The 61,346-nt window shown below is 35.3% G+C and overlaps 4 protein-coding genes and 2 non-coding genes across 6 annotated transcripts; 3 read left to right on the top strand and 3 right to left on the bottom strand.

Annotated features, from left to right (window-relative positions):
- Positions 1–12,326: 12,326 nt before the first annotated feature.
- Positions 12,327–15,035, bottom strand: LRX3 (Leucine-rich repeat (LRR) family protein). The gene has a single exon (XM_048085811.2). The coding sequence runs from the start codon at positions 14,812–14,814 to the stop codon at positions 12,700–12,702; it is 2,115 nt and encodes a 704-aa protein (XP_047941768.2). The 5' UTR covers positions 14,815–15,035; the 3' UTR covers positions 12,327–12,699.
- Positions 15,036–31,273: 16,238 nt separating this feature from the next.
- Positions 31,274–36,803, top strand: LOC125187854 (protein tesmin/TSO1-like CXC 5). Its single transcript, XM_048084503.2, has 8 exons — positions 31,274–31,929; positions 32,881–32,991; positions 33,112–33,289; positions 34,169–34,525; positions 35,256–35,359; positions 35,429–35,523; positions 35,639–36,028; positions 36,424–36,803. The coding sequence occupies exons 1-8, from the start codon at positions 31,643–31,645 to the stop codon at positions 36,678–36,680; spliced, it is 1,779 nt and encodes a 592-aa protein (XP_047940460.2). The 5' UTR covers positions 31,274–31,642; the 3' UTR covers positions 36,681–36,803.
- Positions 36,804–38,136: 1,333 nt separating this feature from the next.
- On the bottom strand, positions 38,137–45,895 carry LOC125187853 (peroxisomal fatty acid beta-oxidation multifunctional protein AIM1). Its single transcript, XM_048084502.2, has 18 exons — positions 45,584–45,895; positions 45,428–45,499; positions 44,913–44,975; positions 44,763–44,819; positions 44,603–44,670; positions 44,416–44,497; positions 44,245–44,300; positions 43,328–43,630; positions 43,091–43,177; positions 42,042–42,216; positions 41,730–41,851; positions 41,172–41,335; positions 40,445–40,699; positions 40,125–40,246; positions 39,915–40,036; positions 39,632–39,780; positions 39,132–39,270; positions 38,137–38,457 (listed from the first exon to the last, which is right to left on the bottom strand). Exons 1-18 carry the CDS (start codon positions 45,675–45,677, stop codon positions 38,413–38,415), a joined length of 2,175 nt encoding a protein of 724 aa, XP_047940459.1. The 5' UTR covers positions 45,678–45,895; the 3' UTR covers positions 38,137–38,412.
- Positions 45,896–54,221: 8,326 nt separating this feature from the next.
- LOC125189466 (rop guanine nucleotide exchange factor 9-like) lies at positions 54,222–56,203 on the bottom strand. Its single transcript, XM_048086741.2, has 6 exons — positions 56,080–56,203; positions 55,842–55,996; positions 55,671–55,745; positions 55,331–55,597; positions 54,879–55,199; positions 54,222–54,786 (listed from the first exon to the last, which is right to left on the bottom strand). Exons 1-6 carry the CDS (start codon positions 56,186–56,188, stop codon positions 54,508–54,510), a joined length of 1,206 nt encoding a protein of 401 aa, XP_047942698.2. The 5' UTR covers positions 56,189–56,203; the 3' UTR covers positions 54,222–54,507.
- A 1,468-nt stretch (positions 56,204–57,671) lies between these two features.
- Positions 57,672–57,771, top strand: LOC125191428 (small nucleolar RNA Z43). The gene has a single exon (XR_007171112.1). It is a non-coding gene; the product is annotated as a small nucleolar RNA Z43 (small nucleolar RNA).
- Positions 57,772–58,020: 249 nt separating this feature from the next.
- On the top strand, positions 58,021–58,113 carry LOC125191432 (small nucleolar RNA snoR1). Its single transcript, XR_007171116.1, has one exon. It is a non-coding gene; the product is annotated as a small nucleolar RNA snoR1 (small nucleolar RNA).
- The last annotated feature ends 3,233 nt before the right edge of the window (positions 58,114–61,346 follow it).

The raw sequence follows: 61,346 nt of genomic DNA, 5'->3' as shown, positions 1-61,346 counted from the left end.
GATTGTTTTCCGTTATATCTATACAATACTCCTTCCGTTCCATAGTAATGTAGGTATTTATTTTTTGCACGGATATTAAAAAAAATTATGTTAGGTGAGTTAAGTAAAGGGAAAGTAAAGTGAAAAATGAAAAAGGTGGAAAGATGAAGAGATAATAAACTAAGAAAGAGTAAAATAGGTGTAGAAAAATGTGTTGACTTTTACTGAAAAGGAAAATGACCCTATTACTATGAAACGTACTAAAATGGCAAAATGACTCTATTAGTATGGAACTGAGGGAGTATAAAATTAGAACAATAGCTATCATCTTTCAATAAATTTTATTCATCTGCCGACGTTATCCAATATACAAGCAATTCGATTCTAGATCCTTTTACAATCACATTGGATTTCAAATAGTAACAATATTCAAAGCATATACGTGTATATAATAACATGACAAATTAAAAATTTAATTAAAATAAAGTAGGGAGTCCTTGTTCACCTAACTTTAATAAAAAGGAGGCCACCCTCTATCCTAGCTTTTATGTAAGTATATCTGTGGTTAAATTTTTCCACATATGGATCGAATTCATATTCATGTAATAATGAAAATAAGTGACGTAGATTTGTTGAGTATGCTTGAGGCCATTTATATTTATTTAAAGGTTTGTGTCCATTTAAGAATTTATATTCAAGTAATAAAGATTTTATTAACCACTTGTACGTTAAAAATTTATATTTATTTAAAGGTTTGTGACCATTTAAGAATCCTTGCGATTAAGCTACATAGCTTAGGTGATATTAAATTGCTGAAAATCATAGTAGTTTTTAGTGGTTGGTTGTATTTTCAATGTGAGCAATATCACACAAATACACGTGCAATTTACATATTAATTAATTAATTAATTAATTAATAAGAAAAGCCGAGGGGTTAACTTCAGGTTAAATCTTCAAAATTATGAATTTCAATTTCAACAATAGCGTTCTCAATAAATATAAAAAACTCTACATATAAACCTAGTGGTTTGGAGTGGTGGGAGATAGGGAGATAGATGGCTATTTTTATTAGTATTATTTTCATACAAAATACGTATAATATCATTATAAGTTGATTAGATATTACGAAGACTTCTATTAATTTAATTTTAAGGTTATGGATTACGAGTTACCAAATGGCCTCGGAAAATAGCATATAGATAGTTTTTTTATTTTAACACAATATATGAAATGACTATATATTAAAAGATCGATGTTATTTTAGTTCTACATTGTAAAATACAATAAGATTAGTTTATCAAAGAAAAGGTCCATTCACCGTCTCACTCTCCCTAATTAGAGAAAATTAAAGGTTTAAAACAGTTAACATTTTTTCATTGTTCTATGGAGTACTTATTATTTAGTTACTATGATTATCATTTTTTCTAATCAATTATATCTTAAAATTATTAGAATCAATATTTTCAACACCGAAAAATTGATGACTAAGAGCATCTCCAACGGTCGGCTAGCGACCGGCTAGCCGATTTTTCGCGCTGGCCGATCGGCTAGCCGAACCATTGGAGGCGGCCAACGCGAAATCGGCGAGCGGACCGGCGTGGGCTGGCCGATCGGCTAGCCGCCATTGTGGCGGCCCGATCGGCCAGCGGCGATTTTTGTTTTGTTTGTTTTTTTTTTTTAAAAAAACCTATATAAACGCGATTTACGTTTCATTTTCATTTGCACCACTTGTTTTAACGAGTTTTCTCTCTCTCTAACTTTTTGTACAAGAGCATCATCGAGCGATGAGTTTTCTCTCTCTCTAACTTTCTGTACGACGACTACTTTTCAGAGAACCGCGGTTTCCCGCCAACATGTTCTGGCGGCGTTTTAGAATGCGCAGGGAGTTGTTTATGCGCATCGTTGGCGCATTAGAGCGTCGATATCTGTGTTTCCGCTTTAGGCACGATGCGGCTGGCAGACCCGGCCACACCCCTATTCAAAAGTGCATGGCGCCAATCAGGCAGTTGGCTTACGGAGGCGCGGCAGACATGTGGGATGAGTACCTCCATATCGGTGAGTCGACGGCCCTGGAATGTCTGAAGGATTTCTGTGGGGGCGTGATCAGCATTTTCGGTGAGCAGTACCTTCGAAGCCCTACTCCCGAAGATTGTCAGAATTTGATGCAGATGCACGGGGAAAAGCATGGGTTCCCCGGGATGTTAGGCAGCATAGATTGTATGCATTGGGAGTGGAAGAACTGTCCGACTGGCTGGAAGGGGGCCTACACGACCGGCTACAAGTCAAAGAATCCCACGATAATCCTCGAGGCCGTAGCTGATTACCGGCTGTGGATCTGACATGCGTATTTTGGGGTAGCCGGGTCGAATAACGACCTCAACGTCCTGAACTCGTCTCCCCTCTTCAACGAGAAGTGCCAGGGCGTCGGTCCAGCCGTCTCATTTGTGGCCAACGGCAACCGGCATGATATGGGCTACTACTTGGCGGATGGGATATACCCTCGGTGGCCGGTCTTTGTGAAGACGATCAGGCAAACAAGTGATGAAAGGAAGGCCTACTTTGCGGAACGACAGGAGTCGGCGCGCAAGGACGTGGAGCGTGCATTTGGTGTGCTCCAGTCTCGATGGGCGGCAATTAAGGGTCCAATGCGTTTGTGGGATGTCGGACGCGTTTCCCAGATAATGTACGCCTGCATTATCCTGCACAACATGATCGTCGAAGACGAAGGCGTACAACTGACTAGTTGGGCTAATGATGATGAAGCCGGTCCAAGCCACAGAACGGCCACCCCTAGTGTACGACGTGGGGTACCTCTCGATGAAGCCGGCCGCCTCAAGGAATTTGCCTGCATGCGCCAAGTGGATGCTCATATTCAACTCCAAAAGGATATAATTGAAGAGTTGTGGGCACGGAGGATTGCACGGCGATAGTTTTTTTTCTTTATTATGTACCTTTTTAAATGTAATTTTTTTTATCTATTACCTTTTTTAAATGCAATTAATGAATTTTCCCGTATATGTCTCGTAAATTTAATTCCGTAATTTAATCGTAATTTTAATTCCGTAAATGTAGTATTTTTTGAATTATTTTTATTGCGGCTGGCCTGTGGCTGACCTAAATCTGATGTGGCAGGTGGATTTTTAGTACTGCTGACGTGGCAGGGGGAGAAACTGTTGGCCGATTTTTGGCCGAAGTACCATTGGAGATGCTCTAAGTCTAAACTGCCACGTTGTATGCCACATAAGTTTTAGAAAAAAATGATACTATATAGTACTAGTATTATTTATATCCTAGACTAAATCTATACCTATTTATTATAGCGAGGTAATTTATTGATAACTCCTCCCTAAATGCTAACTATACAATTTAGGTTGTAGAATTTTAAAGATTTTTAATGGTTTGAAATGATATCATGTTATAGTTTAAAAATAATATTTTAATATAAATGGATATCAATGTTAATCTCGTTTGACATTTTAATGATGTCACTATAGTATAATTCAAAACTAGGGGTGGGAATACAGGTATCCGTGGATACCCGACCCGAAAAAATCGGGTACCCAAACATCGAAAATTATCTAAATGTCTATCCAAAACCCGACCGGATATATTTTTGGGTACTCCAATACTCGCCCCGGGTATCCATACTCGACGTATCAGGTACCCAAATACCCGACTCTTTATATGTGTTAATAACTAATAAAAAAAATCAAATTTTATATATTAATATAAATATAGAAATATTTAAATTGACTAATATCTTTAATGTTGCATTTATTTTGTAGTATAAAACTATAAAAAAAAATGGGTCATTTTTATTTTAAAGTATAAATATATTTATAGTGATTGGTTATGCAATATGTAAGTAAAATAATAAAAGTTACGCATTTAATTAAACAGTTAAAAGTCATATAAAAGTCAAAATAATTAACTATAATATAAAAATAATATGAGTTGGCTATGGAATACGTAAAATTTGAGAGTTTGGAGAAGCCGTGATCTAGAGTAAGAGAGATTGACTTATTTATATAAGTATAGAGAAAGTTAACCTAGTAAAATGTAATTAGTAAATAAATTAGCCTAGCTCTTGAAGCACAAAATGGCTAAACCTAATTTAAAAATTGCTTTAAATAATAAATTGGATATTCGGGTATTATCTGATACCAATTCAGGTTACTCAATACCCTATTTATCTTAAATCTCAATATCCAATCCCATGCCCAAACCCATAAAATTGGATATTGGGTATCAAATACCCGGCGGATATCGGATCGGGTACGGGTAAACCCAATACCCGATATCCGTATTTCCACCCTTATTCAAAACGTCAACACAATAAGATGAGTATGTTAGAGCATCCGCAATAGTCGGCTAGCGACCGGCTAGCCGATTCGTCGCGCTGGCCGATCGGCTAGCCGAACCATTGCAATCGGCCAGCGCAAAATCGGCGAGCGGATCGGCGTGGGCTCGCCGATCGCTCGTCGCTGGCCGAAACGCTAGCCGATCGGCTAGCCGCCATTGTGGAGGCCCGATCGGCCAGCGATCGGCCAGCGCCGATTTTCGATTTTTTTTATTTTTTTTTTTAAAATCATATATAAACGCGATTTTCGTTTCATTTTCATTTGCACCACTTGTTTTAACGAGTTTTCTCTCTCTCTAACTTTCTGTTCAAGAGCATCATCGAGCGATGGATCACGCGGGTGGTAGCGGTAGCGGTAGTGGTGGGGATCCTGAGGAGTACGAACGGAGGATGAACGAGGCTATGGAGGCCTACATGAACCGCGGGATGGAGCGGTACATGCGTATGGTGGAACAGCAGGCGATACCTCGCCCTCCTCCACCAGTTGTCCACCACCGAGCAGTGATTGATCGGGATCACGTAGCTGCACATCAGCGGCTGTACGAGGACTACTTTGCAGAGTACCCGCGGTTTCCCGCCAACATGTTCCGACGGCGTTTCAGAATGCACAGGGAGTTGTTTATGCGCATCGTTAGGGCATTGGAGCGTCAATATATGTGTTTCCGCTTCAGGCACGATGCGGCTGGCAGACCCGGCCACACCCCTATCCAAAAGTGCACGGCGGCAATCAGGCAGTTGGCCTACGGAGGCGCGGCAGACATGTGGGATGAGTACCTCCACATCGGTGAGTCGTCAGCCCTGAAATGTCTGAAGGAGTTCTGTGGGGGCGTGATCAGCATTTTCGGTGAGCAGTAAAGATTGTCAGAATTTGATGCAGATGCACGGGGAGAAGCATGGGTTCCCCGGGATGTTAGGCAGCATAGACTGTATGCATTGGGAGTGGAAGAACTGTCCGACTGCCTGGAAGGGGGCCTACACGACCGGATACAAGTCAAAGAACCCCACGATAATCCTCGAGGCCGTAGCTGATTACCGGCTGTGGATCTGGCATGCGTATTTTGGGGTAGCCGGGTCGAACAACGACCTCAACGTCCTGAACTCGTCTCCCCTCTTCAACGAGAAGTGCCAGGGCGTCGGTCCAGCCGTCTCATTCGTGGCCAACGGCAACCGGCATGATATGGGCTACTACTTGGCGGATGGGATATACCCTCGGTGGCCGGTCTTTGTGAAGACGATCCGACAAACAAGTGATGAAAAGAAGGCCTACTTTGCGCAACGACAGGAGTCGGTGCGCAAGGACGTGGAGCGCGCATTTGGTGTGCTCCAGTCTCGATGGGCGGCAATCAAGGGCCCAACGCGTTTGTGGGATGTCGGATGCGTTTCCGAGATAATGTACGCTTGCATTATCCTGCACAACATGATCGTCGAACACGAAGGCGTACAACTGACTAGTTGGGTCAGTGACGATGAAGCCGGTCCAAGCCACGGAACGGCCACCCCTAGTGTACGACAGGGGGTACCCCTCGATGAAGCCGGCCGACTCAAGGAATTTGCCAGCATGCGCCAAGTGGATGCTCATATTCAACTCCAAAAGGATATAATTGAAGAGTTGTGGGCACGGAGGACTGCACGACGATAGTTTTTTTTCTTTATTATGCATGTACTTTTTTTTTTTATCTATGTAACTTTTTAAAATGCAATTAATGAATTTTCCCGTACACGTGTCTAAATTTAATTCCGTATTTTAATCGTAATTTTCATTCCGTAAATGTAGTATATTTTGAATTGTTTTTATTGGGCTGGCCTATGGCTGGCCTAAATCTGACGTGGCAGGTGGTTTTTTTAGTGTTGCTGACGTGGCAGAGGAGAGAATGGCTGGCCTATGGCTGGCCTATGCACCATTGCGGATGCTCTTAATATAATTATAGTGTCATTTTACACACATTCAATTGACATTCACTCTGATTGACATTTTTTGCAGAGTTGACATCAGGTAAATCCTGACCGCCAATTTTCAGATCCAACAGATCAAAACTCCTTGTACTACTTCAAAAGAAAATATTTAAATGTAGATATCCATTTCCAAATTAATTAAAATACAAAGTATTAGGCTTTCAACAATTAATAAAATCAAATGAAATACTAACATGGTAGGCCAAATTCTTTTATTTTTTACTCTTGAGAGTTGAGCCCAATTTCTTTTATTCTTCCTTTCTTGAGCCCAAATAAATCTAGAATAAGGAAAAGAAAATTTTCCTTTCTTTCTTCCATGCAGGAACGATTTTTGTCACTGATCTCCACCTACAAAATTTCTTCTTGATCTCTTGTCTTGATCCTGCAAATCAATTCCCGAAAAATGAGACTCCAAAATTATGGCAAGAAATCACCAAATATTATGGCAAAAATTCCCTCTATATATTCTCTACACCCAAATATTCACAAATTCTTCAAAACATCCAACGAGACAAAGGCCAATTTACACTAATCTTTACCAAGTTCAAAATGTATATTTTCTCTACCATCATCAATTTCACATTCATCATAGTCATATCATCAACCCAATCATATTGTTTAATCGAACCCGAGCAAAACGAACCAAACTTTAAAATTAAGAAATCGAATTTAATTGAAGAAACTTAACTTACGGGGTGAATAGTTTAATTATTTTGGGGCCACGCTTTAAAAGCTTTGGGCCAGAAACTAAAAGACTTAATTAAAGGATTGGGCTAGAATTAATTCAAGTTTATTGTTGGCTATTTATTTAATTTTTGAGCCAATTAGTTATACTAACGAATTATTCTCCATTTGAAGTAGTTAAAGTTGAGATTTAATTGAAAAAATATGTAGCTAAATTCTGAATTCGATTAATTTGCGAAGAATAAAGGGGTGAAGAGAGTAAGTTTTCGAGGGCGAGAACGGTCAATAAAAAATAAATTAAAACATATGCATTCTATGTTAAGTGTTTTGCTTATGCCGATAAATGATTTTATGTTTCAAATACGGGAAAATGTTTGTCTTGTCATGATTTGTTTCACGAACTGACTATCTTCTTGGTTGTGTGTCACTTGGTTGTGTGTCGTCATGAAATCGAATTCATACTTAAGCAAGGGCGGCAAACCCTGCTCAAGCTAGTGCACCTTGAGGACCGTGCACTATCTTACGAGTTGGGTGGTTTAGTTACCGTCATAGAATTTGGCCACATTCCTGGTTCACGAAATTGGAAAGTGATTCAGAAATGGCATGTGATTGGAAAATGGTCGACCAACCGAATTTTATGAAAACGGAAAATGTTAGTGTTTCAAGCATTTCAAATAAAACCCCTATAAATAGGAAGACATTTCATGCATTCCACACAACTACATCACACATTCTGCATTCACAAATCATAAGCGCTCTCTCTACATTGTCCTTTTGAAGCTCTACCCTCGAGCTTGTTCCGTCTGCGGTGCTGCAACAGACAAAACAAAACCGTTTTATCTTGAGGACGACACGCCAAGCCGAGAGCACTATCGAGGCGTATCTCGTCTTGCAAAAAGATGTCTCATCGACTCGGCTTGATCACTTTGACTTGTTTTTTATTTTCTTTCTATATTTAGTTCAGCTTGATCAGTTTATTCAATTATATTCAACTTGATCAATTTATTTCCACTTTTCATGTATTTCTCTTTCATTTATTTTCTGAGTATTATTTTGAATTGTATTACACCCTAAATATTCTTTATCTCTTTATATCCCGTTATACCACACGGAAGAACCAACATGTTCTTTTACGAGGAGAAACACAAATGTTGGATAATCATACAAGGGTATAACTATGAATTAGTTGTGTTATGATTGTTGTCAATAGAATTTGACAACGCGTACACGTAGCTTCCATTTTTTTTCTTTTTAATGGCATCCATCCAATAACGAAAATCACGATTAAATTGGGCATAACTATTGTAGGAATGAAGGAAATTTTGGTAAATAGGAGATAACCAAAGTGTGACAAGACACTAGGAAGTAAAAAAAGACGTCAATATATAATTGATTGTATGTAGGTTCATGGCATAGCTACATAGGGGAGCATATTGCATCTCCTTATAATTCCACGGCCACCCAGCTCCCTGCCTCCCTCGCGGCTGAATCGCCGCCGGCCGGTGGTACCGCCCCAGCATCCGCGCGATTTAATCCTTTTTTTATATACTTATAAATTTAATTTCTCTATAAATATCCATATGTTCTCATTTTTCACATCTCTCACTCTCTATTTTCATATTTTCAATTTTTTTTGTCTATCTTCAAAGTTTTAATGAATCGAAGAGCTCAAACGACATTCGTGCAATATGCATACGCACACTTCCCATTTGTCCGAGGTTGAACGCCTCCTTCTTATGACTAAGATGATTGAGGAGCTCGAGAAAAAAAAATACTAGTAGAATTTAAAATTAGATTAATGTAAATTTCCATTTTAAAGTAACAATAAAGTAGTTTTCATTTTTATAAATTAAATGATGATTACTCCCTCCGATTAACTCATTTCATTCAAATTTCATTTAGAATTAATACAAATACGTACAAGTAACAAGTGGAACTCATATACCATTAATTTTTCTTAAAATTCGTGCCACAGAGAAATGTGACTTCTATTCGCGAACGGAAGGAGTAATAGAGATATCGTGACACAATCATATATGCCACAACTAATACATATACATTCATCATTTAGTAGTATAAAATTCATACTGTAGTAGTTTTTTTTTGGTAATGAATATTCATTGTTTTTGAGCCTTGTATTTTATGATTTACAAATAAGAACTGAAAGTATCAGTTTGTGATTTTTTAATGTCACAAGTCACAACTTTGGCGTATCTATACAATGAGTCATTATTTACAAAATTACAACTCCCTCATATAACCTTATAACATTTTTGCACAAATAAGCGCTCAAAGTTATAAACTGATTTCAAATTTGATTCTTCGTGGCTAGTCATAAAATCGACTCTTTAGTCTGAACTATTCATAAAATAATATTGTTTTGACATCTTAATTTTTGAATTCAATGTTGAATAATATGTATCTAATTAATAGGATAAAATATGTTATGTAGATTTTAAAATTTGTGACTTTTAAATCACTTTCAAAGTTCATAAGAATGCCAAAATTGGCTAAAAATTTATGACTTTTAATACCAATATCTCTTATAAGAAAAAAATTAAAATCTATCTTTTCTTAAATAATTGCCCAATTTAATTCCTCCAATACTATTCATACCAGTACCAGATCACTTTAAGCATTTGCTACATCCATATATATTCTAAGATGAGAATCAAACCCGAGATCACTTTGAAAGAAGATGCTACATCAAAATTTCATCAAAATATGGGTTAATTGATAATTCCGTTATCACATTCAAATCTTAAAAGTTCAAAGCATCATAGGGATTTGGCCTTATCGATATAAAGAATAAGCCAATACTACTTTTTATAATTAAAAGAACAAGAGAAAAAATTGAATAAATAATGTAGAATTTATATAAGTAGGAAGAGGTGTGAAGTTGAAGGAAACTTAAATGTGCACATGGTGAGTGGTGGAGTTATGGTTGATGGATAATAAATAAGTGGGAGATCCAATTGATTTGTGTATTTAACACAAATTGAGGCGGGATTTTAGTGCCAATTTACTTTCACTTAAATTTTATTTCACTCACTTTCTTTATCCTCATTAGTCAACAAAGATGCACCCATCACCACTTTCTCCACAAAAGAGTCAAAACAATTCTTACTTTGTATCATTCTTTTTCCCCCACGAATACTTACATGAAATGGTTGCACAAATCTAGTTCAGCTTTTAACATGTTTGTACATATTAGTAAAATATTTACATGTAGTGTTACCTTTATTTTTAAAGTATCACCATATCTTAGGCTTTGGCTCTAGTGAATTTTTGGTGAATGGGACCTTGGCAATAGAGACATACTCTTCTTTTTCTGAAAGTGAAATGTATGAATGTTTAATCTCCAATAGAAATTCACTATTATTTCCCATGTAGTTTCCAAGTTTTGAATTTGGAATTTAAGAATGAAGATTTTTTAGTTGCAGTCGTTGTTCTAAGTAAAGTTTGATTTTGTGGAATAGGATTCAAATTACATGAGAGAGATAAATCACATTAAGAAAACAAAATAGGTGCGATTCGATATATCTATGTTTCAACTAGGTAGGATAATGACCATGGTCCATGATAGTATTATAATTTGTGCTAATTATTATATCTAGTAGATGTGTTTGATAATTTGATAAAAATTTACCCTCTCTTTAATACTAGTACTTGTTTGTTGGGAAAGACAGAAGACCATGTTAATTTTGTATGGACTTAAATACCCTTTTTAATATGTCTACTCAAATAGAGAGGTAAAAAAATGGAGAACAATTTAGTAATTTGATCGCATTATCTAGGTCCAATTCCTAAAGTTATTATTGTAACTTGACAAAATGATGGATAATGTGAAAACATAAGCTTCAAAGCGAATTTCTCCAGTCCAATAACACGAGTTATTTACTAGTAAGACTTATATGCATATCAAACACATTATTAATAACATATATAATAATACTCTTAACTTACTCTATAACATAATTACGAAACGATCCTCAAGTAATAACTTTGAAATAGTTAAGAAACAATTATAGGGTTGACTAGGTTTTTTTCCCACAAAATCCAACTCCAGCAACCTGTTCCCACTCTAAATAATCCTCCAGCCTGTGCAATTTTAGCACTGCATTAATGTTTTCTCTAATTTGTTAGTTTGTGGCTAAAAAGCATCTTAAAGTTTGAGTTGGCAACATACCCAAATTAAACGCCACAAATCAAATTTGGACATATATAGTCTGACAATTGTCAACACACAAAAAGGTTTGAATTTGAATTATTTTCAAGTAGATTAATAATATTTTGTTCCATGCCTAACCTCGACGGTAATGACGGATGATAGCATATGGTAATGGAATAATTTGAAAATTTTGTCGGCAACATTCTAAAATTATTATTTTTCCGAGACATAAAAAAATACTACTACTAGTAGGAGAAAAGTAAAAGGAAAAAGTGGAAAGAGAAGAGGAGGACAAAGGTGTCATTTCATAATTAGATAAATTTAAAAATAGAGATTGTGACCGTCAACTGATTTGGATGTATCGTTAACTAGCATACGGGGACCGTCAACTGATTTGGATGTGTCGTTAATTATGGGCGATCACCCTATTTGATTAGACGTTTTTCTCGTTTTAATATACCATCAACAATTCAATTCACTATTATAATTAATGAAAATCTTTATTAATAGGGATCATGGATATTGTAACATAAAATTATTTAAAACTAATTAATGTTATAAGTTTTGGTTAAACCTCTTATTCTAATTTAATGGAGTTCTCCCTAACAAACAAATATGGAGTAATTTGTCATTTTTCAACAAAAATGTCACATCGACTCATTTGCTTGGTCAGAAGAAACTTATTCGCTTAGAAAATGTTAAATTCGGAACACATGAATGGATAATTGGAAATATTTATCATAATTTGATGTCGCCTTCAACCTCTTCATCATTATCAATTTATCATCATCACCATGTGCTTGGTCTCCTTCACGTTAATAAGGCGTCGTCAAACACCACATCACATTTTTGTTCATCATTTTCACCCATTAAACTAACATAATCCAATTAATTCCCTCTGATTTTATCCCAAATCATACTATGATTAAATTATATAGGAGGAAAAAGAGCAGAGAAAAGGAACTCAGCAATTAGGGAAAAAAAAACAGAAGAGAGAAGAAGGCCCGGATCAATTCTGGGAAAAAACTGATGTATTGAATACCAATGTTAAATGATGATTATTATTCTATAAACTGGTGAAAAAGAGAGAAAAAAATGTATGATAAATAAAAATGAAAGGCAGCAAACTAAGGCTAGAACAACAGCAGTTCTAGTTCCTGATTATGATATACATACAACTCCCTGCAATTTACCTAATTTATTTCACAACTTAAATTTATGATCCATCACAATAAATTGGAAAGATATATATATATAAAAATTTCAGCTCTTAATTCATGTCTCTCTTCTTGGTCACCCACTCATCTTGCTTCTTCCACAAGGGCAACTAAAATAAATCAATACATTATACCAGGCACAAATGCTCTCATCCAATACCTAATTGGATCACTCTCTCTATCCCTCTTTGTGTTTCATTTCCGCTCATCCAGTGATGAGAGAATCATGTATGCCAAGGGACAATGGTAAGCACTGAGACGTAAAGATGACTAATTAAAACATGTAGATACCTGTTTCTTTTTCTTTCTCTGGAAATGGTTTTGGGCAAAAAAAATCAATAGAAGGGGGGTGGAGGAGGGGAGGCGTATGAGACTCCGGTGATCGGAGGCAATGGCCCTTCGTAGACTGGTGATGGAGGTGGAGGAGGTGAGCTGTAGATGTATGGGGCTGGTGGTGGGGGTGATGGTGATGGTGGGGGCTTGTGGACGTAAGGTGTGGGTGAGGGTGGAGGTGGTGGAGGTTCTTGACATGGGGGCGGGGGCGGCGGCGGTGGTTCTATACAAGGCTGGGGTGGTGGTGGAGAGTAGGTTGGGGGAGGTGGTGAATGCGAGGGCGGAGGTGGTGAATGTGGGGGTGGAGGTGGGGAATGCGGTGGAGGGGGTGAATTGGGCGGTGGAGGGGGGGAATGAGGCGGTGGAGGTGGTGAGTGAGATGGTGGAGGTGGAGAGTGAGATGGTGGGGGAGGTGAGTAGTAATAATAGGGAATGGGTGGCGGAGGTGAATGGGCTGGTGGAGGAGGTGGTGGATGGCCAGGAGGTGGCGGTGGTGGTGGTCGAATACATGGAGGATAAGGTTCTGGTGAAGGCGATGGAGGGGGAGGAGATGGAGGAGGTGGTGAAGGCGATGGAGGGGGAGGAGATGGTGGGGGAGGCGATGGTGGTGGAGGCGACGGAGGAGGAGGTGGAGGAGAGTAGACAGGTGGGGGAGGCGATGGTGGTGGAGGAGACGGGGGTGGAGGTGGGGGTGAGTATACAGGAGGGGGAGGTGACGGCGGAGGTGGAGAAGGCGGTGGTGGCGGCGGTGGTGATGGCGGAGGTGGAGAAGGTGGTGGTGGTGGAGGTGAGTATACAGGTGGGGGAGGTGGTGGCGGAGGTGGAGGTGAATAAACAGGGGGTGGCGGAGAATACACAGGAGGCGGAGGTGGAGGTGAAGGAGGCGGTGGAGCTGGAAGAGTGGGGATAAACCGATGACACCGGAATGCACCACAGTGAAATTTCTTAGCCAAAACAGCTGAACAATGAGCGGCTGATCGCTGAGCCGGCCTGTTAGCCAAACAATTCTGCCGATCATTAAACTCGGGCAGGGCCAAGCACACAGGCGGCTCACCGGTGAAGAAGTTATTGGTGATGGTGAAATTCTCCAGCTTCGGCAGCTTGCAAATGCTCTGCGGAATAGTGCCGGTGAAAATATTGTTAGCCACATTCAGCTGCTCCAAACTCAACATATCTCCAATGCTTTCCGGCAACGGCCCCACTATTCCATTGTAGCTCACGTCAAGCACCGTCAAGTTCTTCAGCATCCCAATCTCCGGCGGCAGGCACGACCTCAGCCCGTTGTTCATCAAAATAATCTCATTCAACCTGGTCATGTTGCCGAGGCTCGCCGGCACACAGCCGTGGAATTTGTTGTTGGCTAGCACAATCACGGAAACCGGCGAATTGCCAAAGTTATCCGGCAATTCGAAAGCGAACCTGTTGTGATTGATGAAGATAGCATCCAATGGCTTGTCGAAGAGCTGCGGCGGCACCGTTCCTTCAAACTCATTGTACCGAATATCCAAATATATGAGCTTAGGCAAGTCTAGAACAACATAAGGAAACTTTCCGGCGAACCTGTTGTTGCTCAGGTCGAGCTCAAACAGCACCTTCAAGTTCTTAAACTTCTTCGGCACCGTTCCGCAGAAACGGTTGGAATTGATATGGAAAATGCCGAGATCTCTGAGGAGGCCGAGTTCCTCCGGCAAATAGCCGGCGATGTCTCCGTGGTTGAGATCGATTCCAGCGACGGTGCGGATTGAGGAATTGTCGAGCGCCGGGGCGCAGAAGACGTAGGAGTAGTTGCAAACGTCAGATCCAACCCAATCGCCGGTGAGATTGTAGGGATCTGAGAGAATGGCCTTCTTCCAGGCCTGCAGCGCGATGTAGGCGTCGCGGAGGCGAGGGTTTTCGAAGACGAGCGACGGATCGAGGGTGACGTTCTCGCCTCTGTCGCCGAACTCGTCTAAGTAGTAGAGCAGCTGGCGCTTGGCGATGTAGCTGACTTGTGCGTCATTGAGAGGACCGCCATTGCTGCCGATGTGAACCTCGGAAGCATCAGCGGAGGAGAGGAAGAGAGATAGCAGCAGCAGCGCGACACCGCTCCACGAAATGCAGCGATTCTTTTGCTTCATCTCACACCAGACATCTATCTGCGGCAGCTGAGAATGGGGATTGTATACGCCCTATTTCCGCCTACGCCTGCGAAATGCGGCGGAGATCTGGGCGGAGAATGGGGAGAGGAAGCGGAGAAATTGAGATCTGAGGTTTAGAGATTTGGGTGGCTTTGAAGAGAGGAGTCAGAGAGAGAGAGAGAAGAATTGTGCTGTGCGGTGTGTGTATGAGAGAGGAAGTGGGGAAGGGATATAAAGGAGCATTATCATATCACAATATAAACTAATTATTGATTTTCATAGAATAATATTACAAATATACTAGTATTACCGTATTATTTAGTACTTTTCTTACGATTATATCTATTCCTATAAATATCATTAGCAGTAACAATTTTTATACATATTACAAAAATATCAAATTACAATGTATTACAGTAATTTATAATTTTATTATAATTATATCTAGGGAATATTATTATTTAAATTATATATTATTTTATATTTTTCTCAACTGTATAATTAAAATAATTATAATATTACAATAAAACATCATCGTTTCAGATAAATCACGTCTTTTAATTAATATTTAAAATATAAATATCGCTTTGTTAAAAATAACACCATTTTATTAGTACTATTTTTTTCATATTTGACTTTGCCATATAATTTAAATTTTTAACTATTACTATTAAAATGAGCAAAAAAGTCAACAAAATATCATTAATTATCTGTTATATTATTTTATAAATATCATTAGTAATAATATTTTTTATATATTTTATCACAGTTATATTAATACCTATAAATATCATGAATGCAAATTGCTTTTTAGTAACTAATTAACGTATTTTGTGTGGGAGAGATAAGTGGTGGGGCCCTTGTTTTGAATTAGAATTGCTTTAGCTAATTAAGGGGGAAAAATGAACATACAGCTAAGTCACAGCTCAAAGCCCACTAGATTCTCTCACTTCACACGGTCTCTCTCGCTCTCTCTCTAAAAGAGGAGACTTTATTTATTCGAACTAACACATTTATGCTCAACGCGCTCCTCCACATAAAAAGTTTCCAATAATGCCCTCGAAAAGTTTTCAATTAAAACAACCGCACATATTAATTTATTGCAAAACGGCCAAAATGAGTATGAATAAATTATAAATTGTCGTATATAAGTAGAAATGTAGAATCACAGGCTCACAGTGCCATTATTTTGAGTAAGATGCTGCTCCTTTTTATTCATATATTCAGATAGAGGGGTACGTGGCAATTTAACTAAACTATAACGACTACAATATAAAATGGAGGCAGATTATTTTTAATATAAAGTTAGAGATAAAAAAATATGTGGAAGAGCGGTTGAATGGAATATGCAAATATTAGGCGTGACGGCGTTAGGCCGGCCAACTGTACAATTATATGTAAACGCGTTTGGAGGTGGCGTTTTGTGGAGAATGGGACATGCAGTTTAGTTCTAAGATTAATATAAATAATATTAGAAAAATACTAGTAATAATGATTTCATGAAATATACACGATTTGGGGTAAGTAGGATTTGTTTGTTTGTTGGAATGTGGATGGGATTCCAATTAATGAATGTGCGCTAAATTACAGAATTGTGGATAAGAAAAGGAAAAAAAAAAAGAAAAATAGAGATGCATGGACTTGGACCAGTTAATTCTTTATAGGAATAAATAACAAAATTGTTTGACTCTCATTAATCTCTTTTATTTTCTCCATATCATACAATACATAGTAATTTAGCTAATTTTGTTTTAGTCAAATTGTGCAGTGCGTATTTTCAAATTTTCTTATGTTCGTGTCTCGATAGTTCTTTGTACTCATATCTTTGCAATTTTTGATTTTGTATTTTTTTTTATTGAACCTTTTAATCATGACACATTATGAGCATTTTTTTATTATATTGAAAAATACTAAAGTTAAAATTTGTTTCTAATTGGGAGTTTATATGAGACATTTCAAAAATTTGAGGGAAAACTATCTTTATTCTACAAAATATTTAAATTTGGGATATTTCACACTTTACTTTCTTTAGCAAATATACATTGTTGTACAACATATCTTAGGTAAGTATCAATCGCGTGAGCATCACGTTCGATGAATACAGGTTTAGCATTATTTGTTTTATTAGTATATTATTTTGATTCTATATATTAACAAAATTTATTCACGTTATTTTTTTTAATTTTTATAAAATTCAAAGCTTGATTTGTTTTTTTTCTCTATAATTTTAAATAAATGTTTAAAATAACAAATTGAGCCTTGATTTTTATAAATATTGTAAAATTAAAAAAATGGAGTAATTTTTAATATATTAAAATCAAACTAAATGTAACAATAACACAAATAATGTTAAATGTGTATTAAATGATTATTATGCTCACATGAGGTACGTTTAGTAATCTCATTTTCATAGTTTGTGTTGGTTTGCGTGTTATAAGGCCCTCAATTTATCGTGTTATGCCGTTTAGACATTTTTGTCTAATAATAACAAAAAAAAAAAGCTTTGATGCACGCTATTGTTTTCAAGCCAAAATTATGTGCCGGTACAATTGATTATTTAAATAAGTCAAATTTGACGCGAAAACAAAACTATAAGTTTTTATAGTAAAAAATAACAAACTAAATCTATTTAAATTGCAAAAATCGTTGATTAACAAAACTAATCTTTTAATTAAGTAGGCTCTATTATGGCAGTTTGTTAGAGACCTAGGTGTATTTTATTTAAATATAGTTAGTTTGTGAGTCATGTCCAGCAAAACACTATCTATAGATGGATGAAAGCACTCACACTAATGGCACTACGAACATTATTTTTCTAGTTGTCTTATTGCAAAATTGAGTGTAGAGGAGGGTTTTGGGTTGAGTGAAATTTTCTAACTTCCACTATTTCTGTAAATTCAGATGTAAATATAGAATTCCTACACACCATCTTAGTTACATGTTATATACTACAGTTTTAAATTTTACTCCTATATATTTTTAAATTTTTTTACTCCATCTTTTGATTTACTTTCTTAGTTTCTAATAGGAATTACAACTTAGTTTTTAAAATGTTTTTTTTTTAAATTTAATAAAGTAATTTTGAGTTATTTATTAAGTAACATTTAAAAATAGTAACAAAAAAAGAATCGGATATTTATTTTTAAAAATAAAATCTAAAAATGAAGTTGCGTGTGTTTTGATATGATTTGAGATTTAAGTAGAATGATGGCATAGCATGATTATGTTATGGTTTGAATTTTAATTTGAGGTCTACATTGTTAATGGCATGATCAATACCAGTTACTCTGCAATAGTTCTGCAAGTGATGTTCATGTGATCATCAATTAAATATAAAAAGAAAATGATTGATTTTCATCATGCACCGGCCACTATTATTTTTTAGTCCAAGAGAATGGAAAAATGTCACACGCCTACTTTACTAGATTGGTGATCGTTCAAGTGTTAATAATTTAGTACTAACAATGTATTCATTCATATTTTCCTTCTGATGTTTAGGCATTGACAAATATATTTATCTATCATGAATAAAAATTCGATCAAGTTTATACACATTATTGCTTGTATAATATAACTAGAAATAAAAGTTAGCTAGATAGTAGTCCTCTAATAAAGCATAAAAGTTGTCATTAAGTTTTTCTTCAACCTTTTTATATACACAATTTTGTTTATTTTAATTTTATAACCGTTGCCTAGGGTTGATTTATAACGAGTACGTATATGATTGTTATACTTAATGTTTGATCATTTCAAGATAATTACTAATGATTTTTCTTCATTCAGAATCTTAATTAATAAATAATTAGTATAATTTTTAATATTTTGATTAACTTTTTTTATGTTAACGGCTACTACTAAAACAATTGATTCAAAATGATCTCATACGCGCTCGAGCATGCCTTGTGCATGCATTTTTTCTACCAACAAGGCAACAACCATTAATTATGTCTCAACTCTCAACGATCTATTGAGTTTAAAATAAATGTATTTTGTATGCAATTCTGATTGTTTGCAGATATATTGATATATGCCTTTAACATGAAATTGAATTTTAAATAAATTTACATTCAAGGAGTTGTTATAAGTAATGCGGAAATATACAGTACTCCAGTATTAAGCCTATATATATGATCATTCTTTGGCATCAAGCAACTATCATCATTTCACTACAATTCCACCTTACAATAAAACACCTCTTAACTTAAACAAATATTAACCTTTTATTTAATTATTTTAAAATGTAAACTTTATTGACTTTATAAATTGGTCTTTTAATTGCGTCAATGATTTCTTTTGGGTCATGAATTTATCATTTATATATATTGCATCACTTGTTCATATAAATACAGGTTGATCAATGCTAACAAATGCAACCAATCAAGTTTACTTCTTTGAAAATCTTGCATGATGGTAGATGAAGTTTATAATGGACATCACATTTTTCATGAGGTCTCAAAGGCCAGGCATGACTTTATTTAGATGTATCTTTTCATATGTGAGCGTTATATACACTGAATACATACTTGCATCTATTTTTATTTTTTTATATGTAGAGTAGGATTTTTTTTACAAAACCTACCCTAAACGATAATTAAACACTCGATATTATTGTGTATAAAAAGATATGCTGTTAATTTAGTCTGAAGTAAGCTTTACAAAACACACATGAATTACATATCTCCTAAAAACTCCCAACAATCTACTCCTTCCGTCCCTTAAATACTGTCACAGTTTGATCGGGCACAGATTTCAAGAAATGTAATGGAGAGTGAGTTGAAAAAATTGGTAGGATGTGGATCCTACTTTATAATAAAATATGAGTAGGAATATAATAGGTTAATGGAATGTGAGATCCAATATTAAAAATGGTAAAAAGTGAAATGTGATAAATTTTGTGGGAGGAATGAAAATGGAAAAATGTGACAAAATTTAAGGGGCGGAGAGGGTAATAAAATTGCAACAAAAAATCAAGCTATAACATATTTAACTCACAAATCAAATTCACAATTGCAGACAAATTGCAAATCCTACATTTGCAGACAACGAAAATACACAATGGTAGAAAAAATACCAAAACTCATAAAATTGGAAGTCACAATTCCAAGAAAAAAAATAAATGCAAACAAATATTGGGTTAGAGCGAAGCAAGAATGGAATGACCGACATGGCTGCAAACCTAGTTACATCACTGGGTTTGCCTAGCCAAGAAACGACTGAATTCCCTCTTCTTGGCGAAGACCCAAAAATAATGTTTGGAGCCTGGAGGCGGGCTGCAATTAAGACAACAGGCTAGGAAGAAGAACCGTCCCCCAAATCGAATAAGACTATAAGAGATTAAAAAGGAAGAAGGATTCGCAACTTAACATAATCTTAAAATTTCCACCCTTCCCTATTAAATATCTCATGTTATGTCCACTATTAATATCACATTTCACTTCTATTATTTTTTATAAAATAAAAGTTTATATTTCACTGACTTACATCCTTGTTATCAAATTAATATGCATATTCAAGTAAAATTAGAACTACACTAACTCACTAACTTTTCTCTTCCCTTTTTACTTTAATCTAGACGCATCAATGACCTGTATTGTGTTACTAACGAATAGACACAATAATTTAATACGAATAAATTTGGAAACTGGACTCTGACCTAGTCATATGCATCCAAAGAATGTGACGTGTGTAAGTTTTAATAGAATTATATCCTATAAAACCGTGTCTTATACAGTATTTATCACTTTTTATTTTAAAAATAATTAAATATTAGTATTAAATTTGTATCGTCTCTAATATCTCTACATTGCATGTACAAAAACAAAAGTTTCCTTATCTCATATTTTATCCTCTATATAATTTGTTTTCATAAACTTGGTATCATAAAAATTCATAGATTCTTAGTTCTAAAATTTTCAAAATTTCAAAAATTATCTTAAACCATCGAAATATCTCAAATTCGGAAAATTTCTTTTTTTTTGCATTTGATAAGAATCTTTAAATTTTCTCAAATACTGAATATTTGCAAAATACCGATATTCTTCCAATTTAAGTCAAATTTCTACATCTTAACAAATTTCCGTATTAGAAAATGTCTCACAATTTGTTCGGAATCAGAATGTCTCAAAAACTACTCCATGTTTGAGATTCTCAACTCATTTCATAAGTCTCGTGTAAATTTCAAATTATTTTGAAATTTAGCTTTATAAAAAAATTACTTTTTTTTGTTGTTCAGAATTGTGGACTTCAATTGGACGTAGAAATTATATTAGATAATAGATTGATGGTTGTATATATCATGTATGTACATGTGCATGAAAGATAAAAAAAATATTTTATGAAAAAATGAATTTAGAAATAAAAGGATATTGTATATATTCACATGAATATTAATTAGGTGATTCTCAATCATTTTAGTTAAGGGAATTTTAGATTCAAACTTGAAATATATGTATTCTGTAAAACTATTGTTTTATGCTATTTAGACAACTCATCAATTTTAATTTAAATGAGATTATATTGATGAAGTCTATAATTTCCATAGCTGTATTATTTATTTATATATTTATCTAATTAGAGATTGACGTTAGTAATTTAATACAGTAACATTTAATTATTTTATTTTAAAATAAAAGGAGACTATGTACTATATGGCAGTGGCGGAGCCACGTGAAAACAAGGGGGTACGAGTGTACCCCCAAAATAAGTTAGTGGAGTTGGTCTAGTGGTATGATTTCCGGTCTTTCACTTTGGAGGCATGGGTTTGATTCTTCTCGGCAGCATTTTTTTTCAGTTTTTTATCCTATTTGTCTAGTGTCTTCAGATATTGCATTTTATTTAGTATATCTTTGCTTTTATATCGGTTAAATATTAGTATAAAATTCGTTTGAAAACCAACAAAACTTCACACACATTCTCGTGTAATGCATGTTTCATCATAATATAGTATTTAATTTTTTTATTTTTTTTACTTCCTTTAGTTGCACATCTACGTGATGTTTGTTTTATTAAAATTAAAATTATAGATTTTATGAGAGAAAAAATTAAATAAAATATTAACAGATTTTGAAGCTTCAAATCGTTAAATTTATTTATCGTACCCCCAAACGAAAAATACTGAATTCGGTATATGGCTAATAGGTTAAGTGAATATTAATAGGTTTATTAGAAAATTCTTTTAGTTAATTATGCGAATTTTGACTTCAAAGTATTAAATAGCTAGTAATATTTTATAAAATTGTTTTTATAGTATTTTATTTTGTTCAAACAGCTCGGCGACTTGTTTTTAAAATGACTAATTCAATCAACATTTTTTGCACAAATATAGTCAACGTAAGGTGTCATCTAACCCTGATCTATTTATTCAAATTAAAACAGTATTATATTTTTATCAATTAAATTGCACATTCTTCATCGTCATAACTCGGAAAATGGACAAGTGTCATTTAAGATTTTGCTACAGCCAGACGCTCATGTAAAAAAAATGCAAACTATGTCAAATTTCAACTATTTCAAAAGAACAAAACAAACTTCTATTACTTTTTGATTGTCAGCTGATTATTTAATACGACCAATTTGTAGATTTATTTTGTTGACTTTAAATATTAATTATGAGTGTGCCAGTTTAATGATAAATTATGTTACATATCTTTGTATATGAGCACAATTTGTGAGCACTGCGCTCGATTAAAACACAATTAGCATTGTTTGTTTTATTTTAAAAATATTATTTCATATAATTAAAATCAATTTACCTGTATAAAACAAATTAAACAACGTTAATTGTATTTCAAACGGACGTAGTGCTAACATAAAATATATAACATCTCTTTTTTCAAATTATGAGTATGCAAGAGTATCTTTCAGAAGGTGGTAAATAAGAAGGTAAAGTAAAATACAAACTCATATATTGTACAAACTCAAAACTTTTCAACACAATGTCAACACAATATAAAATTTCAAGATTTTAATGTCAACATAATGTCAACACAGTGCCAACCGTTGACACTGTTTTGATATTTTGTGTTGCTATTATTTTGTAATTTGTTGACAATTTTTAACAGTTCAGATAATAGTTTGGAGTTTGCATTTGATTACATTCCTATATATAATATCTTCTTCATCAACGGAAAGGGTGTTTAAGAAGATATTATACCTTCTTTCATTTTGAATATTTACCTTTACCTTTTTTTCACATGAAAGGTAAATATAATAGTTAATTTTGCATAAATTTTTTTATCTTCTTTCATTCGAATTCACTAAGAAGGTATGCTTATTTTTTTTAAGAGGCGAATGAGAAATATATCTTCTCAATTTAACTCTAATAGCATCTTCAAAGAAAAATGAAAATAGAGAGATAACTACCTATTTACCTCTTCTTCATAAAAATTCATTCTCCAATGGAAAAAAAACATATTCCGAGAATGTATTATGTATTATAACTTTTTCAATTTTAAAGAAGAATCTCCAAGGGTAAAAAGGTAAATTCACTATTTTTTAGAAGGTATATTTACCTTTTGTGGAGGCTAATGAAAAATATATTTTTTCAATTTACCTTTTCCCCTCGAAATGCTTAGAGATGCTCTAACTCACACAATTTTTCACATTATGTTTATAATTTTAGTTTTACGCCGGTATTTGTTTTTTAAAATTATTTTTATTTATTTATTGCTGTTTTTCATTGTTCTTTGCCTTTCAAGAGTGACTTTTGTTGTATATTCAATATTTTTATTAATGTCTTATATTTTGAGTGTCTCATTTAGTCATATGTAAACATTATAAGACACATTTTTTTTGAAAAATGTATATCTAGATACAAGATTTTCTAGTCATTTATTGTTTGGTCGACTGTCATACAACTTGGGGCGTTTATTTATTTTCATATGATAATGGAGTGGGATCTTTGTTTGTTCGGTTTAACATTTTAAGTGATTGATCGGACCTACAAAACGAATATCTTATTTTACTATTGCTTATGTTCAAATTATTATGTGGACATCAAATAGAGAAATCAATTTAGGATCTTCCTTAATGAATAAAGCTAGTTTAGTTTGACTCGGACAACGTAAACCTTATAAAATAGTCATCGCATCAATATCTTGCATTCTATAATTATTTGAAAAGCAAATAATTTTCGTAAGTTAGGAGTCATGACCGACAATATAAAGGGTAATTATTAAAGTTTGAGTTTAGAAAATGCTCTCAAATATTTGTGGTATTATTATTATAAATACTCAAGCTATTGCTAGGAATGAAACAATGAGACACTAATAATTTCCTACCCAAGCTATTGCTAGGAATGAAACAATGAGACACTCCATTTACTTTATAATATAGGAAGCTTAATTAAAGAAGAAAATGGTATTTATTGAGGCCATGTATGTTACTCCATTTAATAGTGATTTTTTGCAGTTGTTTGCATTTACTAAAAGCAATAATTTTTCAACAGGAGAAAAGGGGATCTTTTTATTTTTGTGAATCGTACAACTGTAATCGAACTAATTTGGATTCGGTGGTTAGACACTATTGGAAAAATGGACCCAATGTGTTGCACCACACTTCAAATCTCACCGACACCATGGTTTCCGATATTTTTCATTTTCCCAGTCCCACTTTAATTACGTTGAGTTAGAGTTTTTTTTTTTATATACTAAAATGGTTAGATTATTTTAAATGATGAGCTAGATGTTTAACAAAGCGTAATACCCCCGAGTCAAAAACTCTAGTTACGGCCGCATTAGCAAAAATGAATAGTATCATCATGTATTCCTATAGATCCAAAGACATGTCTGTTTTCTTGGATTAATACTTTATTGAAAAGATCTGATATGTGCTCACGGAGTTTCGTGTTTTACGTTATTATGTGGACGATTTGGGATATTAGAAACAATATGGTACGGTTGTACACCAAGATGTCAAACATAAGAGAGAGTTCGAGGAGAATCGACTTTTGTAGCGTCTTAAAACTTGGTGGAAAGGGTGGTGCCTGGAGTTCCTCTTTGCACCAAGGTTGTTAGTGGGATTTGAAGGTTGTTAGAGGCTGGCTAGGATCAAGAGTTTCACGAATAGGTATATATGACTGATGACATCTTGATTCAAATTTTGATGAGCTTAAAAAATACAGTAATTCATTCTTAGCTCCCCATAAAAGTAAACGAAAAATAGAAGCCAAATAGAGTGTATTCTGGGGCATACTTGAATTTGGTGGGAGGAGAGAGAGTCTAAATTTTATAGGATTACATTTTATTCTAAAAAATATTTTGTCTATTGTCCTAAGGAATATCTTAAATTTATAAATTGCCTTATTTAAAAAAAACAGTGGGAAGAGAGAGAAATCAATGAGTTGGGACATTATACATAGACCAAAAAGAAGTATGAAAGTGTTCGCATAACACAAGCATGATTATAAAGTAGATATTAAAATTTTTATTCATAAATAAACTTAAATTACGAAAATACGCATTTGTTTAGTTCTTAAAAAATTTGGGAACAATGGGCTCGGTTTCGAGTTGGACCTATTCAAGGATATGTTGAATTAGATTCCTTTAAATCGAATGGAAACTTTTTTAATTTGAAATGTTTTAAGCTAAACACTCTTTTTGTTTATCGGTCTATTAACAGATAAATTTGTCTGTTTGGATTGACACTTTTACCAGTTTTATTCAAAAAAAGAAAAGGAAAGATAGATTTATTAAAAGGAATTGCGACATAACACTTTCAACTTTTTCCCTGTTGTTTGCATCAACCCTTGTTTGGTTTAATTTTGGCTTTTATGCATGTCTCTTACGTATTTAACTATGCATATACTAACTGCTATAGGTTAATTGTTTAATTAAATTAATATCTTAATTGCTATTTTTATTATCTCCACCGCATGTTCAGTTTTCTTGAAGTATGGATAAAAATAATTCATATGTTAAGTCTACTGGAGTAATGTTTACGTTTTACTAAATTGTGAGGAAAATAGTGAAATGAAATAGAGAAAAATAATCATGACTATTTAGATTTTAGAGACATCGAGACTCAATTGACGAAGCCAGCTAGCTTGTCATTTCCAATAGATGGAGTTTTTCATTGAAGTCTATAGCATTAAGGTAATATGTACTATGTAGACATATTTTTAATTTAAAATTGTTACATTGGACAAATTCAAATATAGAAATGTATCTTATTTAGGGTCAACTTCAATCCTCGACGCCATTACTTCTCCCAATTCAGAAAATAAAATTATCTTATTTATTTACTGCACCTTCTCCTTTTTAATAAATTGGGAGTTCGAGTTATCTCGAGTGTAAATGTTGAATAATGATTGATCATTTAATAAAATGAGAAGAGATTTCTCTATTGCAAAAGTGAGTATAATTAGCATGAAAATATATAAAATTTATATTTTCTATGTGTAAAATTTACTCTCTCTTTCCACCGAAAATATTATGATTGTGAGAGATGTGGATTTTAGTGTAATTAGTAAAATATGAAAAAAAATGGTTGAAATTTGAGATAAAAATGTAAAAAATATTTGAAATTATGGCTCACAGTCACATGGAATAAGTTTTAAACAAATAGACGTATGAGATTAATAAATTGCAATAAAGTAAAAATAAATAATTTTAATAATTAATTTTAAAATGGAAAAAATTATGCCTACTACTGGACAGATTGTTTTTTAGTTGTAAAAGCACTACTTCCTCCATCCATGAAAAATATTCCAAAATGAAAAATGTATGAATCATGGATAGAGGGTGTTTATCGGTTGATACACTGGAGTAAACAAGATAAGCAGCCCAATCCTATTGCTAATTACCCAATAGCCGTATCAAACATCTTAATCCAGTTTGAGAAGGTCTCTGTATAAACGGCTCAATTAAAGCCCAAACAGAGTCCGTGTAGCATTAATCAAATAATAAAATCAATTAATCAAGAGAATATTGAGATTGTAATGTACCCTAACAACTCAATCTATAATAATAACACAACCTAATCAACGTCTAACACTTATGTAAATATTATTCAAAATGTTTGAAGCTTCGAAGAACTGAGCCATATAGCATTAGCCTATGATTAATGGAAGATTCATCATCACAAAACTTGTAATATCAGTATTTTGTAAATTGCTGCAACTTTATTAATGATTAATTGACTATGTAAAGGTTTCGAAATCTTAATCAATTTTTCGATGTGTGTTTTGCTATTTCATAAATTTTCATGATATTGAACTACATTTGTACTCGTTCCACGTCCGTATAAATCGATCTATCGTTCAATAGTACTCCATATTACTCCTAAAATCTAGATACTGAACACAAATTGCAATAATGATTTTTTTGATAAATAGAAAAATTCAAGCCATCTGAAGGGCGAGCATTGGGACACAGAAATCAAAAGAGCCCCAACAAAGCTATAACAACAAAAGAAAAGCTAAAAAAACAACAAGGCCCTCGCAGCCAAAAAGACACTAACCCGAAGCAAAAGGTCTACCTGCCATCGCAAACCCACGAGCAAACCTTATTGTGTGTTTCGTGCCTTCATCTAGCTCCTAATCTCATCAATAATGATGATATTATAACTATTACAAATAACTAAGCATTAAAAATACAATTCAAATTATAAATTTTAAAAATACAAAAATACAACCTCTTCTTTGATTACTGAAAAATATTTGTGCTCATATAATTATAATTAAGCTATAACTAGTAATATTCTTTTTTAGGATTTTTATTTCCGAAAAGGGTTTCATAAAAAAATAGTACAATTTAAATTAATGATGCAACTATAATGAATGTGTTAGATAAAATAGTAAAAGAAATACTACTTATATACAAATTCATAGTATAAATTACTTGCTTATTAATTCCAGAACGTTTATTTTGATTCCCTTAATAATAAGATTCTATAATTTAAACCTTAATATTAATATTAATATAATGCGAATTAGTAATTACCTAATCAACGTAATATAGGTTTCATTACTTCATGCAATCATCTGATTAATTTGAATTTAAGAATGTTAGCAAGACAATTATTGTAAATAGTATAATTAATAAATTTGGAAGACTTAAACCAAGAGTAAGATAAATAAGAATATATATATTGGGATTTTTTTGCAATTTAATAATATTTATTATATTACTTGTAAACTAAAATTGTCAAATTAAACTTCCCAAATTAAAAACATAGGAGTAGCTATTTATTTGACCAGCTAGTTAAGGTAACTCTAACCTAGTCATGCTTTGTTTCCTTGTTAAATGAAAGAATGGAAGCACCCACTTTATAAAGATATATATAGATGGAACTTGCTAAATGGAAGCACCCACTTTATAAACATACATAGATGGAACTTGCTAAATATTTAACGTAGGGGCAAAAGTATCATTAATGACATATTAAAAAGGATTATAATAGTATAAGAAAATATGGTAATGACACATAGGATTTAGACTTAAGATATTTACGATTTCGAAAATATGGTAATGACACATAGGATTTAGACTAATTATATTCTTTCAAGACTATATTATTGGATTAAATATGCCTTATATTTAGTTCACGAAATTAGATCCTATAATTTAATCATAAATGAATAATCATGTGATAATTTGTCATAGCCACCCCTCTAATTAAAATAATTTTACAGGTTAATTCTACATAATTAGTAATGACAACATAACGACACCCAAATTTACGGTGCAATTATAATCATAATCAAATAAGAGTATCATATTCACATTTTATCATATTCACATGAACTAATAAATTAAATCTAATTACTATAACTAACTGACTTCACTATCTAAACAACCATGAAGGATCAACTTCCAAACTATGCTATCTAATGTCTCAAGAACTATTAAGTTATCAACTTATCATGAAGGTAAAATCATGTCTTCTCTCGTAATATACAATTTCTAGATTGCAACTTAAAACTGAAATCTCCTTCTAAAATTTAATCAACAACTCCTAATAGTTTGTAGTATTTAATTTTTCACTTAAAAGCTGAAGTCTCTCGACCATTATTTATTAAAGTGTCAATACTCCTCTATCAAATTAAGTTACTCATATCTCAGTTACTGTAGCAACATCAACATTTACTCATAAGAAAGCACTGACTCAACTTATTTTTAACACAAGTATACCCGCAAGTGTGCGGGGCTAATGTAACAAATAGTAAGCAAAGAGCAATGTCAACCTAATTACCACGAACCAACCTCAACTACTATCTAGATGAATCGGAAGTTTGGTTTTTCTAAATCTATTTAAAAGCAAGGTAAAAATAATTAAAAACAACTAGAGAACTAAAAGCAAATAAAAAAACGGATGTAGATCAAGGATGAGAAAGGTAGAATCCTACGGGATCGATAACAACTATCATATGCTCAACTAACTTCCTAAGTCCTAACTATGCCAACAAAAGGTCTCAAGGGTTATTAAGCTATCACTAAGGTAAAACTATATCTTTTCTCAAAGCATACAATTTGTAGATTGCTACCTAGAACCGAAGTCTCCTTCCTAGAACTAAGGCAACAACTCTTAATAGCTCCTAAGATACTTAGCTTCATTCAAAGGCTCAAATCTCTCGATTATATTGGCAAAGACGTCAATTTCTTCTCTTTCAAATTAAACTACTCACTTCTCAGTTCTTGTAGTAAAATCCACATGCATTTATAAGGTGATCAGTCAAATAAATGTATAAGTACGGAAGAAATCAAAATAACCACATGAGCCAAGACATAGAAAAAGGAAATCAATTAAACATAAGAATCATTGTATCTCCCCCGTAGAACTCTACGAAGGATTTAGCTACTCATGTTCATCACAAAAATCATAGAAATATTTAAAAACATTGTTTGAACAAGCATAAAACTAAAAGTAGAAACTCCTAGAATTGGATTGGGCGTATTGGAGGTCTCGTCTTCAATCTTGCAATGAATACTCGTCCTCTGCTCGTTCTTCTCTTCTTCCTAGGTGAAAAAGTAGTATTTTTGGGGTAGGAGGCGTGAAAGTTGTGTTTGGAGGCGTTTCCTAAGCATATATATACCTAGGGTTGACTTTGGGCCCAAAATAAATTGTCGGACGAAGCTGGCGGGTCACCAGGTTGGGTGTGCGTCGAAGCTGGCGAGTCGCCAGCTGCTTACGGCATTTTTCTCGTCTTTTGCTGGCGGGTCGCCAGGTTAGTTTGAATGCGAACCTGACGGGTCGCCAGCTATGTCGCTGCTCTGCGCAGTCTTAGTAAAACGGCTGTAACTTCTTCTACCGAACTCCGATTGAGACGTTTAAGATATCCACGCGAAGCTCTTTCGAAGACGAAGAGAATGGTATGCATTAAATGCGAACCGGACTTCAAAATCTCCAGAAAAGCTTTCTCGAACACTGAGCAGCTGCACATCCGCATGTTTTGTATATTTTTTAACACATTTTTCACAAAATGGTCAAAATACCAACATAATAGGAAAGTAGCTATAACCATGTCTCAAAGTACACAATATATGATCAAAACCAAGTAAAACTACTCTCTAAAATCATGTAAAATCCAAGTTAATCAAGCACAGTAATTAAAATACATGTAAAAACATAGAAGCAATTGAAATAACTTCATTAGCTAAAACATAAAAAAAAAAAACTGAAATCAATTAAGCATAGAAATCAATGTATCAATAAAGCTAAACATGTTCATAACAAGAGTCAAATAACTAATGGATGAGAATATTAAAAAGCTAGACTAACTACACCATTGATGGAATCTCAATTGAGAGCTCAGTCTTTACTATGTGGAATAATTGTGTAAGTCCGATCTTGAATTTGTCGATATTTGGATATGTATTCTCTTATTTGAGATATGAGTAATGTGTATAATGATCCCATTTTTCATGCACTAGGTCTTCTCTTTTTAAAAGGCATTAAAATCCTTTCTCGAACAAATCAACACGTCTTACCTGGCAGAAGAAGGATTGTGGGAGAATCTATCCAGCCTAGGTAGATCTTCTGGAGTAACCTGATCCGTATAAGTTATCTGGACAACACATAGTCTTTGTAAAACAAAGATAACTTTTTTCACATAAGTCTAATTTAGACAGCAAGATACTCACGTGAAGCTCTTTCGAAGACGAAGAGATTGGTAAACTTTACAAACTACTAATTAAAAATCACAATTTTAGCCCATTTTTCCTTCAAACTCAACAAACTCATCAACAAACCAATTTGCATTTAAATGGCGCAAAAATCTAATTCAACAACAAACACTGCAATCTACTAATAAAAACTGCAAAGTAACGAATTTATCAAAGATTAATATATAGCACTCCTAAATTTTTTTTTAGGTAGTAGACTAGTAGTAGGGTTATACAAATAACGAATAAATAAATAAATAAAGTATAGGGGTCGAAATGGGGTTAGATTATAATAGTGGGGGGTTAAAACGAAATAAATATTTAGAAAATTGAATTTCAAAAGCAAAGCTAGAGAGGGAGGAGAGACACTCTCTCTTTCGGAAAATTCCACCATTTTTTCCCGATTTATGCATTCAGCAGATAAGCGTTGATGCATCTCTGTACGTGTAAAGATTGATTATTTATTCTGATTGAAGCTGTATACCGGCCACGATTCTGAATTTCTTCTTTCGTTTGAATCTGAGTTCTTCCATAAATTATTCAGAGTTTTGAATTTGAATTTTATGCATTTAGTCTTCTTCATTCTGGTGCTTCCAGCGAGGAATTAGTTGGATATGGCTGATTCTCTGGAACGAAAATCAGTGGAATTGGTTTCTTATGCCTGATTTTCATTTTTCCCGGAGAAGTTTTGTTCGTGTGGTTGTTTTTGTTTCAATTCGAATTTCGTAATGGAGCAGAGAGAGGGAGATGATTTACCTCCAAATAAGCAGCTGCCTCCTCAATCAGAAGCTTCTTCTCCGGCGCCAGCGGATTTGCCGGCGAGGAAGCTTGTGAGGCAGCTGGATTTTACTGGCTTAAGCGCCTCATCGAGTGTTGAAAGCCAGCAGCCGGTGCAGCCCGCTGTACAGCAGCCACAGTTGGCGAAGAACCAGCCGCCGCAGATGCTGTTTATGACGATGCAACAAACTCCGCAGCCAGCTCTGCCGCCGGCTCAACATTCGATACGACCTATTTTGTGAGTGCTTTCTGCAATTCTGGAATTGTACATGATTGTTCGTTTTGATGCTGCTAGAATTTTGGGGGAAAAACTGATCTTTTGAGCTGAAGAGATCGGATTTCTGGTAGAGTTTAGGTTTTTGGGATGCAAATTTTGTATTCCATGATCAAATTATGATCTGTGTTTAGCTCCTCGGAGCCTTTTTTGAGCATTCGTTGAAAAGTTTAGACTACATCATGGAATAGTAGTAATGCGTCATCTCCTCTTATACTTGACTGAGTGTTCTACATGGAAATCTGTGAAGTTGTTTACTCTATATCCGAGAGACTGGAATGTCAAATATTAGATATTCATTTATGATTTTACATAAATATTTGTAGGTAAGATTAAGTATGTGTTACTGTTTTAGTGTGGCTATGTTTGTCAAGTCAAAATGGCTGAGACATTTATCTAGGATTAAAACATGAGTAATGCTGCTTGTTTGTTCTTGGTGTCTCAAAGTTAACTAAGACTTTTACATGGAGATATGCAAGCTTCTTTCTTCTCATTATTAGATTCTTCATTGGCCTGTTAGGATTAGGTGAAGATGATTTTGTTAGCATTACTGAGAAGGTGTCTGAATTTTCTTATAATGTGCGTGATTTCTTGCAACATTTATGCAAGACGTGTTTTTTACATTGTTTTGTCTACTTCCTGGCCTATATTTTTCCTCTATCCATGATAGCTTTGACATTTTGCTTGTGCTTCATAGCTAAATAAAGCACGGCTCCTTTCTCAAACCCTTATTTACTCGAATATTTAATGTTAGGTCACACATTCTGACCTATCTTAGTTTGTTCATTTCTTTTCTGAGAGTGGAGGCGTCCCTGCATTAGCCTGTAAAACAGAAACGCCTGGTGTTCATTTAGTAAATGAATCTATAGTCCTTTTGCTTCTTTGTATCTCATGATTTAACTCTCCTACTTCCAGGAAACCTGAATCCCCTAGAACGCGCCCAAGACAGAATGTATCTGAAGTAAAAGATGGCACTCCAAAGAAGCAAAAGCAGTGTAATTGCAAACATTCACGATGTTTGAAGTTGTAAGCTGCTACTGCACTTCATGTTTTATTTGTAATCATTCATTGCCTGTTTGGTAGTCAAATGCTTCTTAGTTATATCTCTGGCATGGAGTATAACACATATTTCACAATTATGGTCAGGTATTGTGAATGCTTTGCTTCTGGAGTGTATTGTGATGGTTGCAACTGTGTCAATTGTCATAACAATGTCGAAAATGACGCAGCCAGAAGAGAAGCAGTTGAGGCAACACTAGAAAGGAACCCAACTGCTTTCAGACCCAAAATTGCTAGCAGTCCACATGGAGCTCGGGATAGCAGGGTAATCTCTGAACTCGAAATGCCATCTCACTAGACCTTTAGTATATAATATGTACTCTTACATGTTTTCTATTTGGTAAACTAAGCTGCCTTCTCTTTTTTATACTCCCTCTGTCCCCCATTTTTAGTCCACTTTTGCCATTTTTGTCCGTCCCCCATTTATTGTCCACTTTCACTTTTTACCATAAATGTTAAGTAGGCCCCACATTCCACAAACTCATTTTCACTCACATTTTATTATAAACCAATATATAAAAGTGGGACCCACATTCCACTAACTTTTCAACCCACTTTTCTTTACATTTCTTAAAACTCGTGCCCAACACACAGTGGACTAAAAATGGGGGACGGAAGGAGTATTCATACACTGAAATAAAAAAATGTTACTCCTAGTTGGCTTATAATGTGCAAGTTTAAACTACTTTTCTCTAATCAGGACCTTTGGTTTTCAGGATATTTTATGGATTGTGTAATTTTGTTTCTGAGATTATATGAGTTACAGTCTAACTAGTCTATCGATCATTTTAACATTATTGCAAATGCTTTGGGAAACCTCAAAATATGTTTTGTGATTGTTACTTGCTCTTTGATTTCTGGGCGATTCTCCACGCGCTTTTGTTCTGTGGCTGAGTTGCACATAGTCTTCTTCAAATGATATGGCATATGACCTTCATAATAGTCCCGTAAAGGTCGCATCTACTTTTCTATTTGTTGAGTTATATAACCCCATACCTGTATTTTTCGACATTATATATTTGTAAACTATTTTTTATATCTTTGTACCAAACTCTTCAGTTCAAGATGAATGAGAATCGTGCCTATTCGGCTGTTTGCCACTTATGATGGCATTATTTGATTCTATTATTCTATGCATATTCAGGAAGAAGCTGGTGAAGTGTTAGTTTCAGGAAAGCATAACAAAGGATGTCACTGTAAGAAATCAGGATGTCTTAAAAAGTACTGTGAGTGCTTTCAAGCAAATATTCTTTGTTCTGAAAATTGTAAATGCATGGACTGCAAAAACTATGAAGGAAGTGAAGAGCGACAGGCTCTCTTTCATGGGGATCATGCCAATAACATTGTATATATCCAACAGGCAGCAAATGCTGCCATCACGGGTGCTATTGGGTCTTCTGGTTATGGGTCTCCTCCATTAAGTAAGAAAAGGAAAGGCCAAGACCTCTTATTTGGGCCAACAGTGAAAGATTCTGCACAACGGCTTGGACAGTTACAACAGGTACTGCTCTGTTCTTATGTACAGAAGTGGCAAACGTTCAGCAGTTGAAAGGGAAGTAATGGATCTGTATTGTTGACAATATTTGTATACTCAGTCTATTTCATAAATGGCTGGACTGAGCCTATAGGGTGTGTTGGCTGACTTGAGTATATATATGATTAGGTAAAAATCTTTATCAGATGCTAGTTGAGGCTGGATTTATTTGTATCAATGGTAACAGGCTTAACTTGCTCAAACCTAAGTTTGTTCTTGATTATAAGACCGTAGCCAAAATTCCACACTAGAAATTGGAATAGTATGAATTCATGCATACCACATGACATAGTTCTATCTTCAATAGTAGCTGACTGGTATCCATTAGATTTACTCGTGATGACGAAAATAAGTTTCTTCTCTTCAAAAACTACTAATCCTGTATGAGTTTTGATTTACTTGATCTTAATTAGAAAGTTCTAAGAACTCTCTGTTATATATTAACCGCACACTTCAACATTTTGGCATGCTATATTGCTTCAGAGAAATGAAGTGTTCAGTAGGCACGTAAAATGTAAATCTGAAGCAAGGCCATCATTTCATTGACATAGTTTCGAGATTCCAGGGTTCTGAGGAGACTTGCACATGTTATTGCTGGACAAAATTTTGCATTTCCTTAGAAGTACAGAAAATCACGATGGAGTTATCGCGTTTTACAGTAGTATCTTACTGATGGCACAAAATTCATTGATGACAGGTGAATCAAGTTAAGGCTTCTGTACCTTCCCCCTTATCGCCTTCAATACCTGGTACTGGCCCCAGTAATTCGTCTGTTGTAAATCCATCAAAGTTTACTTACAGGTTACACTCCTTCCTCATTCTTTTTTTCAGTTTTACTTCAAAGTACTAATTTTAGTGCATTTATTGAAGGTCTTTGTTAGCTGACATCATTCAGCCCCAAGATTTGAAGGAGCTTTGTTCAGTGCTTGTTGTATATTCAGGAGAGGCTGCAAGAATGCTTGCAGGTATAAATGGCCACGTGAATTTTCATCCAATTTTCTGTATTTTGAAAAGAGTTCGCACTCGGTAAAAGCATATAAAATTTTCTTGTTAAGTGAACTTAAAATTATCATGAAACAGAAAAGCAAGCAGAAGATTCCAAAGACTGCTCATTAGTTTCTTCAACACAAGAACAGTCTCAAAGCCAAAAGCATATTTCAGCTGAGAGAGCTCAAGCTCCTTCATCCGAAAGCCAGAGAGAGAGGACCAAAGCAGAGGAGTCTGGTTCAGATGGAGCAGATGTTTCAAGAGGAAGGGCGATGTCACCCAGCACTTTAGCTCTAATGTGTGATGAAGGAGATACAATGTTCACTTCCGTTGCTTCCTCTAGTGGTTTAGTGGAATCTAATGAGCCATCCCAATTGCCTATTGAGCAAGGAATGGCTGAGGCTTATGCTGAACAAGAAAGGATTGTCTTAACAAAGTTCCGAGAATGTCTTAACCGGCTCATCACGTTAGGAGAAATAAAAGGCAAGTCTTATCATCTTTGCTTTGCATTATTTAGCTTATTAGAAATTTGAGCCCTCACGTCAGTTTCAGTTGTTTTTGTTGAAATCTTTGCTTTGTTTAAGAATGCCTACTAGCTAGCACTTTTCTTATTTTATGAGCTATGTTTATTTTAGACAACTAAAAATTCTTAAATATATATAGGGACTTGTTTCATGAAATATCTTTATATGATTGAACAACTATAACAATTCTGGTGGTAGAATATGAACTCTGTATCAAAAAGTTATTGACATAGAGAATCAAATAGAATTTGCACTATGAACTTGAATGATGCTAAGAGCATGCAAGGGACCAGAAATGTGATTCACAATATTGAATTATGATGGATATTGATTATGCCATATTCCACCATGCAGAGACAAAGTATTGTTCGTTAGCACGGATACAATCAGGTGTAGAAAATGACCTTGTGGCTAGCACCAGCTATTCGAATGAGAGCATTGGTAGGAGCCAACAACTGATAAGCAATGGTGCAGCTGTATTTGCTGCTTCTACGCAAAGAGCTTCTCCAGCTGTAACTCTGGCACTTGATGCAGTCAATAATGTAGCCCATCAAAGAGTAACACATCCTGAAAACGGAGATGTAAAAACGAAACCTGAATCACAATCGTGATGTGCAGTGTGTAGGATTAGATATGCTGCTACATCATTTGTAATATTATGCAGATTTTCTTTTTTCCCATTCATTAATCATTATCAATTTAAGATAAAAATAATTCATGTTCCTTTTGTTCAATTCAACTTATTCTTTGATTTCTTTTCATGTCTTTTTAGTCTGGAGGTTAGCATCCTCTGTATTTTTTGGCGTGGGGAATTTAGAGATTGAGTTTCCATTGAAAGATAACAGAAAACTGCTCACACTCAACTGCTTCCTCCCCTAAATAAGACCAAAACCGAAAACTGCTCTCTCTCTCTCTCATTTATTTCTTCAGCCAGCATTCAACTCGAAAACTTTAAAGTAAGCAAGAATAGCTTATCTGGATTGATCCCTTCAACCATCTGCACCCTTCTTCCTCAGTACAACATCTTGATTTCTCCAACAATGACTTTGCAGGCACGATTAGTCAAGGTTTTTGGCCACAGCCTAAACTTGCGGAGTTTATGAGCCAGTTACAACGAGAGATCCCACTTATTATTTGCAAGCTGTTGACATTGCCAGAAATTAACGTACAGGAAACTCTCTCTCTGGGATAACAACCTGGCAGGGAGGAGTCCTCGATATATTGGGAAGCTCTCCATCCTGGAACAACTACACCTACACCTACACATAAACAAGCTAAATGGCACCATTTCAATTTACGAGCACCCTAGTGATGAAATGATGGTTGAACCCAGGGCCTGTCTGAATCTTCGAGTTCTTGCTCTAGGGGAGCAGTGGATTCACTGGTGCTGTCCCATTGTGGCTGTCAAAGCTATCAAATGTAGAGGTTCTCGACTTGTGTTTCAACTATCTTAGAGGAATGATTCCTGGCTGGATCGTAGAGTTTCAAGAAATTTTCTACTTGGATATGTCAAACAACCTGTTCTCAGGCAACTTCCCAACCCAACTGAACTTACCATCAGTCAAGCAAAACTCTGATCTAGTTGAGACAAGACTGGAGTTACCTGTGTTTCTTAAGCCTGCAGACGTCTCTGGCTTGCAATACAATCAGCTTTCAAGCCTACCACCAGGTTTGTCACTTGGCAATAACAGCCTAAACGGAGCGATCCCGGTTGAGATTGGTGGGGCGAAGTTCATCACAGCCCTCAGACCTCAGTTGCAACAACTTCCCTGGTACCATCCTGATGATGCTCTGTCTGATCTCACTAACTTGGGAGAAATTGAAGGTCCCCTTCCCACAGGAGCACAGTTCAGCTCATTCTCTTATTCGAGCTTTAAGGAAATCCAGAGTTCTGTCGCCCAAAGGGCTGTAAGCTAATGAGATATATTGATCTTGATATGTCTACTATCAGTAAGTACAGATTCACAGACATTTCATGTGCATTGGATAATAAATATAGCATGTGGTGTAACATTCACCAAACTTCATTTTTTTTGTCGAGAGAATCCACAAATGATGAAGGAGATATTACTCTAAGCCAAAATCATTTATTGCAATCATTTCCACACTTACTCTACACATTATACGATCTTGTACTAGATGTTCATAATAAGTTGGTAAATGTTGGATCAACAAGATATTGCCTGTTACACCACTACAGAAACAGATAACTTTTGCTCATTATTTTTCCTTGGGTGTTGGAATGAAGGGCTGATTGAGGAGCCACAGAGAGCTTATGTTATTACATGATTGGCACAAAACAAAGTTATTTCACCCCTCAGCCCAAAATATCCAGCAGAAGAATCACAGGCGCGCCTTTGCTGCAGGAGATGTTGTGGCAGGTGCACTCTGCAAATAAATTGACTTCGAAGTTATAGTAAATATATATAGGTGACTAAGGCCACAAAAGTTTGAGCACAGACAGAAATATCCATCGAAATTCAGTAATTTGTTTGCTGATTATCTCTCCTTTATTGAATACAACTGAGAAGAAGGCATTTTAGACAAATGCAAGACCAAATATGCTATCATATCCATATGCATAAGGCCTCACAAAATCAGATTAAAGCATACACGCTAATGAGGAAACTAATCAGGAAAGGAATAACAAGTTGGTATTTGACAAGTGCAAATGTTACTCTTTTTTAGGATTTTCATAAAGTTGATTTTCACTGAAGTTGGGGTTTGTTAGTTTTCGTTATATCTTGTGACTATGCATTACCATTAGATTCAAAGTCGTTCAGGAATCTAACTATTGAAAACATCGATGCAAAAAGACTTATAAAATGTTAGATATGAGTTAATCTTTGATCTCCGTCTGATGCCAACTATACGAGTTCTATGACGATGGCGATTAAGATGAGAAACTTTCTGCCAATGCCAGACTCCTTAGAGTAAAATTAACTTCCTATAGACTACCATGATATTAGAAGTACATTTTCCTTTGGACAGAAAATACATTATTATATAACTAAAGTGAAAGATGCGTAACATGATATTAAGCTTAAAATAATAGTAATTACCAATGGGATGCCTCTGGTTGCTCTTTCTTCCAGATACCGTGATGGTCTGAAGAAGTTACCATATAGTTCAGACCACTTCTGGAGACTTTTGTATATGATATCTGCTCCAATGGTGTCTGCCCAGAAAATAATACCGCCACTGCCACAAAACGAGACATTTTCAGTATTACTTTTCCAACATGACTAATACATAGTAATAATATTTTCGTCGAAGATCATGTCTGAAATTTTCTAATATAACTAACAGCGCTGGTTATTTTCTTGGAAGATATGTTGGGTATATGTAACACATGATTATTAAGCTTACTATCGATTCTCAATAGTTCGTGTGAAGGTTTATTCATTCCTTTTAAGCTTTTTGCGTCATTTGAGAGAGGAAACTAGACTACCTAGCATTTTATGTCATTTGATCCAAAAGCCCATGAGAAAACTAATAGTGAAGCATGGAAATGGTAAGCAATCTTAAATTTGCAAGTTGAAGATTGAGATAAACAACAGACCGATAAGATGGGAAACTCATGCCAAGAATAGAGGCAGTATCAAGATCCGATGCTCGGACTACCACCCCTTCATCTAATACACGACATGCTTCGTTCACAACTGGAAACAGTATCATCTGAATAATTTCTTCGTCGGTAACAGATATAGGCTGCATGGACAATTCCAGAATACATTTTTAATGTCAAACAGAATTGAATATGTGGGGAAGGTAAAAATATTAGAGACAGGGATAACAAGTTTTATGCGTGTCTTGCTTATGAATTAATAACATCTTTGCTGTACCTTGCCACCAGGCATGATATTTATAGTTCTTCTAGATTCCTCTATTATCGGGAGCACGGAAGGATCAGGTTTGGGCTTGCTTCCTTTCTCAAAGATATAATATCCTTTTCCGTTATTTTTACCTGCAAAATTGTGATTGATATCTGTAAGTATGATTTGAAGAAGAAATGAAATCCTTCTATAACAAACAAGAAGATAATTTATAACTACCATTTCTCCCATTTTTTAAAAGAAGCCCAACCAATGGAGATTGAAAGGTCCTATCAGGAAATGATGTACGGAATATTTCTGTTGTTGCAACAACTACTCCATAACCTGCAACATCCTGAAGCCTGTAAAAGTACCAAAATCATATTCATCAATAGTTTGCTACAAGAATCATAATTATTTTGGAGGTGATAAGAATAAAAAATAAATATTATCAGTAAATCTCTAATGTAGGCAACTTCATAACTGGAAAAGATGCCAACCTCAGCTACAAAAAGAAACTTGAAGATGACTGACTATGTAATGAAAGGAAAGAAAATTACTGGAAAGGCCCCAACGGAAGGCCAAAGTTGCTGATAAGCTGATCAATTCTAAATAAATCAACCCCCAAGTGTAACAGAAGATGTGCACTCTGACTGTAGGGGAAGAAGGCCCTATTCACTGCAAAACCAGTGCAGTTCCCAACTACAACAGGAACTTTCTTTATGATCTTCCCAACATTCATCAAATCAAGAATTACTTGTGCAGAAGTCTTCTCCGTCCGTACAACTTCCAAGAGAGGCATCACGTGAGCAGGGCTGTCAACAATTGCATCTCAATTAGCAATTGAAGCAAACTTGCTCCATATTTTATACATAGCTTCTTCAGTGGAAATAAAAAATTTGCATTCAAATTGAAAACTTATAACATGATTTTAATATGTGTTTATTAGATGTATTAGACTGAAGTTCACTTACTCGGATGTCATGATTTTTTATTACTAAGTCATTCAAGAGGGTTAGGAATTAGGATAGTTCAGTTTAATTTTGCTGAAATGGGGCCTGCATGTGAAACTCCAATAAATTTAAGTTCGTTCATTGGGATTGCTAAATTTGTAAGATGTGACTAGTTTGCAAAAATGACTAAAGGTCGGCAATTCTTTGGTAAATAACAAACTAAGCTAGGATGATTGCAGTCAAACTCTCTATCTGTTTACTCAACTTTTTTGCTAGAATAATAACCAACAGAAAAATGCCAAACAAGTTCTTATTTTATCTATGAAATGTGTACCTGAAAAAATGTGCTCCAATTATCCGATCTTGTGATTTGGTCTTTTCTCCAACTACATTGAGGTCAATGGTAGAAGTATTTGAAGCCAAAATACAGTGAGGTGGGCATGCCTTCTCAATATCAGCAAAAATTTTCTGCTTCAGAGGAATATGTTCAACAACGGCCTGAAATAAAACACATGTCAGAATAGTTGCAAACTAGATAGAAATTGTACCATTGATTAATCACGTCCTAAAAGTGTTGCAATCTAGAGTTGAATCAACTATGATATGTTAATGTATAATGGAGTAGATCTAAAATTTAATGGTATTAAACACTGGAGATTAGATGCAAATCATGATTCACGGTCTATTATCTGATATCTATAGAAGACACTTCAAGACAGTGAGTAGACCATGGAATATTTTTCAGGGAACTACCAGACCTGGTCATAGGTAAATATTAGGATAGCTTTAATATGAACCAAAGACTGGTGCTGATATCCATAATCTAAAAAGGCAAATGTGACAGGTAACTGCTTATATTGTGGGGTTAACTTGCAAATTTGCAAGAACTTACTTCAATAACCATATCCACATCCTTGAAATCAGTGTAGTCCAAAGTGCCTTTAACCATCAAAAGGGCTTTCTCTGCTTTATCCTTTGCCAATTTTTTCCTTGATACAAGACTTCGGACATTCCCTTCCAGATTAACACAGAAATATTAAGTCATAGAAATTCAATAAAGATAGAAAAAAACATCCAAGCCTGACTGAACTGTAAACTGTCATATTTGTAATCAGATAGATATCTATTGTCAACACTTGTTCTGTTGGTTGAATGCAAAAAACAGGAAAATTCAAAGATTTGTTGATAGCAAGTTATAACTAACCTTCAATTGCTTTTATTCCCTTCAGAAGATACTCAGAGTTGATTTCTTTGAGGATGACATATATATTGCTCAAAATCAGTGCTGTAGCTATGCCAGAACCCATTAGCCCTCCACCAATAATAGCGACTTTCGATATTTTCCTTGGTTTTAGTCCAATGTCAGAAACATTTGGAACCTATATCATTATAAGTTAGCTTTCTATTAAGACAAAAGATGCATAAATTTCAAGTAATAGCTTTAATGTTCAGAAACAAAGATGCAGCATGACAGCCCTTTCATAAAGATTTTTATGGACTGTGACAGAAATTTTATAGACATGAGTATGACACAGATAATGGTGCTATAGTGTACAATACTTCACCCGGGCATTATCGAAGCAATACTCAGATTCTCATTCCATCAAACCCATTATTTTTTTAAAATAAGCCCTGAAATACTTTCTTTACAAATTGGAACGATTCTAATCAAATAACCCGACGAGTACAAAATAATATTTCCATCTTAGTCGAAATTTCAAAAGGTGTTATCAGCTACAGACTTCTGAGACTCTGTAAAAGGCTCTTCACCCTGTAAAACTACAACTGAAGAAAGGTGTCTATTATATGCAAATGTAACAATTTCATTGGGAATCAATATTCAAGTATTCCTACAAGGAGGTAGGCACACCATTTAATTAGGAGCAGGGATAACGATTCATTCATTCAAGTAAAATCCATAACTGTAATATGTCATAGCTTTATAATAGCTAATAAAAATGAATACCAAATCATGAATTACTTTTATATCTCCAATAAGTCATAGCTGGAGAGAAGAAGTGTATCTTGTAGGATGTCCATGACCTTTTTCACTTGACCAAAGTGACCACGAGAAAATAATTTACATCTTGCAGGATGTTTCAAGTTTGAATGGTTCCAATGCACATACAGACACTTGTGTGGACAATTTTTCTAAAGAAACCTCAACATTTACATATGTTCTATTCCCATTCTTGATAAATCATACAGTATAAGTAGTAGTTATCACAAAAGTTGTTTGCTGGGTGACTGTACCTTACTCGTTGCCCTTTGAGAAAAAAATGCATGCACTAGACCCTTTGATGCGTCTGTAAAGATTAGATCTTTAAATACGCTTGACTCCTGCAGAAAACACATGCTGGTAAGATGCTAAAGTGCAAGGGGAATTTCCAGAAATCCATTAATATATCTTGCAAGACGAATGGCTAAACAAGAAGTATTATCTAAATTGCATAAGATAACTTTGCCAGCCCAAGTTAAAAGTAAAATTACCTTCAAAATTCCATGATAACCACCATGAATGATTCCTTCCTCAATTACATCAAGACATGCCTGGTGCTGAGGCACATTTTTAAAACTCTGTTTGGCCTGCTGCCTTGCTGTTTTTATTATATCCACCACTTCTGGCACAGAACCAAGTTTGTCTATCCTATGAAGAGAGCGTATCCATGGTTTGCGCCTCTCTATGATGTCTAGTGCCCACTGGCGCGATGCTTTTATTAATTCATCAGAAGGAACAACAGCATCAACAAGCCCTAGATCATTTCCTTCTTCTGATGTTATTGGTTTAGAAAACTGTTGCCGGTAGCACCACCAAAGAGCATTAAAACAATGCAAGTTTCCAAACGCATTGCATGAAGACATGCACTGATAAATGTTGTTCTCGTGAGAACAACATTTATCATGAGAACGCGAGACCAGTGCACCAAAGTATAAATTTAACGTATTCAATTTTTCCTAAGTAATGCGGTCATCAAACAAGGTGATGCATTCACGGTATATCTTCACAATTGAAAAAGGGTTGAAAACGTAAGGGTTCTCATTTGAACATATTAGAGGGATCAAATAAGTTCACTTGTTGTTAGTACATTAGTCCAGAATCTGTTGTGTAATTTGCTGCTATAAAAAATGAAATTTACACATTTGAAATACACAGCAGATTCAATAATTTTATACGCACAATGTAGTGGACGTTTTACTGACAATAAGAAAGAGTCTAGTTCGTGTGTGTGTGCATATATATTTATATATGGAATGGTTTGAATAAAAACTTCACACTGTCATAATGTAAGAAATTTTCACTGAACCTACAAAGTAATTGCACTGAACTATACAGAAAATAACGTTAATTACTTATAGGTTCAATGCAGTTACTTTAAAGGTTCTTGATATATGTATTGGAGACCTACCAGCATAAGTTCAAGTGCTTTAGGAAGCCCAATAAGCCTAGGGAGACGCTGTGTACCTGGAATAGTACCAAGACCAAGATAAAGATCAGATGGTGAAAACTGAAAATTGTCTGCTTTGAGATACGAAAATGAATAAAAAATAGTATACTACAAGATTGCAGGAGTTCATACCTCCTGATCCAGGAATAACACCAAGAGTAAGTTCAGGCAGACCAAGTAGTGTTTTTGGCGCAGCAATTCGTGCATGAGCAGCCTGCAAAATATTTGCCATTATGATTGATTGGAAATAAACTTCATGACATATGATAAACAGATGTAACATTGGACACGTCAAAGCAAGTCAGAGAAGATCACGAACCAAAGCTAGTTCCAATCCACCTCCAAGTGCAAGTCCCTGCAAGGCAGCAACAGTAGGCTTCTTTCCATCTAATGAAAACAACATTAATAAGCCTCAGACAAATTAAGTACTACGTAAAAATTAAATTTCAAAATTCAGATATGCCAAATTATAGGAGGACCTTCTATTACATTGACCGCAACACTAATAGACGTCTCAGGTAAGATGGAAGCATCTCCTGCGCAGTTAGAAATTCAATTGTCGAGCATGAGGCACCGGTTATAGCATAATAAAAGAAGAGAAGATCATTAAAATGTTAGTACATAAAAACCTGTTTTATGCACCCTCTCAAACACATTTATGTCAAAGCCACCAGAGAATTTTCCAGCATCACCTAGAAGTTGATTAGACTCATAAAATCAGCGATCAGTCAAAGCAAGAGGCAAAATATCCTCCACACAAAGACAGAGCTCAATATAATCAAGTTAACCATGCCACAGAAATGGATCTGATATGGTTAGCTCGATCATTACTTGTTACTAATAAAAAGTATCACGAGACAGTCCACAATTATCTACAAACATTCGCACCTCACCTCATCAACACAGAATATGAACCCGAAAATCAACTTTCAATGGCTGTCAATGTGTTGGCGAGCCTAACTATTCTGCTGTATCCTATCCTCTATGACTAACAAAGCCTCAAAATACAGAAAATACAAACAAACAAACAAATAACTAAACTGAAACCATTATCCGTCGGTTTTAACAGTAAACCGAAAAACTACTAAAATTGTGGCATCTAACAGCATGGATCAAGCAAAAATAAAATAAAATAAAGATTTACCGGCGAGAACAACAGCTTTGACGTCGTCTCTTCTCATCGCCTCAGCATACTTCTCCTTCAGTCCATCAAAAACTTGAAAAAAAGAGAGAGAGATCGATCAAAACAGAATAATGCGACAGGTCCATTTGTGCGAGAGAGAAGCTGAGCGAAGCTTACTGGTGAGGGCGAGAGCATTGACCGGAGGATTGGAGACGGTGATGACCGCAACGCCGTCGTCACCGACCTCCATGATAACTCTAGGCTGCCTCATGCTTAGCGCGTGTTTCTTCGGGAATAGCAAAATAAGCAGAGAGAGATAGCGAGTGAAACTGAAAATGAAAGGGATCTGATCTGCTATTTATACTTGGTATACAAAGTAGAATGGAGATTGGGTAGAATTGAAGTCAAGCGGGGAAAGGAAACTACGCCGCCCACGTTGGTAATTTACGGAGCAATTTTTCGACAATTACCGGTTACCAGTGAGTCAACTCGGCTACGAACGCCTTTCCTCTATTCTCTGCTTTTATATTTTGGAATTATTTTAATTCTTTAATTTGTGAAAATCAGATCTCATCAATTAAATCAATCAAACTGTATAATGCACATTCTGTAAAGTAAGCATATTCAACAATCATTCATACTTATATGAATACACGTGAGAAGTGTGATCTCTTAACCTGCAACATCATTGGAATAACAATGTTTCATATGGATCAATTATTTTGAACAAGGGTACTTAAAGTAGAAGAAAAGGCACAAAATTAAGTCTAAAATGTTAAGCCAGACTAAAAAATTTAATGTTTCACATTCATCTAAACTAGTGTAACGGATCATTAATTTATATATTTATCTAAATTTTAAAAAATTAAGCATACATGATATAAAGAAATTAATATAAATTAATATGTATGCAATAATAATGCAATCAATCTTATACAAAATAATACTAATAAATTTAAGAAATTCATAAAAAAAAACAAAACAAAACACCAAACCGCATTGAAAAATACAATAAATAATCTGAAATTATATGATAACACCTCCTTTCCTTAAGTATTGCACCGAACATTTCATGTAAAATTCGCAGCAAAGTTGTTCGGTTTCTAACGCCCTCAGAAAAAAAAAATTGTAATTAATGATTTCATATAATTTGCATACAAATTTAAAACGATGCACAAAACTACACCGCATAACAACATACCGCATGATCATGTTAATGATTTCATATAATTTGCATACAAATTTAAAATGATGCACAAAACTACACCGCATAACAACATACCGCATGATCATGAAAAACACACTCTAAACGATGATATTGGTTTTGGCTCCATGAGTGGTAGCTTTCTAAATATGAATGCATCGAATTTTTATAACCAAATAAATTGAGGAAACTTCAGATCATTGAACAAGGTATGGAATGGTTTTATGGTATCAACCTTTCTTTCTAGTAAGAACAAAAATATCAAGCTTGAGTCTTACTCTCTCTATATATATAAGTAGGTGTGTGAGAATAATAAGCCTCCAAATGTCATATTTATAGGACAAAAATATAACCATATGCCTCTATGAAAACCTTTCACATTTGCTATTTAGGATAAAATTATAATAATCAATTACACATTAATTTAATAATTTTGGAGTTAATTTGATCACATTAAGAAATCATTAATCACATGAATTCGTTTATAATCATATATATATACATATATATATATATATGTCCTATTTCCTTCTTAATCTCAGCCCTTGGATCCTTGAATTGGATGGTTGTAATTAATGCATTATTAGTCTATAATGTTGCATTACTAGCCGTTGTGCATTATTAGAATGAAAATGTGCATTATTAGTCTATAATGTTGCATTATTAGCCGCTGTACATTATTAGAATGAAAATGTGCATTATTAAATGACACGTGGCATTAATCTAACCGTCAGATGACAAAATCGTGGGGCTAGGATTAAGAAGGAAAAAGGACAAAAGATATGAAAAGGATTTGAATACATCCCTATATATATATGTACAGAGTTGTGATCAATGAACCTTTCTTAAAGACGAACTAGAGACCAAATTTGGGCCACTCATTGTTCTTTATCTTATGGTTATGATTAATTTAGAAATAATAAAATATTTTATTAAATAAAAATGTTTTTAATTAATTTTTTTTTAAAAATTAATTTTTTTAAATTCTTTTTTTAATTTAAAAAAAAATATTTTTTTTTAAAAAAAAAATTAGAATTTTTTTTAATTTTTTTTTTTATTAGATAAAAACTTACTGGAGTAAATAATGAACTATATTCACTACATAATGAACTAAATGAATGCATGTTATGAAGTAATTTTTCGCATTCATTATATACTGAATTTACTTCAACTGAAAGATAATTATGTCATAACACATTATGAAGTAATAAACTAATGAAATGAAGTAGTAACTAATGAAATGAAGTAATAACATAATTGAATGAAGTAATAAACTAACGGAATGAAGTAATAACATAACTGAATGAAGTAATAAACTAACGGAATGAAGTGCTAAACTAATAGAATGAAGTAATAACATGACTGAATGAAGTGATAACCCTAAATCCAACTGAAAGATAATTATGTCATAACACATTATGAAGTAATAAACTAATGGAATGAAGTAATAAACTAACGGAATGAAGTAATAAACTAACAAAATGAAGTAATAGAACGACTTGATGAAATAATAAGCTCGTAACAATAACATGACTGAATGAAGTAATAAACTAACGGAATGAAGTAATAACATGACTGAATGAAGTAATAAACTAACGGAATGAAGTAATAACCCTAAACCCAACTGAAAGATAATTATGTCATAACACATTATGAAGTAATAAACTAATGGAATGAAGTAATAGCATGACTGAATGAAGTAATAAACTAATAGAATGAAGTAATAACATGAATAAATGAAGTAATAAACTAACGGAATGAAGTAATAGCGCGACTGAATGAAGTAATAAGTTCATAACATACATTCATTTAGTTCATTATGTAATGAATATAGTTCATTATTTACTCCAGCAAGTTTTTATCGAATAAAAAAAATTTTAAAAATTTAAAAAAAAAATTTAAAAAAAAATTTAATTTTTTTTAAAAAAAATTTAAAAATCTAAAAAATTAAAAAAACATTTTTATTTAATAAAATATTAAATTAATTATAAATTAATCATAACTATAAGATTAAGAAAATTGAGTGACCCTAATTTGGTCTCTAGTTCGGTCTTTAAGGGTGGATTTGTGGTTAATAGGACTCTGTATGTACATATGAAACACAGGAGTATATAATTATTGTCATATACTCTCTCCGTCCCGGCTAAAATGACACATTGCTTAGCCGGCACGAGATTTTATGAGTTATTGGTTTAAGTGTTTAATTGGAGAGAGAAGGTGGGTGTAAGTATTAAAGTAGAGAGATAAAGAAAGATTTATATTTTAATAGGAGTGAGAAAAAGTGGTTGAGTGTATTAATTGGAGAGAGAAAGTTACCAAAAAAGGAAATGTGTCATCTTAGTTGGGACAAACTAAAAAGGAAAACATGTCATCTTAAGCGGGACGAAGGGAGTACTAATTTCCACAACAATGAAACGGTCGGTCACACACAAATATTAGTACATAATTAGTATTCTTTCTCGCAATTAATTCATAATTAATTAGCTATGGTGTAGGGCATTCACTCTCATAATTAATTAGGAGTATTAATTAATTAGCATGGCCTCAATATCTAACTAAATTAGCCAAACGTTTGATAAAAAACTCTTAGAATAGTTATGTCACATCATTACACTTATTATATAGCTATAGATTTAAAGTAGTTACAGTAGTACCCAAAACTTATAAATGTTCAAAATTATTCCCAAAATTCACCTTTTATATTAGTATAGATAGATATCTATTTAATTTGATACAAAGTTAAACAGATTCAACTTGAATACGAACAATGTATATTAGATTCACAAATTAAACCAAAACCCACAAATTAAGTTATAAATGACAATAGGAATTTTTCATAACACTAAATCAAATCATTAACAGCGTTACACCAATAATATTAAATTAAAGCTCCAAGACCAAATCGTAATTGAGCTAGAGAGAACACCAGGGAGTTGAAGTTTAAACTGAAAAATAAATCAAATAAATCAAAATCCTAATTATTTTGTAGGTACAAAACTTTTGTGAGGATGCATATATAAATATAATTAATAAAATAAAAGGGTTAATTGGGTGCAATCAGGGTAAATTTATACTTTAATTAGAATTTACTTTTTTCAATTAAAATTTATTACTCCAGTTCCCAGTCAAATTATTCATTAATAATATTAGAATTTAATCAACCCTTGAATTATGGTCACTGAATGAAGTCAAGTAATAAGATACTGTGGGCCAAACAACAACAATGCTTTAAAGTGACAATGATATTTCATTAGATATTGAAAAAATAGTTCTGGTCATATCAAAATAGCCATCATTTTAATCAGTTAAAAATTAAAGCATCTGTAAATGTTGTAGATTGATAGAGATGGAGGGATCGAGTCAAACTCGATATAAAACATGTATGTGACAATCTGCTATTTTAAAAGAATATTAATTGAATAAAATATTTTATTTAAAAAGAATGATGTTTGAATAACAAAAATTTTACAAATCCAAATCATAAACATATTTTAATTTGGTTGGGTTTCATGATTCAATATAAGGATATTTAACTAACCTTATAATCTATCCAGACTAAAGTAAAGGGATTAGCATATCTGTGTGTGTTGAGACGATCATATCTTCACTTGGTTGTTTGTGAGACTAATCAATCTATCAACATCTCCAACGCACTTTTCTAAAGTATCTAAATTTTTTCTTTACCAAAAAAAAAAAAGTATCTAAATTTAGGCATTTCCAACCTTTTTCTTTTTCGTTTATCTGCACTCATCCCAGTTATAGATATTGGGATTATTAAGATAGGAACGAGTATTATAGAAAAAAATATTAAGTCAGCGTTAAAGAATAAAAGAAAATAAAATAGTGAGTTCGTTTTTTTATCTGAAAATTTAAGAAAAAGTATCTTATATTCAATAACAGAAAACTATTTATAATTTTGGTAAATCGTGATTGCCACTTCAGTTTTAATTTATTACAACGTTTTCGATTTTGGAAATATTGGGAAATAAGTAACGACAATAAAATTCAAAGTATTAACGACTAAATTTCAAGTTAATAAAAAAATCTAAAATTCAGCCTGAGTTTATGATATTAGAGATTAATTAATTTTATTTATATAATTTCAATATGCAACAAAATGGTATCAGCATAATATAGGATGCATATTTGATACTTTGAGAAAATATATTGCACTTGAGGTATCTCGATAAAACTTCTAATTCATTTGAAGTACTTTTTCATTTAGTCTCCCATTTTGCTCTTTTCAGTTTCAAAGGGAATTGTTGACCTTTTCATTTTAGTCGCCACTAGTTCTTAATGCAGCTTTGTCAATATTTATCAATTTTATTTTATCCAACACATCAAAGATTTATAGAAGTAATGAAAGTATTTGGTGATTGCACATGTGGTGCATGCTATTTTTGAATATCTTTTAATGCGATATGGCAATGAAAGAAAATTTTATGTAATCAGGAGAAATTTTTATAATATGCGAATAACATAACTTGTGTCGGTTGTATTTTTCTATGGATGCTTTGTGAAGCACGAGTAGTTGTTTTTTGATCAAGTAGAGATTTTCGAATATTACATCTCCAAAGTACTAATCATTTAGTTGTGCAAAAGAGAATTTGTGAAGAAGAATGCGAAAATAAATAAATAACTTAGGTTGACCCAAGGAAAAACTTTAAAGTTTGGGCCACATCAAAATAGCAGAGCCCAATTCAAAGTACTTGACCCTAACTTATTTGCCACTGGGCCTAAGCTTTTGAATAAAAAATAATGTCTAAGACTTCTATCTTTTAAACCAAATTACTACCTCCTTTCTATTCAAAATATCTATATTCTTGAGTGGCACGAGATATTATAAAGAGTTTTTAGGTGGAGTAAGTAGAGAGAAAAAAAATAGTTGAATACTCCCTCCGTCCCACTTTAGGAGTCCCGATTTACTACTTTTGGATGTCCCACATTATGAGTCCCGGTTGGAATATCCCATAATTGGTAATAGGCCCCACATTCCACTCACATTTTATTATAAAACTAATATATAAAAGTAGGACCCACATTCCATTATCTTTTTTCACCAACTTTTCTTTATATTTCTTAAAACTCGTGTCGAACTCAACCGGGACTCCTAAGAGCGTCCACAGTGGGGGAGCCGCGGCTCTCGGCCCGGGCTTGGGCAGCCCGCGGCCCCCCACTACTGAGGCGAGGCATGCCCGCGGCTCGGGGGGGTGGACGAGAGAGAGCCGAGCGCTCGGCCAGGCCGAGGCTCTTGGGCAGGCGGCTCGGCCCGCCACTGCAAGGGCCGAGAGCCGCGGCCCTGCCCACCGGTTTTCATTTTTTTTTTTTTTTTTAAAATTCAAAAATTATATTTATAAATACTATATTCATTCCATTTTTTTATCTTCCTCAATTCTAAACCCTAAAAATTTCTCTATCTACCATTTTCAAAGTCTACAAAATGCAAGGTGGAGATGATTCTCCCGGCTATGGAGAATCGGGATTGGCGCATTTTCGTCTTCCCAACCGTGGAGATCGAGTCCGACCCCCCCTCCAACGAACCTGTGGAGTCCACAATCGTCGCCGACGTGGCAACAGACACCCCAACTCCGAGGCCAGTCCTCCTCTCAGCCGCAGAGGAACGTGGGTCGTCCCCAATCAGGGTTCGGCGACTACCGGCCCAATATGGACGCGATCAACAACCCTTCTCAGCAATTCCAATCCTCCCAATTCCAATACACCTAATCCCCTCTATCTGAATCTGATAGATTCACGTGGGAACAGTTGATGGGAACACCACCAGACACCCCGGTGTCCGGTACTCAAGGCGGCCGCGGGCGAAATCAAGGTGTTGGGGGGCGAAACGGCGGCGGAGGTGGGCGAAATGGCAGAAATGGTGGGTGGCGAAGCGGCGGCGGTGGTCGAAGTGCCGGCCGCCGAGGAGAACAAGGCACCGGAGGAGGTGGCGGCCGAAGTGGTCGGCGAGGCGGCGGACGCGGCGGCGGTGACGGTGGCAGCGGCGGCGATGGCGGTGGCGGTGGCGGTGGCGGTCGAAGTCAGCGGTCGACCTACTATAGCAATGAAGAATCCATTGCTGTAGCCAGAGCCTGGTATGCGGTCACGACCGATTCTATAGTCGGTACGGATCAGACCGACGTTTGCTTTTGGGATCGCGTTCTCGATGTGTACAACGAATTCAAACCAGATGGGAGCGTCGAGCGTACAGCTAGCCAGGTCCAGAAGAAGTTCGGAAGGATTACTAAAGCGTTGAAGAGGTTCAGTAGCATATACGAGACCCAACTCTGCCTTGCTGAGAGCGGCCGCACCGAAGCCGACGTACGAGCGTTGTCGTATCGGTTGTTCAATACTGAATCGTGGCCGAAGTTTACCTACTGGGACGAATACCTCGTTCTGCGTGACTGCCCGAAATTCAGAGTCCTCATCGACAAAGATCTTGTCTCTGCGCCGAAGCGGACTAGACTGGGCGTCGCCCGCAACTACAGCAGTAGCAGTGACTCACGCGCCTTCAACCTGAACGATGATGCTTCGGAGGAGGAGCCCCCCTCCAGACTCTCTCGGCGCCCACGTTCGCAGGGCCAGCGTGCCGCAATCCGGGAATCTAGAACCGGCTCTCAGTTCTCCGCTGCGACCTCTACAGCAATGCCCTCAACACCGCGGGCGGCTTTGGCTCATACCCTAGAGGTGCAGATGATGAAGCAACTTCAGGATAATTTGGCCTTGTACGAGAAGTCAACTGATCCGGAGACCAGGAGATTCTACTACGACCTCATTATTCGACTGAGGTCGAAGTTGGGATGGTCCGAAGGGTCGCAGTCGGGCGGTGCCAGCGGTAGTGGGGTCGGTGCAAGTGGCAGTGGCGGCGGTGGAGGCGGTGCCGATGATGTGATGGATGACGATGACGACACCGAGTAGTCGGGCGGTGTGCGTCATTTTTTTTATTGTATTTAAAACGTTGTCGTTGTATAATTTTACCCTATCTATAATACTACGACAATTTGGTTTCAATTTTTTTTAGTAATTTTTAAAGTATGCATTTTTCACTTATTATATGCATATAATTTTTATTCTAGGAATATTAAAATATACAAAAAATGTATAAAAATAATTTTAATTGTTGAAATAGAAAAAAAAAATGGTGGCCCGGAGGGCCACCATTGTGGTGGCCAAGTTTTGAGGGCAAGGGCCAAGTTTGTTGGGCATGCCCAAGAAATGGTGGCTTGGGCATGCCCAAGAGGGCCACCATTGTGGACACCCTAAAGTAGGACGGAGGGAGTATTTAATAAGGAAAGAGGAGAGAGATTTATTTTCAAATACAAAAAGTTGACATCTTAAATGGAACAAACTAAAAAGGAAAGGTGGACATCTTGAGTGGGATGAAGATAGTACATCATTGTAGACCAAATATTCTTGAGGTCAATTTTTTTTATAGTTTGATCACAGGTGTACCGAATCCGCCTATGGCGGAATCTGACTAATCCTGCTCGACTGGGTTTTTGGAGTAAGGCCGAAAGTCTCCCAACGGCTCATGGGCTTTGAATCCATGACCACTCTGTATTTTATATGGATAGAAAATGAGAAGTATCTACTTTGAATCCATGACCACTCTGTATTTTACAACATCCCAATATAATGTGATGAAAATTTAGACTACACCCTTGTTGCCAATTGAGGTATCTATTTGTAGCCATGAAACAACCCTCCATAGAAGTTCATAATCATCCTAGTTATCCAACAAGACAATTCTAATTTCACTTCAACCTTAAGTAGTATGAGACATTTTTGCAATCATAACAATCTTGAATACAGAAACCATTTTTTCAGGTAATCAACATCTCCTTATCTTTTATCATATGCTTCATCTCATGCACATGAAGATGAGCAACAAAGTTTTCCATCCTCAAACATCAAAACTACATTTTTCAGGCTCAACTCCCCACCCCATGAAATCTGAGAGTGTCATTGTCCTTGAAATTGGTGTTATACCACAACTCATCTTCTCTGCCGGCCCATCTCCTGAGCTCATGGCGTTGCTCTTCCTTGGCAACATCGTAGCCCCCGTGCCAGATTCTCTAGCCATAGTATTAGCATACAAAACATCATCTATACGTGACATAACCGTGTTGGCCAAGGTCTCCAGCACTCTCGAATAGCTCTCAAGGATCGCTAGCCCTGCATCCTACCTCAACAAAACCAAAAGACCATATTAGTGAGGCCCAAACAAGTTTGACAACCCCATAAAGAGACCCAAAAATGAACTTTATATTGTACCTTGTTGTACTGGATTTTGGTTATGTCAAGTGACGATTGAGGAAGGCCGGGAAACTGATGCTTCAATAGGATCAAGATTGTCTCTAATCTCTCCTCAAACATACATCTCTTCTCCGTGCTCACAGTGAAACCCCATGAAGTCTTGTTATCCTTGTTATTCATTTTTCTCTTCCATATCACAATTGATGCCTCAATTCTGTTCTTGATATCAACCACTTTGTTTTCACATGACAAGTCCAGGGTTGATAGAAACTGTTGAGGATCAAACACCTCATCAGTTATGCTTTTGTAGATTGAATCACCTAGGCATGATTTCCCATTCTACATGAACATAAACACAAAAAAGTCAAGATATGTGGTATTTGAACTCTTCTTACATAACTTTGACAGTTTATAATTTCAACCTAGTGATATGAACAACAATAACGCCTTCTTTGTTTAGTTCAAAGTACCTTGGGAAGATTTTCCACGTAGGTTTCAGGGACATCCATGTCTGATAAAATCTGAGCATTGATGGCCATGGATGCTTTGAGCACTTGAATTACGGCTTCCTTCTGCTTCTGCATGAAGACGCACGAGTCTTGTGAGAGGCCATTTGGTGGAACCTTGATTGTAGGAAGCCACCACTTGTCTCCTCTCTGAACCCCTTTCTCAGACTCCTCAGCATCTTTTGAGACGTACCAATATTCTTGCTCATTCTTGAAGTTATCAAGTGTCTCCTAATGAATCATGCAATATTATTAACTTGTCATTGCAAATAGATTAATGATTCGAGTATAAGCAGGTTCTTACAAGGAGCATGGTGTCAAGCTTGCGCAAAGCAGGGATGTTCATTAAGAGGTCTCTTCTTTGCCGTGTCACCATTATCTTGCAAATAAACAAAAACAAGTGAGTTTGGTTTTGGATAAGTAACACTAAATGGGACTTATCAGATTACACACATATATATGGTGTTTAAATTACCTCCATGTTTGTTCCATCTTTCCCTTTCTGCTCAGAAGCAACGAATTCGACGATGTGATCTGTGACGGACACAAGCCAGTCCACTTCTCTCTTCCACCGCGTCTTTCTCTCTTCAGACATTGGCTCCAGCTTCGATTGTTCTCCAAATACAGAAGCTGCAAAAATAACATAATATCGATCAAATTCAAAAAAATAATTGACATTTGCAATTTAATCCCAAGCAAGATATTAATGGTACCAGCGAGATTGGTGAGCGCGTTGGACAAGGCGAGCGCAGAGGAGACACCCTTTCCGCTGCCGGACATGTCTTCCCCGAGGAGTAGCTTGGAAAACCTCTCCTTCACCATGTCCGTTTCTAGACCAAAAAAAATGGAAGCAACGTCAAACTCTGACAATGATCTTCAACATATTTGTTATCTCTTAATTTTTTGCCATTAGCAACAAAATCAATGAATGTACTTATAACAGAATGGGAGGAACACCTGAAACTTGCTTCTTCTTTGGTGATGAAGGAGCTGGCGCTCCTTCGTTACCATTGCAGGAGGATGAGGAAGGGCTCTTGTCGCTCGCATTCTCAGAAGCATTTTCAGCTTGCTCAGCTTCCATACATTCAATACTACGTTTCTCCATTATCTTGTTTACTTTTGTATGCTTGCATCTTTGTCCCTCGTATTCGATCTCAACAATTTCTGGAAACTGCCAGCATTCTGTGCTGTGTTCCGATCATTTGCATACCATGTGGTAGAGTGCAAGGGAAATACAAGGCAATGATACATGTGATTGATCTCCTCTTTTTTTTTTTTTTTGCAAGTTTTTGTTGAAGGTGTTGAGGTGGTGCTATAGATGGAAATAGATAATGTGATTGGTAGTAGATTTTCAATATGGAGAGAGAATAAGAGATGAGAATGAATGGATAAACTTTTCAAGCATGAGCAAGAAGCCCGCGAGAGCATACATAATTTATATGTTACACAAATCAACAATGTTCATAAGTCAAAGTGATTAAAAATTGTGGAGATAAATTATGATTTTAGTCTAAGTTTAATTATTGTTCTGTATAGCATTATAGCATTACAAAATTCTAATTTTTTTTACCTATGAGAGGGATAAAATTGTGGAGATAAATCATGATTTTAGAAAAATCAAGTATGACAAAGACAGTGAAAATTTGAAAATAAACATTTAGCCCCATGATTATACAATCAACCTTATACGGGCACACTGGAGAACAACCGTCGAGCACTGCCACCGCCTAAGTCACCGTCGCCACATCGGCTTGCACATCCGGCGACGACGATCACAATGGACGCGTGCTCCGCCCAAGAAATACGTAGATTACCAATTAACTATTTTTGCCAGGTTTATGTGAATTTCTTTCATTTTGAGTCATGCATATCTATAAGCTCATTTTCAAGTTTTTTTGAAAATTCTTTCTCGAATCATATTAGGAGTCGGTTCTCCTAGTCCTATAAATACTTCTAATTCAATCATTATGCAATAAGAAAGAATTAGAATTAATCTTCTTTCTCTCTTTTTGTTAATTAAGTTATTTTCCATTTCAAAATAATTAAATCATTTCTATTTTTTTTTTATAAAAATAGTACTCTAATTTATTTCTTATTTCTTCATATATTCGGGGTAAAATTGTAGGCCCAAAAATGTCATATTTCGAATTGGGCCGCGCCATAAATCAGATTCTTCAAATTGCATACAGTAAACCCTAGTAGATTCCGCAGCGTTTCTCTATAAATAGCAAAGCAAAACACACAATCAAAATCCTCACCACAGAGACTTACTTTGCAGATGAATTTCAATTTCAATTATGAATTTGGGCAATGACGACCAACTGTGATAGGTCTCGTTCGTCGTAATGGCATGTTACAATGCCTTGCCGACCATCCTGTTATATCACCACCCATAAACTGAGCCCTCCTTTTATTTTTCTAACCTATCTTACTTTTCTCATTTTGGCCGATGATTAAATTTCAATTTTGACAAGCATATGTCTGAAATTTTTGTGTTGATACTTTTAAGTATGAGGCTGATTTCGTTGATAGTCTTTTCAAAGATTTGTTTCAGTTATTTCAGATCTTAAATTGAATAATTTAGCGTTTCTGATTTGATTTGATTGCAATAATAATTGCTGAATTCAAATGTTGATATGTTATGTTATTTCGGTGTCGATGATGATTGTTGCTAATTATTCTGACACCTCTTGTATGAGAAGAGTCGCAAGGCTCTTCCGTGAGCAGATTATGCAACTCTCTGAGCCCAATCTTAATCAATAATTTTTCCAATTGATCCGCTGTTTGAGTTGATTTGTTGCTTCGCTATCTGGTTTGCAGAATTGTTTCAAGTTTCTGTTGACTCGTTCCCTTGAAGCAATACTAATTGTGCTGCCTTTTCTTGTCTATTTCTCGTACTGCTTTGGATTTTGAGAAGCGTTAAGGCAGCTATATCATTCTAATCAATTTGTTTTTGCATTTCTTTTTAATTCTCTTCTTTTAGAGACCACTAGTGTACCACCTGATCGCACGTATCATAATTTACTTTATAATAATTCAATTATGATACTTTATAATAATTCAATATCTACACTGTACAAAACAACAAATGAATATATATGAAACAACAATTAGATATAACAAATTTAGTAAAAAATTGAAAATAATTCAACCTGTGTCATTGATTTTAGTTAATAACTGAAATTAATTCTGCTATAATGTGTATATTTAGAATAGATATTTTAAAATTTCAATTAGAATTAAATATTATAAATAACCTTCACATAAGTACTTATGATTATGATAATCAACCAATGGTGACAAAATGAAAATGTAGTTTAATTTATACATTTTCAATAAATTTATTGTACACAAACTTATTAGTAAGATATTAGGAAATTATAATTATATTTATGAAATACACTATACACTTCACTTGGTTTGACTTCGTCGAAGTTTCAACCTTTGCAAATTTTTATTGATATTTTAGTTCTTACATTAATATTATATAAAAAAATTATATTAACTTAAATTAAAATACATTAAATATATTAAAATAATATTTGAACAGAAATTAAAGTATATAGATATAAAGATATCACAATTACATAAATCATACCACAACCTATTTTGTTTAAATATCACAAAATTTTATGAATTGTTTGATTTTGCAGGTCAATTAACTAACAAACACTAATTAATAAGTATTATTCAATAAATTTTAAATACAATATCGAATAAATAAAATCTATTAAGATGAATTAAGTAAACAAAGCCCTATGTAATTTAAATATCGGCAAATCCAGTAACATTAAACAAATAAAGAATTAAATAAGTTAGTTTACATGAATTAAAAATAACCCATTAAACAAATAAAATTTAAATTAATGCTTTACTCATTAATAAAAGCCCAATTCAGAGTAATATAGCTATTTTGATAAAATTGTTTTAAAGTTGATTAGATCATTATACAACAACGGTTAAACAATGCCCCATTTAAGCTTCTCTATGAGCAGGATATAGGATCAAACTCGACTGTTTCATTTTTTCCAAATAAACACTATTATCTACCCTCCCCATTCTCTTTATTTTAAACACACTAAGCTTTAAAGCATCTCCAATGCCGACTAGCCAACCGGCTTATCTCCAATGCCGGCTAGCCAACCGGCTTGCCGAACCATTGCAGCAGGCGAGCCCGAAATCGGCGAAAAAAGCGGCGTGGGCTAGCTGATCGCGTGGCGCTGGCCGATGCGCTGACCGCCATTGTGGCGTGCCGATCGGCCAACGCTATTTTTTAATTTTTTTTAATTGGTGAAAAACTATATAAACGCGATTTTCTCTATCTCTATATTTCTGTACAAGAGCAACATCTAGTGATGGACAACAACTAGCCCAATACAAAATTAAGACATAAAATAGAAACATGTCATAGTGTTCGGCTAGCGGCAAACTAGAACGGATTCAAGGCATACTAACATTTTTTAATGTATTTTTTAAATAAATTAGTGAGGAGTAGAGTGGGGCGGTGGCTCGTGTGTGGAAGCCCGATTTTTTTTTATTGTGTAATTTTTTTGATTTTTAGTTAATGTACTTTTTTTTATTTAAATAAAATTAATGAATTTTCCCGTATATGTCTGGTAAATTTAATTCCGTAATTTAATCGTAATTTTAATTCCGTAAATGTAGTATATTTTGAATTATTTTTATTGCGGCTGGCATATGGCGGACCTAAATCTGATGTGGCAGGTGGATTTTTAGTGCTGCTGACGTGGCAGGGAGAAAGAGTGGCTGACCTATTTGCATTGGAGATGCTCTTAGAGCATCCACAATAAGAATAGACCAACCACTCTTTCTCCCTGCCACGTCAGCAGCAAAAAAAATCCACCTGCCACGTCAGCATTTACTCAAATAGGCCAGCCGCAATAAAAATAATTCAAAAACAACTATATTTACGCAATTAAATTTACGAGACATATACCGGAAAATTCATTCATTTCATTAAAAAAAAAAGGTACATAGATAAAAAAAAAATACATAATTTTTTTTTAAAAAAAAAGGGCTTCCACACACGAGCCCCGCCACTCTCTACTCCTCATCGTCGCCGCCGCCACCAGGGGTATCTGAGCCCGCGTCTTAACCCCCCACCAGTGCCCTCGAGGCGTCCAAATCCACCCGCATGTTCTCGAGCATCGAGTAGAGAAACATCTTCTCTGTGGGGTTGGTTGCGGCCTTCCACTCTTGGAAGACCGCGAACATCCGTTCCTCCGTTTTTGCACGCGAGAATAAGGTGTACGCGCGTGGGAGGGCGGGTGCCGAGATGACCTCCTGGGGCGATAGGGGGGATCCTCCCCACGCTGCCCGTTGCGCCCGCCTTTGGCCAACCGGGCGAGGGCGACGAGTAGAGGATGGAGGGGACGGAAACTCCTCAGCATCCGGGGGAGGTCGTGGGATCCGCCGCTGCTGCCGCTGTAGTTGCAATAGTTCAGCCTCTGCTTCTTCGGCCACCCAGCGTCGCACCCCGCCCGGAATTTCTCGGAGTCTTTCAGCAACACATAGCATTTCCAGAAGGTGAACTCCTTATACTTCCCCGGCAAGGGGAACTGACTCTCCGCTATCCTCCAGGCGTCCTCCTCATTCTGCCCACTAGTCAGCTGGCGGAGGGCGTTGGCGTACAACCCCGAAAATCGGCCGACCGCAGCCCTGATCCGTTTCCACCCCTTCTGGCACTCCTCCCCGCTGTAGTCCTTCCCGTGCGGGCAGTTCCTCCTACAGGTTGCTCTAATCTTCGCCCACATGTTGACGACCCGCTGGTTGTTCGCAACCAGCGGATCGTCGCAAACCAACAACCACCCCTTGGCCACGCCAGTGTACTCATCCTCCGTCCACTTCCTCCGCGTGGGGGTGTCGTCAACAGCGGGCTGCGACGACTCGCCGACCACCTTGCCCTTCCCCTTGGCCTTCTTCTTCTTCTTCTTCTTCTTCTTCTTCTTCGGCGCGGCCC

The sequence above is a fragment of the Salvia hispanica genome, chromosome 5 (assembly GCF_029641045.1).
Source record: "Salvia hispanica isolate PSC_SH4W2 chromosome 5, Shi_PSC_v1, whole genome shotgun sequence".
NCBI classification, from domain to species: Eukaryota; Viridiplantae; Streptophyta; class Magnoliopsida; order Lamiales; family Lamiaceae; genus Salvia; species Salvia hispanica.
This window is presented reverse-complemented; position numbering and strand designations above follow the sequence as displayed.

Bases quoted from the DNA above. Each gene is read 5' to 3' on its own strand.
- LRX3 (XM_048085811.2), bottom strand. From the start codon at position 14,814: ATGAAGCAAAAGAATCGCTGCATTTCGTGGAGCGGTGTCGCGCTGCTG.
- LOC125187853 (XM_048084502.2), bottom strand. From the start codon at position 45,677: ATGAGGCAGCCTAGAGTTATCATGGAGGTCGGTGACGACGGCGTTGCG. The intron at 40,700-41,171 runs GTACACATTTCA...AATTGTTGACAG, and splicing joins ATTGGAGCACATTTTTTCAG to CCCTGCTCACGTGATGCCTC. The intron at 39,271-39,631 runs GTCTGTTGTTTA...GTTTTGTGGCAG, and splicing joins ATGAGTTTCCCATCTTATCG to TGGCGGTATTATTTTCTGGG.
- LOC125187854 (XM_048084503.2), top strand. From the start codon at position 31,643: ATGGAGCAGAGAGAGGGAGATGATTTACCTCCAAATAAGCAGCTGCCT. The intron at 32,992-33,111 runs GTAAGCTGCTAC...AATTATGGTCAG, and splicing joins CATTCACGATGTTTGAAGTT to GTATTGTGAATGCTTTGCTT. The intron at 35,524-35,638 runs GTATAAATGGCC...ATCATGAAACAG, and splicing joins GGCTGCAAGAATGCTTGCAG to AAAAGCAAGCAGAAGATTCC.
- LOC125189466 (XM_048086741.2), bottom strand. From the start codon at position 56,188: ATGGTGAAGGAGAGGTTTTCCAAGCTACTCCTCGGGGAAGACATGTCC. The intron at 55,200-55,330 runs GTACTTTGAACT...ATGTTCATGTAG, and splicing joins ACGTGGAAAATCTTCCCAAG to AATGGGAAATCATGCCTAGG. The intron at 54,787-54,878 runs GTACAATATAAA...TTGTTGAGGTAG, and splicing joins CCAAAATCCAGTACAACAAG to GATGCAGGGCTAGCGATCCT.